At 45.1% G+C, this 72,089-nt stretch overlaps 1 protein-coding gene and 1 pseudogene across 1 annotated transcript; one reads left to right on the top strand and one right to left on the bottom strand.

The window, feature by feature from the left end:
- Window positions 1–18,922: 18,922 nt before the first annotated feature.
- LOC136507482 (uncharacterized) lies at window positions 18,923–30,781 on the top strand. Its single transcript, XM_066502191.1, is given in 7 exon segments — window positions 18,923–19,102; window positions 24,064–24,274; window positions 24,859–28,757; window positions 28,759–29,238; window positions 29,240–30,257; window positions 30,351–30,449; window positions 30,548–30,781. Coding segments are annotated over 5 exon segments (5,766 nt in total). The 3' UTR covers window positions 30,236–30,257; window positions 30,351–30,449; window positions 30,548–30,781.
- Window positions 30,782–38,470: 7,689 nt separating this feature from the next.
- On the bottom strand, window positions 38,471–42,300 carry LOC136509620 (eukaryotic translation initiation factor 5-like; annotated as a pseudogene).
- Window positions 42,301–72,089: the final 29,789 nt, after the last annotated feature.

Raw genomic sequence — 72,089 nt, 5'->3', positions numbered from 1 at the left:
TATGCTCACTGGATCACATTTCTTATTCATAGGGCAGTTATAGTGAGGCCGCCTGAGATGCTAGCTGAGTATAGTTGTGCTACTACAGAGTTTCCTGCATATAACCTAACTCAGATGATCCGCCATAGTACACCAAGTGCACATAGCCAGCTGCGTCATCGTCTAGAGGTGCCAGAGACTACAGCCCAGCAGGATGATACTATCAAAGGCATAGTAGCTACAGAGGAGGAGCAACTTGACGCTCAGTAGGAGGGGATGGTCGAGAGCGACCCCGGTGATAGCTTAGATGAGGACTACCATGATATCCCTCAGATGCCTCCTCGACGACATGATCATGAGGCCTGGTAACTCTAGTTTAGCTCCATCTGCACCACAGACAGACCTCGCTCTACTTGCCATACTTGAGCAGATGAGGCAGGATCAGACTTGTTAGGCTCAGGTGACCGCCGCCACTTTTGCACAGTTCCAGACTCGACAGGATGAGTTTCAGCGGCAGTAGCAGGCCATACAGCAGCAGCAGCAGGCCATGCATGAGCAGCAGCTTCTCATGCAGCAGCAACTACTTGGGTTTATGCAGCATGTTGTGTCAACTTTTGGGGTTCCACCGCCATAGCCTTTACCCCTAGCTTGGTCAAGCCTGCCACCACTTCTATGACTCTAGCTTTATAGCCTAGTGGGCTTTAGAGTCAGGGATAGCCACCAGCATAGTTTGCTTCACCTACAGAGCAAGTGTCCCAGTGGTTTGCTTTGCCCATGTTAGCCCCGTAGTTCACACCTCTCTAGACGGGCTTCACACCTGTCTCAGACTTCCTCGGTACTAGTCCTAGACACTTCAGTCTCCAGAAGTCTTGGAGCGACTTTTAGTGAGTTGAAAGGGTAGCCTACTTCACCATATTTGCATGTCCTAGGTCCTTCTATAGTTGCACCTATTACCAGGACTACAGGCATCATCAGAGCCAGGCTGCTCCAGTCATACCTGCACAGTCTACAACAACTCCAGTTGTCGATCCGACCCTAGATCGCTTCAGCATCGCTTCCAGCTATAGAGGGTCAGACAGCTCAGAGCTCTGGTTCAGATGATGATGGCACTCAGTTCTAGCTTGCTCCTCATACCTTAGCACCCGACTCGTCCACTACAGCCCCGCCGACCGACCCTTAGGTTTTGGTGTTTGACGCCAAAGGGGGAGTGTGATCGAGTATGCTAGACTTAGGGGGAGCTTAGTTTACCTATTTGACTATCTATTATATTTGGTTTTTATGTGTGATACACTATTATGCATTCATGTGTTTACCTTTATGCATCAAACTATATCTATGTGATAGTGATATCTATGTAATCGTGATATATGACATGTGTGCTCTCTACTTTGAATTATTTATATATCATATCACTTATGCTATGCTCATTTGCTTTGCTTCTACTGTTTCACTCCGATGCAAATGAGCTTTATTACTTGTACTCATGCTTATTTCATATCCTTTGAGTACATCATGTTGGCTTGGGTCATATAAGCTTGCCTAACTCTTTTGTTCTTATTGTCAAAAGCTTATATGAACCAAGCATGTCAAAAACCTCAACTCTTTCACATACTCAAGGTAGTATTGTCATCAATCACTAAAAAGGGGGAGATTGAAAGCATCTAGGCCCCTAGTTGGGTTTCAGTGGATTAATGACAATACGCGATTATTATGACTAATGTGTGTTTTGCAGAGGCAATTAAGTTAGGTCATGGTAATGGAGATCGATTGGGCTATCATGGTGGTCATGCCCCTATGATGGAAATCGTTTTAGTTTTTCAAAAGATGGACAACAAGGTTAAGGATGGACTAGTTCTAAGTGTCGATTGGAATTGAAGAGACACTTAGAATAGTTTAGGACTTTGTTTCTCTTTTGGCCGTACTATCAAGGAGGGGTATGGATGGGTAGCTTGACCTATGTGAGTCTAATGAGTTAGGTGTGGTGCACACTTGCTAAACCTAGCACTAGGTAGCTCCTAAAAAGCCCTTAGATCCATTGGAGCAAACTTCATTCATGTACATTTGAAAGTTGGAAGTGAATGGAGAGTCAAATAATGACCAGATGCTGGTTTCGGTGTGACCGGACACTGGCACAGAGTCTGGTCAGTTTATTTGATCAAGGTGAAGTCGTCTGGAAGTGACCAGACACTGAGAGGTGAAGTGACCGAACGCTGAGGGTCAGCATCCGGTCGACTCCAGTAAGGTTCCAGAGAGGGAAAATCACGATCGGACGTGTTCGGTCAGTGTTGTCTAGACGCTGGCCAGCGTCCGGTCACACTTTAAACACTGGAGTTTGGGGTGAACTGACTGGGGAGCGTCCGATCAACATGACTGGAGCGTCCGGTCATCCCATAGAGGCACATAACGATTCAGTTTTTAGCCCATGTTATAAATACTTCCTCCATTCATGTGTGGGGGTACTTTTGCTCATTTCATCAGCTAAGAAACACCTTTGAGAGTGCTAAGAAGAGCAAGGTCCTAGTGAGGCGATTGAGATTTGAGAATCCCAAAGAGAGCCCTCATTAGTGAGATCAAGAGTAGCAAAATGCGCATCCACCCTTCTCATTAGGCTTGTCGTGGTCAAGTGAGAGTTCGTGCTTGTTACTCTTGGTGAACGCCATCACCTAGATAGCTTGGTGGTGATTGGGAGCTTGGTGATCATCCGGCGGAGCTTGTGATGACCCAACTCAAATTGTGAGCGGTTGTGGGTGATTCACCACGATGGAGTGTCGAAGAATCAACCCATAGAGAGCTCTTGATCCTTGCACGGATCAAGGGGGAGCTACACCCTTGCGTGGGTGCTCCAACGAGGACTAGTGGGGAGTGGAGACTCTCCGATACCTTGGCAAAACATCACCGTGTTCCTCCTTCTCTCTTTACTTTGAGCATTTACCTTGAGCATTTACTTTGAGCAATTCAATACTTGTCTTTACATTCATAGAATTGTCATGCTAGAGTAGGATTGGAACTTAGGTTGTAAGACTTTTTGTGCAAAAGAACATTAGAAATAGTTTCTAGGCACAAGGGGTTAATTGGGCTAACAATAGGTTTTAATTATTGCAAAGAAATTTAGAATTGGCCCAATTCACCCCCCTCTTGGGCATCTTGATCCTTTCATAGGCTCTATCACCAACTCTACTGCATTAGTGATGAAACCCAAGTTTAGTTGCTTAAGTTCAGCACATAACTCACTTGACATAGATGTCACTTGCACCTCATTGGTGCAACTCTTCCTACTAAGAGCATTAGCAACAACGTTCATCTTTCTAGGATGATAGTGTACTTCCAGATTGTAATCCTTAATCAACTCTAACCATCGACGCTGTCTCAAGTTTAGATCTGTCTGAGTGAAAATGTACTTCAAACTCCTATGATCAGTATAGATATCACTCTTATGTCCGATAAGATAATGCCTCTATATTTTTAAAGCATGAACCACTGCTGCTAATTCCAAATCACGAGTAGGATAGTTTAGCTCATGCTTTCTCAATTGTTGGGATGCATAGGCCACTACTCTTCCATCTTGCATAAGAACACATCTGATACCTTGACGAGATGCATCACAATACATAGAAAAGTTCTTGCTCAAATCTGGCAAAACCAATACTAGGGCTATAGTCAACCTCTTCTTCAATTCCTCAAAGTTAGCCTGGCACTTCTCAGACCACACAAACTTAGCATTCTTCTCCAACAGAGCTGTCATAGGCTTGGCAAGTTTAGAAAAGCCTTCTATGAACCTTCTATAGTATCCAGCCAATCCCAAGAAACTACAAATCTCTCCCACATCGATCGGTGGCTTCCAGTTCAACACATCTCTCACCTTGCTTGGATCTACTGCTATTCCACCATTAGAGACAACATGACCTAGGAAAGAAACTTCCTTCAACCAAAACTCATACTTTCTCCGCTTAGCATATAACTGATGTTCCCTAAGCTTCCATAGGACCAACCTTAGATGTTCAGCATGCTCTTCTTCTATTTTGGAGAATACCAATATATCATCGATAAATTCCACCACAAACTTATTCAAAAACTCCATGAACACCTTATTCATCAAGTACATAAAGTATGCAGGTGCATTGGTCAATCCATAGGACATAATAGTGTACTCATACAAACCATACCTCATAGTAAAAGCTGTCTTGGGTATGTCAGTTGCATAAATCTTCAACTGATGATAACCAGAACCAAGATCAATCTTAGAGAAAACACAAGCATGTCTCAACTGATCAAACAAGTCATCAATTCTAGGTAGCGGGTACTTGTTCTTGATAGTAACCTCATTTAGTGATCGATAATCAACACACATCCTCTGGGTACCATCCTTCTTGTCAACAAATATAACTGGTGCTCCCCAAGGTGATAAACTAGGACTGAATGAAACCTTTCTCTTGCAACTCCTTTATTTGTTTCTTAAGTTCCTCTAATTCATTAACCCCTATTCTAGATGGACGCTTAGGTATAGGTGCAGTTCTAGGTAATAATTCAATAATAAACTCAATGTCACGGTTTGGTGGCATACCTGACAAGTCATCGGGAAACACATCTGGAAACTAATCTACTACTGGGTCCTCCTTGTTGGTGCTATCATCAAGCTGGTTCACTGTGGCTGTCGATTGCTTCTACACTACAACATCGACAATGATTTTATCCCCATTCGGTGTGGTCACAACAACTACCTTCTCCTGACACTGAATTACTGCTCGGTTTTACTTCATCCAATCCATACCCAGAATCACATCAATGTCAGATGTTCTCAACATAATGCGGCTCACTTTGAACTCTACCCCCCTTAAAGATAGACTAGTTGGAAGACAATGATAAGAAGCTTGCATACTACCTCCTGGTGAGTTTACTAGTATAGGATTTTTCATGGCACATAAGGGTATGCTATGCGTTCTAACAAATGCTTGTGATATGAAAGAATGCAAAGCCACAGAATAAAAAAGAACGGTGGCAGAAGTGGAATTGACATCAAATGTACCGAGCATGACTTCTAGTTCCACAAGCACTGTCTCTGTAGATGCATGATTCACCTCCCTCGTGTTGGGTGCAGGCTTCTAAGGCGTTCCTTTTTTATTACTGTGCTAACCCTGGGGTGTTAGCTAATTCTGCTTCCTAGGACAATGGTTGGCATAATGCCCAACTTCTCCACAACAATAACATACATTGGAGGTGCTGGGTGCACTGGTCTTCATGGGAGTATTGTTAAGCACTCCCTGTCGTGGTGTCTGCTGGCTACTCTGCTACTGGTACGGTGGACACTGCTGGTTCGGGTGTCGATTCCATTGATTAGGGGGTCCCTGGTACCTCTGCTGGAAGCATTGCTGATGGTTGGTGCACGAACAAGTATTACTCCCAGAGGCCTGTCCCTAAAGCCTCCTCTTCTTGGCCTCTATCTCTTTGCACTTATTATCAATAACAATAGCGCAATTGACCAGCATCAGGAAATTGGGGTATGTATTGGACATAAGTTGGAGTTGCATGCCATCATATAGACCCTTGAGAAAATGACGCTGCTTATCAGCATCATTAGCCACCTCATTCGGAGCATAGCGTGACAACTGAGCAAATTTGTCATGATACTCAGCTACAGACATAGATCCCTATTTTAGAGCCCTGAATTCCTCCTACTTCAGCTCTATCAATCCTTGGGGTATGTGGTATGATATGAAATTCTCTCTAAATTCCTACCAAGTGACAACAGGAGCATTATTGGGATGTCCATACTCATATGCCTCCCACCAGTCTTGAGCTTCTCCCTGGAGTTGTCCTGACATATACAACACCTTCTGTTGGGCCGTCGCACTGCGCTATGTTAAGTTGCTTTTCCACTGCATGAAGCCAATCATCTGCTTCTAGTGGATCAGTGGCATGTGAAAACACTAGGGTGGCCTATCAAGAATTCACCACACTTATCACATGGTGCTCCACCAATTGGTTGATTCTACTGATTCTGCACTAGAGCTTGCATAAGTTGTGTCTGCACTGCCAAAAGTTGCTCAATAGTCGGTGGCGGCGGTGGTGGTGGATGTGGGGGAACACCTCCATGACCTCAGCTTCTTCCTCTTCCATACATCTAACATCCAACACAAATATTCAAAATTTAGAGATTTCCATGTTATAGACACTTATAGAGATATAGAATACATTCTAAAAATTTTCTAGGACGAGTTCTAGTATCAGGGCCTCAAATATGAGTACTCCCTCTCCCACCATCCTCCCTCGCTCTCCCACCCTCTTCCCCTAGTGTTCCCTCTATCCATGGCGCTCCCTGGTGATCTCTCTGGTGTCCTTCCCGATCGATCATGGGTGGTCTCTCCGATTTGTGCTATGAGCCAGGCAATGAGTTTGCCAAGGTCGTTTCACAGCGCTTTGGTTGCTCGGTGAGTCCTTCCACATCGCCTCCTTCAATGGCTTTCCATCTAGTTGTGAGTTTTGGCCGTTGTACGATTTGTTTGAATGAAGATTCTGTCGGTTTGATTCTACGAGCCTGTCTGGGTGGTTAGCTAAGGATTTCAATGTCTTCCACCTCTCTGGTTGGATGTTTGGTTTCTTGGTTTCTTGTAAAAAAGTTGGAATTATGGTTCACAAGATGAAATGTTTTTATTACAAATCCTTTGCCATCTTCTTCTTTCTGTGGAGGGATGGTGGAGCTAATTGGCAGAAAGAGTGTGATCTCTGGTGCTTAGAACAAGAGGCTAAATGGACCTTGGTTAATCATAAATAAAAAAAGCTATGCTGAAATAGCCTGTTCCTCTCCCTTTGTGAAAAAATATGTTTTTCAATGCCTCACTCCATCCAATTTCTAGAAGAGTTCTACTCATGCGCATTCTGGCCACCAATCTGATTCAAAGTTTTTTCTAAGGCCAAAATCTATTCATCGCTGGATCCCAAAGCCGCAGATAGGAGCTCATCAGTACCCGGCCTCTCTGGCGCATTTCACACCTAAGCCCAAGCCCAAAGCATCGATGTTTTCGAATTTTGAATCTGTTACTTTACTACATACTCAATCTATGCTGCAAATCATGTCATCGCTTAAGGCCCATCACCTGCCTTCGAATAACCGGTACTGTTACAAATGCCTGGGCCCGAATCATTTGTGGAAAGATTGCACTAACATGGTAAGATGCAATTGCTGCTTCAACTATGGACACATATCATCTGTCTGTCTCTCGAAGGTCCAGAAATAAGAGCATTTTCAGCCCATATCTTGGCTGGGCAATGGTATTGAGAAAAACGCTATAAACTCGGCTCCGTCTCCCACCCTCGAAGCCTCCGTCTCCTTTGTTCCCCTACCTACTATGCAGAAACCTAGCTCCTCGCCTCCCATGGCCAACTAGGCTTATGATCCGCTGCCGCACGTCCCCAAGGGGTTTGCGCTAGAGGACCCTGTGTCACGCCCGCCGCTCTATCTCAAGGCGTATGTGACTGGGTGCTACACCCTATCCAATGAAGATCTTGCGATAGTGAAGCTCTAGCCCCAAGTCCACAAGGAGGATTTCGCCAGCATGGAGTCTGCACTCCGCTACTTTTTCCAGGATGTTCATCAGGCTAGAATCATCGAGGTACAACCCTGTGCTCTTGGGGATGCTTATGTTCGTTTTATCTCCCCACTAGAGAGAGAGAGCGTTTTCTTGGCCCTGAGTTCAGTCTAGGCAACTACACCATGAATGTTGTGAAGCATGATGAAAGTGATAATGCCCGTACTTTTGATTTGGATCGTGAGGCCTGGATCATGCTTGTTGGTTTTCCAGAAGATTTGCGCAATGCTCCGATGATAGCTAGAGTTGTTTCTGGTTTTGGAATCATGGTGCACTAGCATGAACCAAAAACTCTAGCTAGAGTGGTTGTCAAGGTGTACCTCAATGATGATGCTAAAATTCCAGATTCTGTCCTGGATTGTCCCATGCTATGTTCTGAAAAAGCAGCGCCTCATTGAGCCACAAGATGAAGATGCATTCATTTCTTTTGGACCTCTACATCCTCGTCTAGCGCATCCTCCACGCTGGATGGGCTTTGCTCCACCTATACTGTCTGATGCCACCCCAACTACCTCTAATGGTGTTTCTGCTATGAATCTTGAAGCGGCAGGGCCAAGCCGATGGCAAGAGCAGGTTGCACCAAGAGATTCAGATATTCAGAGTGTGCACAATGCACAGGCTGTGCACATTGGGTCAGTTCAACTGAGGAGCTTTCAGAACCAACCAAGTCCCACTCCAGCTAATGCTATTGTGCAGTTCCAAGCTCCTAGAATTAGATCAGAGATCTATGGTCCCAGTGTGCCCTCTGATCCCCTCATTGCGGTGGTTCCATCCATTCTGAAAGAGGTACTAAATTTCATATCTATCACACCTGCATCTAACTTTCTTTTCTTCCTCAATCTGTTAGTTATTGATCATGGCACTTTGATACCCACATATTTTAATGATCAACGTCTCCTCATACATCTTGCCTTTCTTCTATCTCCACAGATTAGGGGATCATCCCTAGAAAAGATTGTCTTGGATTATGTCTCGTCTAATGATGAAGAGGTTGATATAGTAATGGGAAATGCTGATGCAGAGTTTGGAGAAGAAGAAGCAGAAACTAAAAATGAGGACAAAGAAGTAGAGATCCTAGATGAAGCTCCTACTGTTTTCCAGACTCCACGCAAGAGAAAGAGCTTGAAGTTTAAGGAGAAGTTGGATGATAGCTTTCTAAGGCGTAGCAGAAGAATTGCAAACAAGCTTGGAGGCTACAAGGATGTTGCAAGTGCCAAGGCAACCAAACAGGTTAAGGAGACAGTCACTGTTGAGGAAGCTGTTGCTGATCCCACCCCTCTAGCTATCATTCCTGGACCTTCAACCTATGGAGCTACACCACATCACTCAAAAGAGATTCTAGAAGGAATTGCAACTGGTTTTCTATAGATCCAGACTGAGGTTGCTTCTGCTGCTCTTCTTGAGAAAGACAATATAGATGAGTAGTAACACAGACTTGTCCCTATGTGCACCTACAAAAGTGCTGCTTTTGTTGCTCCAGAGTTATCTAAGTTTAGATGTCTGTCACTTATCTAGTCCTAGGTTCCAGTCTGTGTACTGGAAAATAAGTTCATGTACTGTTGCACCCTTTGTTACTTTAATAAACCTGGGAAGTGTTTCAGTTACCTGTCTCTGATGCTTGTGTTCCTTGTTAATGCTTTTCATTTCTTTGTGGACTTGACTCCTATCTCTGAGCTTGGTTCTGTGAGTCTCGATACAAATACAATGCCCTCTACTCTAATCTTCTGTAATCATGCTCACATTTGTCAAAATGGTAGAGTTGGGTGCATGGTTTATAACACAGACATACATAGGCTTCATTCACATCCCCACAGATATAGAAGTTGGTTGATCCAGTTTGTCATTTGCATGAACAAACTTTGTCTTTCTTACATACATTGTGTCTATGGATAGCAGAAGATATAGTAAAATTTTGTTTTGGAATATCAGAGGCATTAATTATCAGGAAAAGTGGGATGCTTTAAGAGGGAAAATTATAGAGAGTGCTTGTCAAATCATTTGTATTCAGGAGAGAAAAAGAGAGATTTTTGACATCTTTTACATTAAAAAATTCTGCCCTAGAAATTTTGATCAGTTTGCTTTTTCTCCCTCAGTTGGAGCTGTAGGTGGTCTCTTAACTGCTTGGAATAGTAGTGTATTTGAGGGCTCTGTAATCCAGATAAACTCTTATGCCATCACTATTAAGATGAGAAACAAGCTCGATAACAAGATTTTTCATATTTCAAACATATATGGCCCTTCACAGTCCAACTAGAAGCAAGCTTTTGCCACTTGGCTGATGAATCTTGATACCAGTGAGTTTGATGACTGGTTACTTGCTGGGGATTTCAATCTGATCAGGCAACCTGAAAATAGAAACAAATCAGGATGTGATCTGTTAGAAATGAATTTGTTTAGTGAAATTATTTCTGATTTGGACTTACTTGAAATACCTTTAAATGGCAGAAGCTACACTTGGACCAACATGCAATCTGACCCTCTTCTTGTCAAGTTGGATTGGGCTTTCACATCTTCTGGCTGGACCCTCTCCTATCCTGCTACACATGTACAACCTTTGTCAAGACCAATTTCTGATCACATCCCTTATGTACTGCACATTGGAAGCTCAATCCCCAGATCAAATATTTTCTGGTTTGAGAATTATTGGGTGGATCATGCTAATTTTCTAAACATTGTGGATCTTCATTGGAATAATTCACAAGTATATGCCAATGCATCCAAAAACCTGTCTTCAAAGTTCAAACATGTCAGAGCTGGTCTAAGAAAATGGAGTAAGAACCTCTCCAAACTAAGCAAGCTAATTTATAACTGCAACTGGGTTCTACTGCTCATGGATGGTCTTGAGGAGCAAAGACCACTTTCATATCTAGAAAAGGCCTTCAAAAGACTGGTCAAGGAGCACCATGCGTCTCTATTGGAATCTAAGAGGATATATTGGAAACAGAGAAACATAGTAAGATGGGTGAAATTTGGGGATGAAAATAGTAGATTTTTTCACACTATGGCTACTATAACACACAAGATAAATTTCATTTTATCTCTTATAAAGCCTGATGGTACTATTGTCACAGAGCATGGGCAAAAGGAAAAATTACTGTTGGAATCTTATAAGCAAAGGTTGGGAATCTGTGAATTTTCTAACACACATTATGATCTCAGCTCCCTATTGGCAGAGCATAATCTTGATTTTCTAGACAGCGAGTTCAGTCAAGGTGAAATTGAGGCTGTCATCAAATCTCTGCCAAATGACCATGCTCCTGGACCAGATGGTTTCAATGGATTGTTCATTAAAAAGAGTTGGGATATAATCAAAGGTGACTTCACAAGATTGTTTAGAGATTTTTATCATTGGAATACAGACTTAAAGAGTGTGAACTCCTCCTTCGTTACGCTAATCCCTAAAAAGAACAATCCTAAAATAGTTGATGATTATAGGCCTATTTCTCTCTTGAATTACAGTCTTAAGTGCATCACAAAGCTGCTCTCAACTAGGATGCAATCTGTGATCCTACAACTAGTACACACCAATCAATATGGATTCATCAAAGGAAGAACAATCCAAGATTGTCTAGCATGGGCATTCCAATTCCTTCATCTCTGTCATCACTCAAAAAAGGAAGTCATTATTCTAAAACTAGACTTTGAAAAGGCCTTTGATAAACTAGAGCATGAGGTCATTTTGCAAATCCTTAAATACAAAGGATTTTCTTCAAGATGGATAAGTTGGATTCAAAATATTTTAGGGTCTGATACTTCCTCTGTGCTACTGAATGGTATTCCTAGTAAAGGATTTGAATGTAAAAGAGGGGTCAGGCAGGGTGACCCACTCTCACCCCTGTTATTTGTCTTAGCAGCTGATCTTCTTCAATCTGTTGTCAACAAAGCTTGGCAGATGGGCATCCTCAAGCACCCACTTAGTGATTCCTTTGGAGGTGACTTCCCAATTGTACAGTATGCTGATGACACTCTTCTCATCTTGCCTAGAGATGCTAGAACTCTTTTTAACCTCAAGTGCTTATTAAGATCCTTCTCTGATTCCAGTGGTTTACATGTGAACTTCAGGAAATCTTTCTTGGTGCCCATCAACTTAGCAGATGAAAAGGTCACTCATTTAGCTAGAACTTTTGGTTGCAGCATAGGATCTATGCCTTTCACATATCTGGGGCTCCCACTTGGACTAACCAAGCCTACTATGCAAGAATTTACACCTCTATTGACAAAGATTGAAAAAAGACTTTGTGGAGTTAGTAAACACTTATCTTATGATGGAAGGCTCATTCTAGTAAACTCTGTGTTTTCAGCTCTTTCTACATTCTACATGTGCAGTCTTAAAATTCTAGCTCAAGTTATTAAGCAAATTGATATCTATAGAAGGCACTGCTTATGGAGCAAGGGAGACATCAACAGGAGAGGAACTTGTCTTGCTGCTTGGGAAACAGTCTATAAACCAAAGGATCAGGTTAGGCTGGGTATAATTGATATCAAGAGTCAGAACAATGCTTTACTCATGAAATTTTTGGACAAATTCTACAATGAGGTAGACATACCTTGGGTATCCATGACATGGTCCAAATTTTACTCTAACTCTCAGACACCACCACATGCTATAAGTCCAATTGGATCCTTTTGGTGGAAAGACATTATGACTCTTTTTCATAAATTCAGAGATTTTGCCAAGTGCAATCCAAGCAATGGAAGGTCTGTTCTTTTCTGGGCTGATAATTGGTCAGATCAAAAGCTCCAAGATATGTTCCCCCAATTATTCTCCTTTACCAGAAAGAAGAAATGTTCCATCCATTTCTTTTTGACTCAAGATGAAAGCAGATTGTTTAGCCTGCCCTTGTCGACACAAGCTGCAAATCAGCTAGTACAACTGCAAACTCTCATCCAGCAGAGAATTTGGAATGCAGATACAAAGGACATATGGTGCTATTCTTGGGGATCATGCAAGTACAGTAGTAAGAAGGCTTACAAAATTATGAATGGTCACACAGCAACTTCTTCCCTCTTCAATTGGATGTGGGCCTCCAGCAACCTTGGTAAACATAAGTTTTTCTTTTGGCTCTTGCTTAGGGATAGAATCAACACAAGGAATCTTTTAAGGAGGAAGAACATGCTTCTTGAAAATTACAATTGTGTTTTGTGTAATGCTGACTGTGAGGAAACTAGTTTGCATTTGTTTTTTGAATGCAACTTCAGTATAGCATGTTGGAACATCATCCCTATATGTTGGAACCAAAATTTGCCACCTTTAGATATGATTATTGATGCCAGAACAACCTTTGGAAGCCCAATTTTCACAGAAATCTTCATCACCGCATGCTGGATCATTTGGGTAACAAGAAATATAGTCATATTTGACAATGTGCATGCCAACCTCAGCAATTGGAAAAGACAGTTCAAGGAGGAGCTTGACCTTGTTTGTACTAAGGCCAAGCCAAGTAGACAGATTGCGCTAATTCACTAGAAGGAGAGTTTCACTTAGTTTTTTTTCCTTTTTTTGTTTCTTTTCTCCTTTGGGCATTATGGCCTTGTACTTTATCTTCTTCTGTTACTTTTGTGTACAGACCATTCTTTCTTTTAATTGAAATCCAAAAAAAATATCAGGTAGGGGCCTTCCCTACTGTATTGATAAAAACAAAGTTCTAGCATCAGCAGCTAGGTAAAATAGCCATATCTCGAGTTCCAGATATCCAAAAGAGGTATTCTTTACATAGTTGGAAATCTTAAGAAATTATCTATAACTTTTATTCAGACCACGTGCCTAGATTTTATCGTTAGGTTAATAAAAAATAGAACACAACCAAAACTGTTCCAGATTCCAGACTTCGTAAAAACTTCAACTGGAAATAGCTATTTCTATCAAACCAAATCAGATTTAGGGGTGATTCCAGCGGCATTAGAAAGATACATAAGTTTAGTTATTCTCATAAAAATTTCATAATTTTTGGTCAAGTAGATTTAGATGGGCATTGAGATAAGGACAGACTGCTCCAAAAAACAAATTTGAGAGAACAAGATGTACCAAACCCAACTATTTATTTATTGACTCGAACTTTAATATTCTTAACTATGGAACTTGTGGACATGCCCACAAAGTTCTAGCACTCATTATAAAAATCTAACTCACATATAAACATAATAATAAATTAATTAGGCACACCAAAGTTCACACCACACTACTAGACTCAACTTGACTCAACTTGAGCCGTGCTACTAACGTCTTATTACATAGAAGGGAATTCCAACACTTATGGGCGAGGTTTATGGGAAAGGTTCTCATAAATCCTTGGCAGGTTGATGCTCACCCTTTGGTCATCTATCACCTGTTGATATCTCTTAAGAGTCTCCTGCTGTGCCTTTAATTGATCTTTCAGTCGCCGAATCTTCCCTACTAACTCACAGCCAAAGTGTACCATCACTTGAATAGTTGGATCCATGCCCTAAGGGTCCATCATTGCCCACTCTAATTCAGGGTGTTGGCGAGGGAGGAATTGATATTGACCCTCCTTCATATCCTTAAAACGGCGGCCACGAAGACCCATGCAGGCTTCAGCAGCTGCATCTTCTATGCCATCTTCCATGGTGGCATGACGAGCATGATGCGAATAGCTCACGTCCAGCTGGTATGCTTCCTTCTCTTCATCCCTGATGGAGATGCATGCCCTAGTCTTCCAATAAGTGTCCTCCAAAGGGTGCATATGTTCTTCACAGACATACTCCATAGTTGTGTCCCAATCAACGTAGTAGGTCTGAAGAATCCCCATAAGTCGGTGGTGCGAAACAGAGGATTCACACCACTGGCTTGTACCAGATCTTTGTAGTCCATCCTATAGTAGGGGTAGGCTGATCTTCTTGAATGGCGTCCACCTCCTCCTCATCATTAGACAATACAATGACCTCCACTTCTTTGGGTTCTTCTTCTTTGGGCTCTTCCTAGAGTGGCTCAGGCGTAGGTTTAGGTGCAGGTGCTGACGTTCCTCCTCACGTGGCTCCATAGGCTCATACAAGCCACGAGGTGGGTAGTAGCCTCTGGTGTTGATGCGAGCGGTCTTATTGGCACGAGGCATCTACAGAATTAGATTTAGTTAGATTAGAAGCAATAATTTTCATAACAGAGTGAGGCAAAAGAAGCATAAAATTTAGCAAATAACAAGAGTGAGATGGGAAGCATGAAATGAGTGAAGCAAAAGAGGTTAGAATGACCATTGCTAACTATGCTTACGTCCTACAGTCAACACGGCTCTGATACCAATTTGTCATACTCAATTTTAAGGATAAAATGGGATGCATAATCTTATGTGCACCCAGAGACTAGTCACACACATAAGCCGACAAATTATAGATAGTATTATCACAAGTGTTTGTTACATCATGAAGAATATGACATAGTCTTCACATAAATACAACGGAAGTATAAAGATAACTCTCTCACGGAAGCTCCATAGCACAGGGACGTCAATTGGTTGACCACAAGTCTAGTAATCCTCAGGAAAGTCATCATTACCATTACAGTCTGTTACCCATCTAGGATTTTTATCCAAATAATAAAAATAAACAAGCGTAAGCACATCTCGTACTCAACAAGTGTAACATGGGGTTCATGAGGCTCAAAGGCTTGACATAGGTTTAACAGCATTTAGCTTTTAGTTGTCATAGTTTTAGCATAAGAGTAGCAACAAGTTGTTTTAATCCCAAAGTAAAACACATGATCAATGTAAACAAGAGTAATATATAGCAAAAACAATTACTTAATAGTGATCATCTATTCCATAAGGGTCTAAGGCTGCTCATGACCATGAGCATGGCTGATATACCAGTTTTACACTCTGCAGAGGTTGTACACTTTCAATGTGAGTCGTGATACTCATATGCCTGGGTTTATAACTCCCAAAACATTTCCAAGGTGAGCAGCCATGGTTCACTATGAAGCATTTCAAAGCTTCGTCTAACAACTTAGGGCCATTAGATTCACTCGGCAAACAGATATAGGAACCCCCTATCAAATGGCATAATTCCATCACGGCTATACACATAAGAGTAGAGGCTGTCCTATATCCGATTCGGCAAGCCATTCTTACGCCATAAAGGTAACCTCTAACAAGCTAGAAAAGGTCCTCATACTAAGCTAAAGCCAGAGCCATGTAGCCCTCACAGTTGTACTGTAAGTCTCGGATGTTCGCTTATAGATAAGTCCTTAGGGAGAGGAATCTGAAGCATTTAGAAAGTAGCTAAACACTCCAGCCCCCTGTTTCCAAGTTGCTAAAAAGTCATGTTTTAATGTTTATTGCATATACTAGTAGTTACGTTACAAGATCATGGTTTAGTTGAGCACTAGCAAAGCAACCCAATGCATATCCCATAGGAGACAATGTATAAGTTCAATTCTAGGGAATTCCTATCAAGGTGACACATGTAATATGAATTAAATGTATTAAAGTTGATAGGAAACGAGGATGATCCCATGCTATACTTACCTTGAACAAAGTTTTCCTACTGATCCTGCTCGTCAAAGTAGTACTCCTGATCACCGACGAATTGCTCACCGTCTATACTTGATAATCATAGCAACATACAAGCATCCTAGAAGCAATCATGCATAGCAAATAAAGGCTATAGATTAGAATAGTACACCAATCAGCATAAATCAAGATGAAAAGTTATAAAACAAATCTACGTCTTGCTACGAACACACAGACGCGAAGATCACGAAAGTCGGAGCTAAAACGAAGAAGTTATAAATTAAACAAGATTTTCTTTATTAAAATAATAGATTAAATCTAACCTCAAATTTTAAAAGTTGAAAACATACTTAATAGTAGTATAAACATGTAGATTACGCAATTATGAATCTAACACAACTTGAACGGATCAAATAGGAGTTAAAACGAAGATTTTATGGCCTAAATAAAACTAGTGACAAAACTGTAAATAGATGAAATCATATTTTGGATCTATCCGAAGAAACTACGTTTTCAAAAGAAGAAAACGTATTTTAGGAATACGCTTTGGGCCGTGGGCTTCGAATCTACAAACATGTGGGGGCTCTTTTGCAAAACGGCCGACCGAATTGGTACGAGCCGATCTAAGCCGTTGGATCAAGATTGAACGACTGGGAATAGATCAGAGAGAGAGAGCGGACCGGTGTGACCGGCGACGAGCTGAGCAGCGAGCTGGCGGTAGCGCCATGGCTGAAGAAGGGCGGCGCACGTAAAACACGGCCTACGGACCACGGGGAAACAAGTCGAGGGCATCCAGGAGAAAGAGGAGAGAACGGCGAACTCGACTAGGCAGCTTACCGTGGTGTGGAGCAAAGGGAGGCGGCGCGTGGCTTGGCGAGGCAAACGGCAGACGGCGGCGCTAGGGTTTTGCGGCGCGGCGACTCGGGACGAGACGAAGCTTGCTCTAGGCTCGATGGGGAGGCGACGCGGTGCAGGGGCTACTATTTACGGTCGGGGAAACCTGGAGCGCACGTCGAACGGAGTCATGGCGGCGGCGGAGTCGGGCGGCGACGGTAATGTCCGGCACGAACACAACTGAAGGTTGAAGATATCGCTGACACACGGGTCCCACAAGTCAGCGAGACATGCGGGAGAGAAAGGAGCGGGCGACGCGGTGTTGGGCCGGCCTGCTGGGCCGTTGCGAGAGAGAAGAGCGGAGGCGTGGCAGACTGGGCTGCTGCGGGAAGATGGGCCGAGCAGCTGCTTGGCCGTGGGAAAGAAAGCAAGGCTGAGCTGGGCCAGATCCAAGAGAGGGAGAAGAGAGAAAATAAAATTATTTTTCTAATTTTCACAACACAATTTCAAATCCAATTTAAATCCTTTTGCAAATTTTGACCAAACCAAAGCATCAGCAACATGTATGCACATACATGTATGTAAACCTTATATTTGATTTTATTTTTAACAAAGTTATCATTTTTCTAAATTTAAATTCTCATAAAATGCATAATTAAATCATTTTCTCCTATTTTAAAATCTTGCAAATTTTAGTGTGTGACAGCCCCTGTTGTCTAATAAATCCTGGCTCCGTCCCTTGCTATGGGCCTGTTTGGTTCCCTGCTTTATTTGCTGTCCAAGCTCCAATAATGCAGGCTAGGCTTGTTTGGTTCTATGTAAAGGCCTTATTATAGCCTGGCTTCAGCAATGCACCCACCACCCTTTAGCCTTGCTTACTAGAAACGAGGTGGGCGGCTTCGTGGAGCCAGGCTTGGCTACGCTCTCCTCACCTCTTGCCCCACTGACCTCCTCACTACAGCACCCGCGCCGCCTCATCTCCTGCCCGGCCGAGCTCCTTACTACAGCATCGGCGTGGCGGCACCGTCTCACCTCCTGCCCGGCCGAGCTCCTCGCTGGAGCACCCGCACTGCTCACCTCCTACCCCTCTGTCCCTATCGTGGCGGAGCTCGTCGTGCCGACCTACTTCTCCTTTGGTGCGTCTAGCCTCGTCATCTTCTCCGCGGGTATTCTCAAGGACCCTGTCCTACCATTCGCGGGTGTGCCCCAGCTAGCCGCGATGGCGTGACGTGCAAAGCCCATGACATCTTGCTTGATTCCTTCCCATCGCTTCAGCCGCATGCCGTACGAGTGCGCTCAAGGGCCCCTAAGCGTTGGTGAGGCGGAGGTGCCCTCCAGCGAGGGGCAGAGGAGTTGACGTCCGCGCTCACCACTTGTTCGATGAAATGCCTCAAAGAGGTAACCTTACCAGCTCAAAGACTGAGGTGATTTCATGATCCATACAAGGTAAACCAAACAACCAAATACTTCAATATTTATGCAGACTAAGCTAGCCAGTGCAATTAAACAAAAGTGCATCTAGCATTGTCGTGGCCAGGCTTTAGCTGTCTAGGCTTAGGCTTAGGCTTAGTTGCCTAGCAACTTCTCGACAAGTCCTCCGAGGAGGCTTATGTGGAACTTTTGGACCGTGTGCACTACGTATGCCGGCTTAGCCAACTTGAGAAGTCATCCTAGCCAACGTGGCAGCCTCGCTGCGGTCCGTGCAAGCTAGAACTGGCTAGTTGTCAGTGTGTGACCGTTTATGTGTCGAAAGGTTTATGCACATTGAGGCTTTGTTCGTTTCATCCTAAACCTGGGCCTGACTTGTACATGCAAAATCCACTGCTTTCCCGCGACGCTCCAGCTCATAATTAAATTTGCATCGGAAGACGAAGAGGAATCGCGACGGTCGAGCGGGCGGCCACATAAGTATCTCGCCGTTCGTGCTATATTAATCACAAGATGCCGCACACGTACGTCTTCCTAGCTAGCTGATTGACCCGGCCGTTCATCGACCAGACCAAAACGCCAGAGTCCAAGAGCCAGCATCGATCAATACCTGCAGTCTGCAGGGCTTGCAAAACAATGGCCTCGTCATCCTCGCCGGAGGCGGCGAGGGTGCACGTGGAGCGAATCCGGCGAGAACGGTTCTACATCGGGCGGGAGGAGAGGAACCCGCTGGCGGAGGACATCCACCATGCAGTCAGCTACCTCTCCGAGGAGCTCTACTCCAAGGACGTCCATTTCCTCATGGAGCTCATCCAGGTATGCAAACATCTACCTATACCTATTCCATTATTATATCGATCATTCTTGTACTACCTCCGGTCACATTTACTAGCTTATTTTCTTCTTGTTCTCGTCTTAACGTCATCTATATTTGACTGAAGGAGTGAAAGGTACTATATTTTCTTGAAGATGCACACACACATGAATACTTTGAGAAATTTTATTTGCATGTGCACAAATCAATTGCTTCACCAAGTTCATGTCTCCAGCAGTAATTAAAATATGAACCCATATTTGTATAAAGTCACTTTTGGATTTCTTTTCTCAAGGAATAGATGCGTTTGCCCCACTGAAAACATATATTAACCGTAGGTGGAGAAATACAGATGGTACTTTTACGTACTTTATTTATCTTTAGAGATTTAGAGATGAAATGATACATGGACGAAACACCCCACTCTTACAGCGTGGTTGGTTCGCCGGACAGTTCAAACCAGAGCCATCCGAACCTAGCTCGGAACCTACGAAAGGCGTTTGGTTTGCGTCTTCAGTTCATGCCATCCGTCACGAGGTCATTCCATTTAGTAAGGGCTTGTTTGGTTGGAGACCTGGAGGACTTGTCTGGCAAAAAGTGTTGCCTGAGAGTTGTTTGGAAAGTTAATGATTTTTGCTTGGCCAGACAAGTCTGAAGAAGGTCTGTTTGGTTGGAAGGCTGTGCCTGGAAAGGCTAATAAAAGATACCATACATATTTAAAAGCTAATAAAAGGTATAATACCATATTTAAACTTACACGGTTATGGTTATAAATAATAATAAATAAATAAATAAAAGCATCCATATTTTCTCAATTAATAATATATTTGAAATTACAATTACAAATAAAGTTAATAGATTTCCTAGCTATTTAAAAAATGTCATAAGGAAAGAATGTATGAGGAAGAAAGATAATTATAATTATACTGCACACATTATGCTAATTTTAACGTGAACATGATCAACCGAGGGGAGAAAGACTAGAAAATATAAAATATACAAAAAGTTTTTACACATGGCTGTGAAAAAAGAAATAGAATATGCCTAAGGAGTTTAATAAAAAAGAAAATATATTTTCTTCTATATAAAACTTTAGCATCATTCGAGTAATATATATTATTATAATACAAAAATAATATAAATAAAACCTTTAATAAAGTAATATAAAATATAAATACTTTTAATATTTTATTTTCCTAATAATTCATTCATATGATTAAGGAATAAATAGAATAAAATGTACTAAATGTATCTCGGTTGCACCTATCACAGATGAACAATAGGAAATATAAATATAAATAATATAGCGTACAGCAAAGTAATAATATAATGTACTAAATGACTAGCTTAGCACTGTAACCAACGTCCAGGCCAGGCAACTGAGAGCCAGGCGCTCGTTTTTTATCGCCTGGGAGCGGACTGGATTGCCTGGGCCAGAAAAATCACCAGGGTCTAATCCAAACATATCACAGGCAGCTTCCAAGAACCTCCTTGCCCAGGTAGAATCTTCCCAGGCTCCAAACCAAACAAGCCCTAACTCCCGCAAGGCAATCTGAGGAATTAATCCATTCCTAAAAAAACGACGGACGACTTGGTCATGCATGCATGCGGAACCAATCAGTGCCGGACGGAGCAAATCCACGAACCAAACACGCTATTAATACGTAGTTTTATTTTATTGTTTCATACGCATTTAATTATATGACTCATGTTGAGTTGATAATTGTGTCATCCCTATGAAATTTATAAAAATATTGTCATGTCAAAAAAAATACCAGTGTAGCAAGTCATTAAAAGCAAATAAAACTCGAATAAAACTTCTATTAAAACTGATCTAATAGCGTCTCGACTCTGGAGGCCTAGATGCACCCATGCTCACACATCCCATCAACCTATCCGAGTCGGTGCCGGGTCGGCCGTCCGAGCCTTCATTGCCCAGGTTTGGCTCCAAGATTTTACATAGTTTTAATTTGACCAAATTTATTAAAAAATCAATATTTATGTCTCTAATTAGATTACTATTAAAATATATTCTATAATCAATTAAATAATATTTATTTGATAAATTTATAACTTTTTTTATATAAATTTAGTTAAATTTAAATTATTTGACTTCTTAAGATGTGATAATTATATTTTTTTAGACAGGGAGAGCATATTCTTAGACGAAGTGGGTTTGAGAAAAACCTATCATGTCAGATTAGTCCACTCTAACCATCTCCAATAGTCTTTTTTAAATTTAATTTAATCCCCAACATTCCCATTTAGGGCTACTTTGGAAACAGGGGCCGATTTGCCCAGGGCACGGACCCCCCCCTACGTCGAAATGTCAACCTATAGAACTTACATGTTTATTATGGCTATCGACTATGAGCTTTGCTTATTCTAAGCCTGTAATGTAAATTGCACAATGTTTTGAATTCCAAATAAACACATTCAAACACAGTTCGCGGAAATATTCTGAAAACAAAAAACAAAGAAACAAAAATATGTTATACTTTAAAATATATTTCCTTAATCAAATCATACATTCTGTAAGGCACAAACGTGCTAGCTATTAAATAGCTCCCCAATGAACTGATGAGCGACATCTCAGCTGAATTTATGCACCTTAGGTCCTAATTCAGTACTAATGAACTTAAGAATGAATCACAAACTTTAGTAATTTCTAAACAAATTTAGAAGTTATTTTCAACAATTCAATGTGTCTTTAGCTTTCATGTCGACCTTTAGTTTCAAATAATACCAAGTCGTTGGCCTTCAGGTACGCCGTCTGTTCCAAACTAAGAAATTATTAGTAAAAGGCAGACAAATTGACAGGCTAAAAGTCTAGACATCAGGTGTCCACCTCAAAACTTAATTAGCCTAGAAATGATAGACTTGTGTATCAACAACAAACTCACCAGCACTGGATCATCGTGACCACATCTTATATTGCAGTTTCCAATTGCACGAGGCTTTAGATCTGATATTTGAGAGCAATCAATAGGAGAGAAGCAAGAACAAGAAATGTGCACCAGCATTTACACTTCCAATTCCAGATAAGCTGGTAACACACTTTCAATTCCAGATAAGTTGGCAATACCTAACAATGCGTGGTACTTAATGCTACAGTAACCACACGCCCACACTCTTCTTCAAGCTCCGTCAGTCCGTCCATCCTAGGACCCTCGCCGCCCAAGTCACCGCCAGCCGCACCCGACGGCCCTGGCCCGCGTCGCCCCCACCGCGCAGCCACCCACCCCTGCTGCTCCTTCCCCGCACTCCGCTAATTGGAATCGGAAGAGGAAGGCAAAGCGACCTTCGCCCAAACCGCTGGCGCCGTCTCGCTCGCTGTCCATCGAACCGCCGTTCCGGCCACCGCCCCTTCTAAGTTCTAAGGCCACCGGGCATGGAGGCCCTCCCCCGAAATCCTAACCGCCGCTGGCCATGTAGACCCCAACCGCCACTGCATCGTCCACTGCTGTGGCGCCATCAGCCTGCGACGACCTTGCCGTCGGCTCGCCCTCCCTTAATGTCAGTCCGTACTTTGGGCGCATTGGCAATGCACGTGCGTCCAATTGTGATTTTGGACAGAGATGAGAGGTGGTTTAGGATGGCACTACTAGATATACGAGTTTATTAAGGAGTGTATTTTTCCTCTCTATATATAAACCTACAATTTGGAGATGATCTTAGTGCACCCGACAACCTGTGATCAGCTCACAGCAAATTAGCAAACGGAGTGGTTTCGCTTCATAAGTCAGGTTTGCTTTTGTGCTCTTCATTGCCATAATAATGATCTAGCATTGTGTTTCTCCATGGTGCAAGCACACAAACATCATACCACGACAGTAGCCCACCAAGATAGGTCGCATGTCGTGCTGTGCATGTGAAATCAGAGGAAGTTTCTATACTTAATGCAAGTTCTAGTATCTTCCCTTATACCATGTTTTGAAGCTTTGTTTGCTTTGCTCTAATCCAATCCCAACTTTATTTATTTGAGGTGTGGCAATACTGTCCTCTGATTGACAGTTCTATCTTCCACAAATGCACAGCCATCTCTTTCTGCATGGGAGATGTTTGATGAATTGCCTCTAAAGTAGTCCTTATTTCCTTGTCGATGAACCAAATTTAATAGAGGAGGATTACAATTCTTTGTTCATAGGATTGATCAGGCTTAAGATAGTTCCGTTGTGTCCTTTTAGCATTGAGTGTTGTCGCTTGCCATAGAGATATTTTGGCAGCTGCTTTTGCAAAATGTAACACAACAGAAAGATGGCTAATCTTTCATTAGGCGGAGATAAGGATAGAAATTAGGAGATTTGGTTGTGGCAGTATAGGTGGGCTCACAGGTAAGAGCTTTATTTGGGTCATTTGGGTCTCATGGTGATGGTTCATGGAGAACTTGGTCCTCCAATGGGAGCAGATGACTTGTGCTGCTTTGTATATTGGCTGCAAGCACCTAAATTGCCTTAAGTGCTGTTGTCTGGATTTGTGGCATAGTGATGATTTATGAAGGTCGTGGGTTTATGTTATGTGGTATTACAATTGTTGGTTAAGTATGTAAAATTATATGAAAGAGAATAATGTCACGGACATGGCTAGCAGGCCAGAACATCCAACCTGTTTTGCCAATGACCCTCAAGTTGAAGACCTCTGTAGCTATTATTTGCCAATGTCAGAAGATATTGTTTGATATGATGTTGTGATTAAAATATGTTGGGAACACTAGTGGTTAAAATTACAAGTTTGTCAATCTGCTCCATTTGTCACACAGATTATCCTTCTATCATTGCTTTAGAGAATGAAAATGATTGTAACCAAGTGGCCAACTGCATGATTGTTTGTGCAAATGTGAAGCAATGTTAGTTTAATGTACAATAGCATCAGTGTAACATTTTCATTATTGTTTTACTCATGAATAGATGCTGCTACTTCATGGGAAATTTCATGCTTGGCCTAATCTGTTGAAATTTTGTAGAATGCTGAGGACAACGAATATCCATTGGATGTGTCGCCAGCACTGGAGTTTGTCATAATAGAAAAGGACATTACTGCTACAGGAGCTCGCTCGACACTTGTTCTCTTCAATAATGAAAGGGGATTTTCGGCAGCAAACATTGAATCCATATGTAGGATTGGCAGGTCAACTAAGAAAGGAAACAGACATCTTGGCTACATTGGTGAAAAAGGTACTCCTGTGCCATGAAAGTTAACTTTTGCTTTGGACTTTGGACTACAAAAATGCCTGTTGCCTATTTTGCATTGGGTTTATGCAGCAAGTATGCAAGCATCTTCAATGACAGTAGAACTCAACATGCCTGTTCCGTTTTATTTTTACTGTTAGCTGAATCAGAAATTTGTGGATGGTTTGACCTTTAGGAGTTCTACTAATTCTTGAATTTATTAGGGTTTTTAAGCATTTTCACCTGCCAAATGATCTAAATCTGTCCCTTGAATTTTATATAAAATAAGAGTTGTGTGTTGTACTGTCATCTTTTCTTTGTCTTGAAGACATGAGAGTTGTGTGTTGTACTGTACAGAGAAAAAAGAGGAAGACCCTGTACAAGGCAACCTCCTTAGCATACTGGCATCTTTAACAATGATTTTGCCTTAACCACAATAATTTGTGATTCATAATTTCATGGAATTTGTTGTTCCATTGTAAGGTGTTGTTCTTAGAAAAACTAAGGCCATGCATGTACAGTGTGGTCCTGCTTTATGTTGTATTTCTAGTTCTTTTAAGCATAGTAGCTAACAGTAATCTTTCATTCAGGTATTGGTTTCAAAAGTGTATTTCTAGTTTCAAGTCAACCACACATCTTCAGCAATGGATATCAGATAAAATTCAATGAAAAGCCTTCAGCAGATTGTGATATAGGATACATTGTTCCTGAATGGGTTGATGGGAAGCCAAATATTGATGACATAAGAACAGTATATGGCCCTTCTAGGAGCCTTCCTACAACTATTATTATCTTACCTTTGAAGACTGATAAGATACTTGCTGTGAAGAAAGAACTTACTAGCACACATCCTGAAATTCTTTTGTTTCTTTCAAAGATTAGGCAGCTCTCTGTCAGGGAAATGAACCATGATCCTAAGGCCAGCAAGATCAGCCAGATTTCGATCTCCAGTGAAGTGGACTACAGGTCGAGGAAGGACATAGATGCAGAGTCTTACACGCTTCATCTAGCTATGCAGGAAAATAGCAAGGGAGAAACAGAAGAGTGCACCTATTATATGTGGAAGCAGAAGTTTGCAGTCCAACCAGCCTGCAGAATTCAGAAAAGGATGGAAGTTGATCAATGGGTAGTTACGTTGGCATTTCCTCATGGACAGAGACTAAGCAGAGGAGCAAAATCGCCTGGCGTATATGCATTCCTTCCTACAGAGATGGTCACTAATTTGCCCTTTATCATTCAAGCAGATTTTCTTCTAGCTTCATCCCGAGAGTCCATTTTATTTGACAGCCAATGGAATCGCGGTATACTTGAGTGTGTACCTTCTGCTTTTGTCAATGCTTTTGGAGCTCTCTTGAAATCGTCAAGGGATGCCCCACATTTTGCGCTCCCACCCATTTTCAGGTTTCTGCCAATTCAGGACTCTTCAATATCACTTTTTGATAATGTCAGGTTGTCCATAAAAACCAAAGTTGAAGCTGAGGATATAATGCCTTGCGAATCATGCACTACACAGAAGGTCTTCTGCAAGCCTACTGAAGTCTCTCGGCTGGATAGTGCATTCTGGAGAATTTTGAATTTGGCCCAGAAGCAAGGAATTGGTCTGCAGAATCTATCTTCGTATGGTACTTTTGTCCTGAGCTCCTATCTTGACAACCAAGAATATGATGATGTATTAGAATTTCTGGGTATTGGATATGCCAACAAAGAATGGTACAGTAAGTGTATTGATGGATTGAATCTTGTGAAAGAGGCATCAGAAGAAGTGTACCTTCAGATCTTATATTTTGTTGCTGGAAATTGGAAAGAGTTTTATGGAACAAGTATGATGCTTATATCTCTCATAAAGTATGTGGATACCAACGGTCGATTGTCGTATTCCAGTGTGCGAGCAGCACAAAGGTCTTTAAGGATATGCACAGCATCTAATTTGGATGACTTATCTTGGCTTATTTCCTGGAACAAGGAACTCTCAGCGGCCCCTAGTCTATTCTTTTTGCCCCTAAGTACACAGAGGTCTCTGGATGCATATTCTGGGGGAATACAGATAATGGACTGGCTTAGAAACATTGTGAACATGGAAATTTTGACTCCACACGAGTATGCTTCTACTGCATCCAAGGCACTTAACGAGAGTGGGTTAGCTCTTATTTACTGCCATTTTCTTTACCATTCACATGCAAAAAAGTACATAACTGAGAGGATCATTGTCAACTTGTGCCAAGCATTGCCTGTGGTTGATAACTTCGGACATGTTATAAAACATAGAAAATCTTTGCTTGTCCCTGCTGATGGAAGCAAGTGGGTTACACTAATTGGTACTAATCCTTGGAGATCTCGAAATTATGTTGAGCTGTCAGCAGATTATAGCTTTTCAGGAAGATATGCCGGAAATTATACGTCTGAAGGTCAGCTCATAAAATTCCTGAGGACCTATGCACAAGCAGCTGATATACCATTTTTACATCCTCCTAATTCCAGCTTCCCAACAGTTTCCTCTCCTCTGGCCATGGAAAATGCACTTTTGCTGTTACAGTGGATCAGGAATTTAAGATTAAAAATAGTCCATCTGCCACAAAACTTCTTAAACTGTATTAGGAATGGGAAGTGGCTAAAGACATCTCTTGGTTACGAGTCACCATTAAGAACTTTTCTATCAAGTGCAGTATGGGGAAGTAAGCTGCAGGTACAGTTTATCTTTGCTGATGTACCCATAATTGATGAAGAGTTCTATGGAAATAGAATAAATACTTACAAGGAAGAGTTGATGGTGATTGGAGTGCAATTTGAGTTTGCAAATGCATCTATACACATTGGTAACCAGCCTTTGTGTACGGAGGATGCTATTCTACTTCTACAGTGGATTAGGCATCTAAGATCAAGGGGCATCCAGCTACCCAAAAACTTTTTGGGCAACATCAAGAATGGAAAATGGCTGAAGACCTCAATTGGTTACAATGCACCATCTCAGTCTTTTTTGTTGAGTTCAGAATGGACAAATTTGAGGCAGATTATTTCAGAGTTAGCTGATGTACCCTTGATTGACCAAGAATTTTATGGGAACAAAATAAGTTCTTACAAGGAGGAGCTGAGATCCATTGGAGTGCTGTTTGAATTTTCGTACGCATCTGTGGACATGGCCACCGAACCATTGACTATGGAGAATGCTATTTTACTTCTACAATGTATCAGGAATCTAAGGTTGAGGTGCGTCCAGCTACCTCAGAAGTTCTTGAGCTTTATCAGCAATAGAAAGTGGTTAAAGACATCCTTGGGTTACAGTTCACCTCTAGGATCCTTTTTGTTGAGTGCAGAATGGGAAAATTTTCCACAAATCCAATCAATCTTAGCTGATGTACACATTATTGATCAAGACTTTTATGGAAATGAAATAAAAAATTACAAGGAAGAGTTGAGAGTTATTGGAGTGCAATTTGAGTTTGTAGATGCAGCTGTGCATATATGTAACCATCTTCTGTCAATATCAACAACTAAAACTTTCTCTCGAGCCAATATGTTAGCTCTTCTTCAATCAATAAGATTTCTGAACGAGAATAACAAGACACCACATCTCATTGAACGAATGGAAAATGGCTGCTGGGTTAAGACTTGTCTTGGCAGCAGATCACCATTAAATTCAATCCTATTTAGTGCAGAATGGGAGAATGCCTCGGTCATCAGTATCTTGCCTTTTATCGATACAGTCTTCTATGGGGTTGACATAGCTGATTTCAGGTCAGAGCTTAAGCTATTTGGAGTTGTTGTCGACTTCAAAAGAAATTATCAGCTGGTGGTTGATAACTTTAGGTTCTCTAAAGATACAATCACTCCTGGTGCCACAATACTAATGCTCAAGTGTATTCGATACGCTAAGGAATGTCATGATTTTGTAGAAAGACTGAAAGATCTCAGATGGTTGAAGACTGATGTTGGCTTCAGAGCTCCTCACGAAACATTCCTTATTGATGACGACTGGAAATGTCTTTTGGAGGTCGTTGACAAGGTGCCATTGCTTGATCTGGAATTCTATGGGGATGAAATCAAGCTGTACAAAGTAGAGTTATGTAAAACTGGTCTAATTGCTGGCTTCCAGGAAGCAAGTAAAAAAATAGTACGTGGTGCCAAGAAACTTATAAACACTTCTTCTATTACAAAAGAGCAGGCATTTGCACTGCTAGAATGCTACAGAGACCTAATCACCAGGCATGGGAGGTTACCCGTTGATCTTGCTAACCTCATGCGCCGTGAGAGATGGCTACATACATCACTTGGTTTCAGGTCTCCAAAGGAAACAATTCTTTTTGGCTCAGAATGGGAGTCTATTGCTTTAGTTTCCCGCCTACCATTCGTCGATGACAGCGACACACAGTATGGCCTAGGGAAGGAGATTTACTGCTACAGTAATGAACTGATGGCCTTGGGTGCCAAAGCTCAATTAGAACAAGGTGCAGCATTTGTCATTTCGGGACTCCATATTCCAACTGATCCTTCATGCTGTGACTCCAGAAGCTTTTATTTCATTGCTAAAGTGCATCAGAATTTGGAAAAAAAACGGATCTGCTCTACCTAAAAGTTTCATGAGCGCAATCAACTTGAAGTGGGTTAAGACAACTGCAGGGTACAGTCATCCAAATGGTTGTATCCTTTTTGGTTCGCTGTGCTCTTCTCATGTTCACAGGGATGATGGCCCTTTTGTAGATGAAGTGTTTTATGGACAGGAGCTAGTTTCATATGTGAGTGAGCTGCAAACAATAGGAGTTATTGTGGATCCTAGAGCAAGTTGTGCTTGTGTACTGATGGCACGGCGTCTAAAAGGTCTCTCTAATGCTGATGCTATTTCTAGGATTTACTCGTATTTGGAGGTATACCGTTGGAAGCCTCGATACACCAGTGAGGACTGGATTTGGATACCTCATGAAGCTAATGAAGGACAATGGGTGAACCCTGCCAGTTGTGTTCTTTATGATAATAACCGGTCTTTTTGACTCTCAGCTCCATGTTCTGGTGAAATGGTACAGCAGCAAATTGCTTCGGTACTTTAACACGGCTTTTGGTGTGAAGCATCATCCAACAGTCAGCGACTATTGCAAGCTCTGGAGTATGTGGCAGGGCTTGAACTCTGCACTGACACAAAAAGAATGTGTTGCTTTCTGGGAATTCTTTGGCAAGAACTGGAGCACTGATATGGGGAAGTTTATTGCTAGGTGTATCAATAAGGTTCCTGTTAGTTCTGGTGATCAGATATTGCTACTCGAGAAACAAGATGTCTTCATTCCTGATGATCTAATACTTGAGGATCTCTTCAAGAAGCAGGCTCAGAAACCTTTGTTCGTTTGGTATCCTTCAACTAGCCTGCCTTGCTTGTCTCCTGCTAGATTAAATGATATCTACAGTAGCATTGGTGTTCAGAAGATATCAAAAGCTGTTGCCAGCGATCAATACGAGCACTTGAAAATTGAATCTGTTACCCTTGTTCATAAGGGTACTGTGATTAAACTTGGCTTGCTCAAAATTGTCCTGGCTTTCCTTGCCGATCCTATCCTCAATATTTCTGTTGAGCAGAGGCATGAAATGGTCGCAAGTCTCACCAATGTTGCTGTCTACGAGACAAGAGGGCCTCTTAATGTGACTTATCAAGTTGGATTTTCTTCAGGAAGAAGCATGCATGTTACATGTGCAAGGTTTTTCCGTTGGGAGAGGGAGAACTCGAGGTTATTTGTGACAGAGACTGAACCAGGATCAATGACCAATGCAATGAAGATGGAGTATGCACTATGTTTTGCTGAGGAGATCTCCAAAGGGTTGTTGTCGGAGAATACAGATCGGATTCCAGCTCTTGCTGAACTCGTGAGGACTGGGTTCTTGCTGGAATTTGATGTTCCTGCAGTTCAGATTTTGTTGAATTTGAAGAACCTACGGCTGTTTGAGCAGGATGAACAATTCCTTTTACCTTTCACAATATTGTGCTGATGGATTACGTGGTTCTTCTTATGTATGATCTCTCTCTCTCTCTCTCTCTCTCTCTCTCTCTCTCTCTCTCTCTCACTATTGCTCTAACCTCACCTACCTAAATATTATCCTGCAGATTAATAGTATGCTATTTGGGGCTACTGTGGGATTTTGCCAAGTGATCAACATCCTGTGTTAGTTGCATCTAAGGTTGTGAAGTATTTCATACCAATAGGTACTGTTCTGAACCTCAGGTGCAAGGACAAATTAAGATATTCATCCTGCTGATCCATGCGTATGCTTAACTGCAAGCGTGTTCCTGATAAATTGCAGGATTCATGGATGTGCATTCAAATGTGCTGCCCCGCAAATGTGTCTCCAGATACAATAACAAAACTTGTCTTCTGTGCGAGATGAGCTGCTGGATCAGGGGATTAGCCACCAAAGTATTATTATTATATATATGGTGTTCTTGCTTATGAACTAGCTTCTTTTTTTGCATTTTTTTTTGTGTGTCTGAACTATATATATTGTTCTAATGGTTTGTCCATGGTATGTTAATTATGAAGAAACCCTCAACACACACTCACGCTCCTAAGCTCTGAGACAAACACACGCGCCTTTTACTAATATAGGAAACGACTTCACCTCCACAAAAGGATCCTACTGGCTATCTACAGGCTCAAGAGAAGGGAAGGAGCTTCCCTGAGCCTTTGCAAGCTTCTAGAAACGCCGTTCCTCACTTGCGAGCAGTAATGCTCTAGCCAAGCTAGGAGGAGTCCCATCGAAAACACACCGGTTGCGATGGTTTCAAATTGTTCATGCACCAAGGATGATAAGCGAGTTGAGTCCTTTTTTGTGTGAACCATCCATTCTAGACTCTACTTTGGCCCACCAATCATCGAAGGAGGGTTCAGTCTTGTGGCGAAAGGGCCTATAGACCCACTCTTCGTAGCAAAACAAACCAAAATTCGCGTGCAAACACATATGAGACTAGTAGATGATTGATAGTTTCTTCTTCTTGTTCACAGTGGGGGCAGCGAGCAGGATGTGGAAGACCTCGGCGTGCTAGCCTGTCTGCTGTCCAACATTTGTTGTGTGCTACCAACCACATAAAGAAGCGGCATTTTCTTGGGGCCCAAGTTTTCCAAATACGCTCCCGAGGCCTGAATACAGTGGAGCCAATGAAGAAACCCTCATATGCAGATTTTGCCGAATATTGTCCTGATGTCGATAGACGCCAAATATGAGCATCTTCCACTCCAGGCTGCAGAACCACCTCCGAGAGAATATCCCATAGCGCTAAGAATTCAATGATGATTCCCACAGTATGAGCTCCTTGGATATCCGCAATCCAACCATGGTTAGTAAGGGCTTCCAGGACAGTCCTCTTATTAGCTCTTCTTTTGCTAACAATGGCAAAAATTTGTGGAGCAAGGTCAGCCACTCGTTGTCCATTGATCCATCTATCTTTCCAGAATAATGTGCGAGCACTATCACCCACCTCTGAAATGATTGCCGTAGAGAAGAGAGCTCTTACTGAATGATGAACCTATATAGGAAAGACTGACCATGGTTTATTGGGCTCAGTTTTCTGCAGCCACAACCATCTCATTCTAAGTGCCCATCCCAGCCTTTGCAAATCAGAGATTCCAAGCCCTCCAAGATCTGGTGGTCGGCAAACCTTGGGCCATGCCACAAGACAATGCCTACCTTTCACATCTTTGCGTCCCTTTGAAAGCTCTAGTTTGGTTTTGGTGAATTGATGAAACCCTAAGTGCTAACCTAGTTTATCAAGTGATCATGAGATAGGTAGCACACTCCAAGTGGTGAAGCAAATGAAGATCATAGCATAATGATGATGATGGCATGGTGATGATCAAGTGCTTCGACTTGGAAAGAAGAAAGAGAAAAACAAAAAGCTCAAGGCAAAGGTATATTTTGTAGGAGCTATTTTGTTTTGGTGATCAAGACACTTAGAGAGTGTGATCACATTTAGGTTTGATAGCCGTACTATTAAGAGGGGTGAAACTCGTATCGGAATGCGGTTATCAAAGTGTCACTAGATGCTCTAACTCATTGCATATGCATTTAGAATCTAGTGAAGTGCTAACACCCTTGAAAATATTTATGAAAATACGCTAACACATGTGCACAAGGTGATACACTTGGTGGTTGGCACATTTGATCAAGGGCGGTGAAGTTTGGGTGCAAGGGTAAGAAACTCCACCGGCGGAGTGTCCGCCCGTAGAGTGCAGACAGTCCAACGGTGCCACCGGTGTCCTAGACAGAAAAGACGGAGGTCACTGTGAGTGACCGGACACTGGACTCGGTTGGACCGGAGTGTCCGGTCAGTGGCAGCAGAGGACATGCGTTTCGGTCAAGTGACCGGACGCTGGATCCAAAAGCACCGGACGCTGACTGCCTGCGTCCGGTCGTGCTGACTTGGCGGTACAGTGGCTAGGGTTTACCACTGGACGCTGGGCTGTGTCCGGTCGAGGTGGACCGGACGCGTCCGATCGAGGAAAACCGGTTTTAGACCCTTACTGTACTCGACCGGACGCTGAGGTTCCAGCATCCGGTTAGTTTTGCCGAAGCGTCCGGTCAGCTTCGTGGCCGTTGAAATCTGACGAACAGCATTTGAAGCCAGTGACACGTGGCGTCCATCAGTGGACCGGACGCTGAGTCCAGGGTCCGGTCAGTTGGACCGGTACGTCCGGTCAGAGCGTAGTGTGCCCAGTGAAGGGGTATAACGGCTCTATTTCGTGGGGGCTTCTATTTAAGCCCCATGGCCGGCTATGGCTCACATCTTTGGCCATTTTCATTGATATAACAACCTTGTGAGCCTAGCCAAAGTTCTCCCACTCATCTCCCTCATTGATTCATCATCATAGTGAGATTGGGAGTGATCCAAGTGCATTGCTTGAGTGATTGCATCTAGAGGCACTTAGTGTTCGTATTTCGCTGTGGATTTCGCTTGTTACTCTTGGTGGTTGCCGCCACCTAGATGGCTTGGAGCAGCGAGGATCATTGAGCGGAGGTGGTGATTGTCTCTGGCTCCGATCGTGGTGATTGTGGGGGGTTCTTGACCTTTCCCCAGCGGAGCGCCAAAAGGTACTCTAGTGGATTGCTCGTGGCTTGTGTGATCCTCATCTTGTATTGGTTGTGCGGCACCCTATTGAGGGTTTGGCGTGTGAAGCCAATTAGCGCGTGAACCTCCAAGTGAGTGAATCGCCACAACGAGGACTAGCTTGCCGGCAAGCAAGTGAACCTCGATAAAAATCATTGTGTTCATCATTGATTCCGAGGTGATTGGTCTTCATTGTTATTCATCTTCGTGATTGATTGGTTCTTTCATCTACACGGTGGTATAACCCTCTTGATCACTGTCTTTACTTTATCGCAAACTAGTTGACAAGCTCTTTAGTGTAGCTAGTTGTGAGAGCTTGCATGCTTGGTTGGTGTGGCTCTTTAGTTAGCCTTTGAGAGCACACTAACATAGGGTAGTGTCATAGCTCTTGTGTGAATCAACACTATCTAAACTTGAATTGTGGTAGGTGGCTTGCATTTTGAGTAGGCTAGCGCAACACTTGCTTCGCCTCATAATTGTCTAACTATTTTGTTAAGTGTTGTTGTATAAATTTTTATTAGGCTATTCATCCCCCCTCTAGCTATTAGGACATTTCACCCTTCCAGAGAAATCCCCTTCTTATTTTATCTATTGCCTTTAGAGCCCATGCTGGAAGGTCCAGGGCCATTGCCAAATAGACCAAGGTTGATGTGAGTACAAATTGGACCAGTATTCTTCTCCCAGCTCGAGAGATCAAGTCTGCTTTCCAGCCAGGTAGCAAGTCTGCAATTCTGTCAATTATCGACTGGATTTGTGCTCTAGTTAATTTATGCATAGACAAGGGTATACCAAGATACTTGCATGGGAAATCCAGAATTGCACACGGCAAGCTATCTTGCAGCACCATAATATCTGTCTCTGAGCATTGGATGGGATAAGCACTGCTTTTCTGTAAATTGGTTTTAAGACCAGATGCTTCACCAAAAAGTTGCAGAATGTCTAGGATCAAATTGATGTCACTGGAAGTGGGTCGAAGGAATAAAACAACATCATCCGCGTACAAGGAAATCTGATGAGACAAAGCCCGAGTTGCAAGGGTCTGCAGAAGTCCCTCGGTTGAGGCCTTTGCCACCATACGAGCAAGTACATCTATCACCAATATAAAGAGCATGGGAGACAATGGATCACCTTGTCGTAGTCCTCGCCTATGAGAAATTATCTCACCGGGGACACCATTTAGTATGACCTGTGTTGATGAAGATGCTAGGAGTCCACAAATTATATCGCACCAAATTACACCAAAACCCATCTTCTTCATGACTTCTACGAGGAATGGCCAGGACACCGAATCAAAAGCTTTCATGATATCTAGTTTAATGAGAACTCGGGGCTGTTTCTGGTGTTGGAGAAACCTTGCCGTCTGTTGGACAAGCATGAAGTTGTCCTGGATGATCTCTTTTTTATGAAGGCACTTTGAGTAGTTGAGACCATCTGGTTCAGATGAGAAGCCAGCCTATTTGCAAGGATTTTTGTGATCAATTTTGCAAAACTATGCACTAGGCTTATAGGCCGAAAATCCTTGACATTCCTTGCGTCATCCCTTTTGGGCAGCAAGGTAATATAAGCTGTATTAAGAGCTTCCAGGTTTCTGAATTTTCTGCTGCCAATGGCAGAAACTACGTTCATAATGTCTTGTTTTATAATTGACCAGCAAGTCTGATAGAACTGACCCGTAAATCCATCAGGTCCTGGCGCTTTATTACTCGGCAGTTGGCGGATAGTGCTCCACACTTCATCCTCAGAGAAAGGAGCATCAAGCTGACCAAGCTCATGGGCTGTGATGTTTAGCTCATCAAGATTAATTGTCCGGTTTCTATCCACACTTGTCCCAATCAGATCATTGTAAAAGTTATACATTGCTGCTGCCTTGCCATCATGATCTGTAATCACTTGGTCCCCTTGAATCAGCTGAGCAATGAAATTCTTGTTCTTACGGTGCCGGGCATGGAGGTGAAATAAGGCGGTGTTGGCATCACCATCACTAAGCCAATTAATCCGAGAGCGACATCTTGCAATTGTTCGTTGTAGAGAGGATAAAGCCAGGGAGTGTTTTTTTAATTGATTATATAGCCACCTCTCACTAGGTGATAGCTCTCTGTTATCCTGGGCGATCTCCAGCATATGTAAGATCTCTCTTGCTAGTCCAAGCTGACTATTGACGTGCCCAATCTTGTTTTGGCTCCAACTCTGCAGTCCCATGGCAGTTGCTCTGAATTTCCTTGACAGGGTCTCGAAGGGGCAGGAAACAACAGAAATAGAATTCCAAGCCGTCTCAACTACACCCTGAAAATCATCCTGCTTGGACAAAAAAGGTTCAAAATGGAACCTATGTTTCCCAGCTTTACGATCTGTTAACCCAAGGATCAGAGGAGAATGATCAGAATCTTCAGATGCCGCACTTTGTAGGAGGCATTCCGAAAAGAGCTAAAAATTAGTTAGTCTATCTTGTATAATAGGTTAAGCATGGGCTAATTATAGGCTCATAAGAGCTAGTAGGCTCTAGCCACCAATTGTAGCCACCATAAGCCCGCAATTAGCTCATATTTAGCCCTCCTATTTTTGGCATAAAAATATCCCTAGTCATGTTGAATCGGCTTAGCTATGGGCTCTTGTGGAAGTAAACGTACTTTGTTCAGGAATATATCACGATCTGCACACATTCTAGATAGTTCATTTGTAATCTGTTTTTTTATAAGACATTTGTAATTTGGTTGGACGCCGTGGAAAGAAATAAACAACAGGACCTTCCGTGATGCGACAGACATCCTAGGTGTAATCCTAGATGTAGCTAGAACTTTGTATGAGTTCTCCGAGGCACTTTCCGAGTCACAAAACCTTCGTGTAAATTATCATATCTTTGCCTCATTGCCTGAGTTAGGTATAGGAGTTCCCCCTCGGCCCGCATGATTACCAGAGAGGTGTTATAATAAATTTTCTAACAAAGACGTGCTAAAATATATTTGCAAAAGAAAATGTTAATCCAAATGTAAGGTCGATCTATTTTTAATCCATTTTATGCAGACTTCCTCAGGCCCCTATAAAACTCTATTTAATTTACATCCATGTACATATGGCCATTTGGTTATCGTTAATTTTCTTTTTGGTGGCTACTAAATAGTGGAAAGAAATCATAAATCCAATCAGTCATAGTTAATGTATGACGACTGGCTCATCAACCTTATATTGGTCTTTTAAAAAAAAACTTATATTGGTAGTAACAAGCCGTCAATACACATCGTAACTTTTGATAATCTAGACACTATGGCTAAATGTACAAAGTAGAAAAAAGTCCAATTTACCTCCCCAACTATCGCGGGATTCAGAATTATCTGCATCACTTTCACCCCTATCCGCATCCATGTATTGTCCACTCCCATCTAAATCCGATAAAGAAAAGCAAATTAGGATATGGGAGAGGCTCCGCTCTGATTCGATCCGTTTTCATCCCTGCCTGGCACAACCATTAGCATGATTTTTCTCGGTCCCTATGAGCATCTCGAGATGGAATCACACAACCAAGCTTCTATATCTACTCTTTTTTTTTTGATGAAACTGGTGGGGTTTAAACCCCTACAGGATTTTATATAAAGTCACAAAAAACAAAGTACTAAAATTAAGAAACGAAAAAAAGGAAGAAAATGAGCCCAAACACACATTTTGCCATGTATGAGATGGAATCACACGTCCAAGCTTCTATATCTACACATTTTGCCATATATGATGAGTGGCGTGAAGGAGCAGCCACCATGCATCTACACCTTTGTGCTCTACTGCTCGTGATTGCTCCTTCCCTCCACCCTGGTCGATGTGCATATGCTTTCGTTATTGCATAATCAACTATTCCCTCTGTTTTAAATTATATTTCACTTTAATTCTATTCTAAGTCAATTTGTTTAACTAAGTTCATAAAATAAAAGTTTATCAATATCTAAATGTAAAACATAAAATCATTTTTGTTAAAGTCTCTATGGAATATGTTTTTTTTTGCGATTACGCAATACAACACAAACGTTCAAAACGGACGCACACTCGTCCATATGAATATTGCATTTATTTAAGCTTATATATATATTTTAAAATAATCTTGATCAAAGTTAGACAAGTATGACTTAGAAGTCAAATTCAAAGGTGAAGTATAATTTGGAGCCTGAGGAATACTCCATTTTTTTTCAAGAAGAGTGCGATTCTCGCTATAGTGCTAATAATTTTTAAAATGCTAATATTTATGATATGATATTAAATAAATAAATATACCAAAGGATGGCTAGTCCAATTGGTTAACTCAGATATGCTTGTCACTCCGGCAGCACCCTCCAGGTCCTGAGTACGACTCCCAGTGGGAGCAAATTTTAGGCTAGAGGTTAAAAAAATCCCCTCGCCGGTCCCGGGTGCCAAAGCACTGGTTTAAAGGAGACGGCCCATCTCACGGGTTACGTCTCCCAGTGTCGGGCTGGAGCCGGGGTTCGGGGGTTTTCTCGGCTTGTGTGAGAAGACCTTCTTATGTATAATGCCCGGGGGGCGGCTTGCCCCTCGCAGGTCGAGTTTTTTTTATATTATATAAATATAATTAGATTTATCATGTAATTATTTTTGTAGTATACCTGCTTTAAATAATATAGCTGTTAATATTATTTTTCTAAAACATAGTTAAATTTAAAATAGTCTGACTTAAACTAAAAAAATTTAAATGAGACTGGACGTAGTTGACAGTTTGTTTATCGTTTAAGTGTATTCATGTTTTCAGTAGGGCTAGCTGGTTCAAGATTGCTAATACCAGCAGATCAGCGCAAATAAAACCTCAAAGCCACGAACCACAAAAACTCGAGCAATAGAGAAGTTGAAGGACCAACTGCTGAAGTACAATTTGAAATGCAAATCTGGGAAAGCTAATAACACACTACCAGGGACAATAAGGAAACATTAGCATCCGATGAACACCTACCACTTCATCATTCATAAAAAATAGACACCGTGCACAGCCAAAGCAATCCTGTAAGGTCTACCCGCTTAAAGACTTCATTGACATAAGACACATGACGTAACTAAATACAATTTTTTAGATAAATGTAATTTGAAGAAAAGCATGGGAGCAGCATCAGCTCTCTCCGTTCTTCGCCGGAGTCAAAATCGGCTCACTCTTGCTCAGATTCATAATCGGCACTCTGGAGACCCTCCAAGAATGGCTTGGCATTCTGCAGGATCTCAGAGTTCTTGCCACCGGCAACAGCTACATAGTACCACTGGAGAATGGTTTCTTCCTCATGGACATCTCCGTTATAGAGGGCTCTAAGTACAAATGGAATCTCCTTCAAGGCCGCAGCACTGCACTTGCTGCCAAACGCTTCTATAGCCTGGAGTAGCATGGCCTGGTGACCCTCGTCAGCAGTGGCGGATGCAGGATGGGGACAAAGGGAGCTACATAATAAAGATTTAAGGTTAGAGCTAGAGATTAATGATGATTTGAGGCTAAGTAACCGTGGTCTAATAAAGAAATCAGACTCACTGGGGGCTGTAGCCCCGGCAGCCCAAAGGATCCGCCCCTGCTCGTCAGGTACGAGAGCAGCAAGGTATGCCATGTTCTTCACAACCGCTTCCTGAAATCCCTTGCCCAGACCATCAAAGAGAGCCTCAAAGAAGGCGTTCATCACGTCCTGGGAATGAAGGGTTGAGGTGGAAAGCAGGCCCTTTAGCTGAGCTGCTGTGGCAGCATTGCCCAACTTATCCTTAATCTCTTCGACCAGTTCATCATAAGGATTGGTGTTAGGGATGGTTTGTTTGCCGCAGTGGCTACACTAAGCTGCTCATGCATGCGTTGTTTCATTGCTTCCAGTGAGGTGTTGGTCTGCCACTTCACGTCGTCCTCATCCTCATCAGCAGAGTCACCACCATGTCGACAGAACCTTGGTGAGATTGAATAATCCTCATCGGAGCCACCAACAGCAGCCATATTTGCCGCACCACCTTTTGAACTGGATTCTTTGGAAGATACGCCTTTCGGTTCTGTATTCTTAAGGATAAACTTTGTGAGCTTGTCATTTGGGTTGACATCTGAGACAAAACCACACGCAGTGCATTTCAGTGATACCATCGGATCATGAGTTGTCCTAGAGATAGTAGAGATGAAAATCTTCGTCTCAGGGTTGCTACATCCATAGCACAAGACATACTTCGTGATGAAGTTGTCAAGGAGACCATTCAACTTTGTAGTGTCGTGATCCCCATTAACAAAAGCTCCTGTAATCTCATCAAACTCACTATTAGCCCCAAGTTTGTATCCGAAGTACTTCGTTATGTAGGATGCTGGCCTGGAAAGTGCTTTTGCTATACCAACCATGTTCTCAATTTTTGTCCTGGTACCCTTACCACGTCCTTCTATTTTGGTAATCATCCTAGGCATCTTATACCTGTAAAAGGCATCATCCTTGTTCGAAGCACCAATATTCTTCAGATCCATCTTGAGTCAAACTTTCTGCGGCAGATTCTTTCAGACGCGGCAAAATCCAGAAGCTGCAGCTGCTGATCTTGGAATACAACTAAGCTCACTTTGGGCACTATTAAATGACCTAAACCTGATGAGATGTTGATGCACACAGAGAAGAAAAGGCATATGCCTTTTTTTTGTTGCACGAGAATATTCTCCCAGCAATCTCAAATAAAGCAGAGATTGTTCAGACATGAAAGAAGCCTTGGCTCCTATGCGCCCACTTTGACGTACTAGAGCAAAACAGATGATGTGACCTGGTTTTAGTACAAGTAGAGTTTCAAATGTTAGTTATTCATAATGAAAGATATGATCATATGAACTTGTTCAGGCAAAGGCATATCATATCATAGTATCATAAAAGTGGAAAATTGTATAACAGTATCAAACATTACTTTTCATGGCACCCATACCAAAATCCATAATTTGAGAATCAAGAGAGCTGATGCACAACCAATATCAACAAAATCGAATCACAACAAAGACCATGTGAACTACACATTCATTTCAGATGCACATCCAGTAGCAAACACAGTACAACCAACAATTTTAGTAAGGGATGGTAGCGAAGATTATTGTTGGTAAAATTGCATAAGAGCTGCAGATTAAAACAATAGAACATTCAAAACCAGACAACAATAACACTGGTGAAATGGCATTATTCACCGCATGACTGAGACAAAAATAATTTTCACTACATTTGGTTGTATCAGAAAATAAATATTCAGAACGACTCTGAAGGTCACCAGAAATTCATAAAGAATATTGGCAACTGATTTGCAAGCATAAAGCATAAGGGTTATGGAGGGTATGCCCATTCTCAGAAATTTAAGTCAGATCTATGAGGTTCTGGGTTAAAACTTTGAATATACATTGATGAGGCAAGGACTGGAGAACTATGGGAACGCCTAACTGATCACATGTACTAACCTAGTGCTCCAAATATTTTTTGCAGCACTAACTTCAATGCTTCTGTCTACTGGAGAAGTGTGATGCCAGCAGTTTTAGCTTTAAAATTTGGGTATCAAATGATTGTTTGACAATGAGATGAAATTTATAATTTAGGAAGACATGGTTTGGTGTTTCTTCTCTATTTGTTCAATTTTGGGACTTATTACCAAAAAGCAGAGAGTATTGCCACAATATAGTATGGGATCAATCTTAAGTTATCTTTTTGCCGAACTTTTATGCATCGGATGATGATTAGTATGATCCCCCAGAGATTACAAATAGTATCATTTATACTACTGAGAAAAGATTCACTAGCTTAGCAGTATGAAAGCAATGGCAAGTACTCCTCTACAGTAACTCCATTACATCAATTTCAAGGTGGTTAAGCCTATCTATATCCCTTCAATTTTGGAATTTGTAACCCACTAATAAAATTTTATATTTCCTCTAAAGATGGCAAAGGATAACCTTCACAGTGACCTTTGTTCTGAGAAAGATGCTGTGGATCTTTTTTTATCTTTTGAAAGAATGTGGCAGGAGCTCTGCTTTGCATTCAAGGAAACAAAAACAGAACACAAGTTTTTCTTTTGAAAGAAAGTGGCAGGATGCTGTGGATCAATTATTCTTTTTATTGTATTGTAGCAACAAAGTAAAAAAAAAAGATGTACTGTAAAATCTTTATTCCTGGGAAATTGATATTCTTATGAGGAAATTCTAAGAATGTGAATAACTGATGCTAAACATGCATCCCAGAATGCTACTTGTGCTTCTACTCCATGGGCAGTCAGTAAAAGTCACAACGATATTATGTTCAGAACGCTGAACCAATGATTCAGGGCAACACAGGTGTGGTGCAGACATATGAATTTGCAGATGTTTGCCAGCGAGAACTATTTGTCCTAGTGCTAGATCGATGTACAATATTCCTGAAAGAGCTGATTATAGAATCCCGTTGAAACTGCAACTACTGGCTGTGCGAAGACAACACAAACAAGGGTGGAATTGCACAAGGTCGTTCCAGGATGGCTCAAGTCGTGAAGATGAACATATCAAGGACGAACTGTGCATTGTCACGTGATCCTAAACATGTTTGGAGCTACAGAGGCGAGTAACTCGACAAGTCCAGAAACTACTTGCTTAGACTAAGTCGTTGGCAAAATTGGCAGAAAACCTATCTAAAATTACAATTGCAATGAGATGCACACCGCCGAGACGACCTGTTCTAATAAAAACAAACTACATTGCCAATACTAGTTACTACTAAGTACTAACATTACTCAACCCTAAAAAAAGTAGTCCTTTAGAATCGAAGGGTTCTAATCTACTAAAAACCACCACAATCCTAACGTAAGAAGAACAAACCCCAAGGAGCACACTATCACTACTCGTTTACCAGTTTCGAACTCTTTTGAACGATCGACACACCAACACGAGAGAGGGGTGAAAGAAGGGCGGGCATACCTCGCGCGATCGGGGGCGGCCGTGACCGGAGGCGATGCGGCAGACGGCGTGGCACGATCTTGCTGCAACCAAGAGAGCCACGGGTTCTCGATTCCTACGGAAGGAGGAAGATCCCGACGAGCATTTATGAGAGCTCGAAGCGAAATCCTAGCAGAGTTCGTGATCCAGGATGGGCCGGAGTATAGCTGCGCGCCAGCGCTTTGGGTTGTGGTGGGCTGTTTCGCTGTAGGATCTGTTCGGCCCAGCCAAATATAATTGTTTTATCTCTTCTCTACATAAGCCTCTATAAGGTTTGCTTTCTAAAAAAAAAGGTTTGCTTGCTAAAAAAAGCCTCTACAAGGGAATCGTCCATGGCAGAACAAAATCTCGTCGTAAAAAAAAAATACTACAAGAATACTACAATAGGACTCTGGAAAAACCGGAAGGAAAAAATCGGATCAGAAGGAAAAAATCTAGAAAAAATCTCCAGTAAAAAAAAAATGATCGGTGTCGGGTTCATAAACAAGTCTCTCGCGGACCGGCTTTCTAACAGAGGCTCGACCTAGTAGCAACGTTGCAAACAACGCGCAACTCATGGGCCGGCCCAAGTACCTAAACAACAGGTCAGAAGGGCGATCCAATCACCGACCGGAAGGCCTAGCCGAGGAGGAATGTCGCCTGTTTTCCAACTCCGGCCCACCTCTCCAATCGGAGCGCTCGCTTCGGTCTTCAGCCCGCCTCCGGGCGACCTTATCTACCGGAAGGCCTGGCCAAAGCACTACTTCCAACTCCGACCCGCGTCTTCGAACGGGGATGCGGCGAACCCCTGCTCACTGCTCTTCTCCGACTGGCGCGATCAGAGCCGACTAGGACCAACCGACCGGGGACGCCCTCTCGGTAAGGACCAGGAAGCGGATGGAAAAAGTAAGGCAGGGCGCACAAGTCAAACCAAAATACCGGGGTCCGTACCCTGTACACATGCGGAAACAGTACTCTGCGACCTCCCTGGCACGTCAGAACCCAAGCAGTGTTGTAGGCGCCGATATTTTTTCCTACAGTATTGTGGGCGCCATTAACTCCCTTACGGTAAGACTCTCCTATATGCCTCTGGGCATCGACAGTGTTATGGGCGCCGGTATTTACCGTACCAGGCGAACATGGGAAAACCTCATGCATGCCCCAGGTATCAACAGTGTGGCGGGCGCCGACGTCTACCATACCCGAAGAAGACAATACAACCTCCCACGTGCATCTGACATCCAACAGTGTTGTGGGTGTCTACCATCATCTTGTACCCGTTGGCGTGGGAAGTAAGACTTAGCAGCAAACGTACTCCTTCCCTCTTACTTGTAAGGCCATCCTCTTCATCTATAAAAGGGGATGCGCTATCTTCCAATATTAAAGATTCATTAGATCGATCAAGTTCACTACTACACAACAGCAGAACCACCAGGTTCAAACCACGAGCACACGCTCGAACACTTAGCTCATAGCGGGGCTCCCATCAGACTCCAGTCGTCACTCTCGGCCCTTTCGACCGGAGTCCGACCGGACCTCTTGTACCCCCCCCATCTTTCTCCTTCTCGTTTATAACCCCACTGCAAACTTCGAGCACCTGGGCTCAGGAATAAAGTCACCGACCGACTCAAACTAGACGTAGGGCACGTTGTCTGAACCAGTATAAATCCTGTGTCATTGAGTGCTAGGCCACCTCCGATCACAACGTACGGTAAAACTATAAATATTTACTTGTTGGTCACTTTCTGCACCGATAGTTGGCGCCGTCCGTGGGGAAGACACTGTACGTTCAACATTTTTTGATCATTGGATGACCCACTTTTCCGCCACCTTCGCCATGGCGGGCTCGGGCGATACGATTCGCTTTGGCTCACTGGAGTTTCTCGTACTCCCACCTGTTGGGATGTGGGTTCCACCCGTCTCCAAGCCGTCCTAGGCCTTCCTCTTTGGAAGCCTAAACTTCATCGCCGACCGGCTCAGCGTACTACACCTCTGCGAGGAGGTACTCGCTCCGGCGCCCATCGGAGGGGCGCCCTCCATCGGCTCCAGGACGCACGATGACTTCAACGATGAGGCATCTGCGCTTTATTCCAAGCAAACTCTCTATTCAAACCCCGCTGTGAGTAATGTACATGCTATTATTTACTTGCTATTCTCTATCTTTCGCTGATTATCTGGAGGGACCCCTTTGTCCCCGCCATGACCGCCATACGACCGGTTCCCCTATGGCCTCGCGTCTCCCGCGGACGCGTACGCCCAGGGGCTCCGAAGGATGCCGGCGCCGCCCCCTCTCACGTTCGAATTCGTGGGGATGGCGAGCTATGTTCCCACCTATTTCATCGACCTCACGGATGACGATGTTGAGAGTGATGGCTCTAGCATTGTCGACGTGACGCCTAGCCACCATCCATCCTAGGAGTGCGCTATGGCGGACACTCTGAGACAGCCACTGATGGTGACGGAGTCCTTGCAGACTCACACCACTCCGAACCCTCATGCGGAGACCCCCGATCTCACACGGGAGCATGGCGAGGAGCTATGACAACAACGGCTAAACCAGCCACCGACTGCGCCAGTGCGCTAGGCACACCACACTCGCCCCATGCGCATAAACCGACGAGCGGCGCCTAGGGTCGCGCCCATCGGGTCCAGTGTAACACCATGGATAGAGGGAATGATCCCCCATAGTTCACTCGGGCCAATTAGAACATCGCCGCTGCGGCAATGCTTCTACGTAGCCTTTCCGAGCCGAACGACCCACAGGAATAGGCAATCCACCTAAACCTCGGGGCACTAGTGGAGACCATCACCATTCAACAGGCAGAGAGCTCCGCATTGCGACACCAACTCGTGGCCTCTCTCCCCACCAGGGGAGTGGGGACGCACCAGACGAATCGCTCCATATGCTCACCGCTACAACCGCCAAGCGTGGCACAGGAGGCCACATCTCCACCTCATCTTGACTTGGCGACCGCTTCCGCACCGACCGCTTGTACACAGCGGCTCAGGCCAAACCGAGACGCTCGCAACAGCGACTGGAGTCCTAGCTCGGATGGCCCAGGACCACGGGCCTTTGTCCGATGCATCCAGCGAGCGCCGCTCCCGCTGCACTCCAACAGAGGCCGAGGCAAAGGCAAGGCCAAGCGTCAGGATTAGGATGAGGGCCTCTCCACGCAGAAGGGAAAAAAGAACAGAAAAGATCGCCGCCGATCGGCCAACTCCGCGTTGGTCGCCATGGCCAATCACATGGGCAAGCAGCCCTAGCAGGACCTTCTGGGCCACTTCAACGAGCTCATGGAGAGCCCATGCACCAACCACGCCTACCCGTCAAACACCTCTACAAGGACTGCGAGCTCCTCAAGCGCCTTCTACGATAGGCCGGCGGGCCAAAGGAAGAAAAAGGCGAAGAAGCAGCGGCCAAGAAAGGGGGCGTAGCGGGCAAGGATCTGGACGACTGAAGGTCGAGGTGATCCGACCGGACGCCTACCGACTAAGGACGACAATGACAGACATTCTCACCAACGCTTGGAACAGCTATGTCATTTTCTTCCCTAAAATTCAGTCTTACCATTGTTTACTTACGTTTGCTCCTATAAAAGCGCCCGACCCGAACACTTTTGGCCCTGGGTCGCTCGGGGGCTCCACGAGGGTGCACTACTACCTCTCTTTTTCGTTTACTATCATATGGTGAAACTCCTTCCTACCCGAACAAAAGGGTAGTTCGTTCCTTTAAATTGCCTTACGTAGCTTTGCTTTAAAATATTCCGACCGATCGCACCCTGCCTCTACCTATGGTTATGAGCAGCTGAGCCTCACGGGCCACGCACGGGCTCCTAAGGTTGCAGTCTATGGGACAAATGGGCAAGTGCGAAAAAGAAAGAATAAAAAACAAAATTATGCTAAGGTAAAACTAAGGAACAAAAGAGACAAGCTTCCCCAAATGGAGTGACTCCATCACAAAAAAATGAAACCGATTGTAGTCATTAAGTACACAAGAACGTTTACACGGGGGCTCCCCCACGAACTTAAACATTTTGCATTTACTAAACTACTTATACTTTATAAGCTATTGGGGCGGCTCGGCAGCATCTGCTGTCGGTGCGACCGGCGAAGGTGCGGGCTGCTCACTCCCCGACGGGACCACATTTGGCTCAGTTGAAGGCAGGACGACGTCCACTTCTGACCTAGGCTCTATGCCATCCACAGGCTAGGCGATGCCCCCCCCCGACGCATGATCCAGCCATGTCCTCACGGTGGGCATCCATCACCGTCTACGCAGGGACTTCCTCTGCCACCAACCTTGCGTGCGGCAGCAAGCTCTCCCCGAGCGATTGGATGTCCTCCATGCTCAAGCCATCAGCATACCCACTATAGATAGTGGCGAAGTCCAGGTTTGGGTGGTATGTCACCACCGAAGTCAATACCCCCCGACGCTCCGTATAACAACCCGTGTGTGATGAGAGCCCAGACCTCATCCGGGACCTCCGCTAGCTGGATGGGGGGCGCACTAGTACTTGGCGCCAACCCAAAGACCTTTGAGGCGATAAGCTGGGCAACATTGCAGATCTAGTCAAGTTCCCCCTTGAGAGCACGTCGCTCTTCAAGGGACTTGGCCAACGTCTCTGCATTCCAGCCAAAAGTCACCTTGATCGTCTCTAGGTCCTGCTCCAATGACTTCACCTTTCCACCCAGCTCTGGAAGAAGGGCGACAAGCTCAGAAATAAGCTGAAGGAAGAAACCAACACGACGAAAAATAGAAAAGGTACGTACTGAGGCGGAAGTTCTCAAGGGCGGAGAATTCCTCTGCCTGTCGGGCCACCTGCTCGCACAGTCGGGTGCTCGCCTCCTCCATCCCCATCACCCAGCCTTGAAGCACGAGCACTTCCTGGTCTACCTCTGACCAGGCCTTTCGCTCTGACTCCAGGGCCTTTCACGCCTACTCTAGGGCGTTCCGCTCTGACTCCAGGGCATTCCACTCTGACTCAAGGGTCTCCAGGGATTTTTAGAGTGCCGCCTTGGTGTTCGCTAGGGATTTCCACAGCCCTGCCTCGGTCTCTGCCTGGTAGGCCTTCGCTGCCTCAAGCCCCTGCTCGGCAGCGGTCACCCACTCTGTTGCACGCTGCTCCTCCGCCTACACCATGGTCACCTCGGCCACCCAGTCCTAGGACTCATGATGGGTGGACTCCAGTTGATGCTCAAGCTCAGCCATCTGGGCATGCTCCATCTGGAGGAAACAGGACTTGCGGGACGACATCTCCTTCAGACCCTACAAAAATGAAAAAACAAGCATGCTGAGGCAACCAATATGAGACTAAGAGATCAAGGACAAACATGTGAAAACTCCCTCTACGGCGAGCAGCAGGTCGACCTTGACCAACTGCTGGGCGGACTTAACCCGCTCCTGGGCGTCCTCAAGCTTCACCGACAGCTTGGCGAGATCAGACTCCACGGCGAGTCTTTCCCCCCAAGGATGTCCTAGAGCTAACACTCCTAGGAATCCCAAAGGATGAACCACACTTTTGATGGGTCCACGAGGCAGGGCCACTCTAGGTCAACCTCTGGTAGCCCGCTGGAGGGCCAAGCCTCTGACCGAACCATCACCAGCTCCCACAATGGCACCGACTGCTCCACTGCATCATTCGCTTCATCGTTGGATGGGATCTCCACCACCTCGGTTGCACAGGCCGTCGATGGGCGTTTTGACTCTGTCCCTGGCCACATCTCCTCCTAGCGCCTTTAGCTCCAACCACAAGGGTGAGCCATGCAGCCCTCCGCCTAGCGAGGTAGGGGGCTTAGTCTCCTTCTCCTCTTTCGCTGTAGCTGGTGGAGGAGGGGCCACGAGGGACACCACCGGTGAAGCCTCCGCCATCACCACTGGGATCGCCGCCAGCACTGTCACCGCTGCCACCGCCGTACTAGCAATCGACCCGGGGAGCACCACCCTTAGAAGGGTAGGACTCGCTGCCACCACCCTGTTCCCCCAGTCGCTCACCGCGGCACACTGTAGGGTGGGCCTCCAAACCTCCTGCACACAAGTTGGGGCGATGCTCAACCCCGTCATCGTCCGGCCACTGACAAAAAGTATAGGTCAGTCATACTCCAAAAAGACTCAACAGCACAAGATAAAAAAGAAACAAAGAAAAACATACCGGGAGGTAAGCGGCATGACTCTAAAACCAAGACCCAGCGTCGATGGGCCTGTAGGGCAAGGACCGCTCCCAGGCTATGACCCGCGCCCCTCACTTCAGCCAGGGGCGGAGTCGTCCCAACTAGCTCCTGCCCGGCCTATAGGTCACCATGACCTTCGGCTCAGGATGCCCCGCCTAGAGCAGCAGGCGGGGCATCCTCCCACTATAAGTCACGTGCTGGCACCAGTCTCGGTGATGCATGAGTGCAAGCCCGCTCCATTGACCGCCTGGTTTGCTCGGTCACACCCTGGAAGGTGGGACAAGACCGGTGACGCCACCAAGGGACGCGGTGACCGTGTCTGCTTCGCCTCCCGTTCGCTGGCGGTGTCCGCGCTTGCCGCATGCTTCCTCGACACAGGAACCACGGCACGCCTCTCCGCCTCCTGCTCATTGCTAGCAGACATCGCCGTAGGGTCACAACGCTCCATCGAGGTCACAATGACCTCTCGACTTTCCTCCTTCTCGGAAAAAACCATGTCATCCACCTCTGTGGGATCCTTCGACTCGAGCTCGGACTCGACATTGCTCTTATTTTCCCTAGCCTTCACGCGCTAGGCGATCTCCTTCTGCTTCTCATACTTTCACCGAGCCACCTTGGCTTTCTTCTTCCTCCCGGCTTTCGCCGCCTCCTTCTAGGCAGCCCACCGGGCCACGCCCTCGGGCCCCTTCGAAAGGTGTGGATGGGACTTGTAAGCATCAAGTCCCTACGAAATAGGTGATTCAAAATAAAAAAAGCAGGAAAGCAAAGGGAAAAGAACACGAAGTAAAGAAAGAGGAGCATACCAGTTTGGACACCACCGAGGTGTTGAGAGGTCCAGGCTTTCCATCGACCCTCTCTTTGGGCTGTAGCTGCAGCACCCGGTCGAGGCGACTCCAGACCTCATCGCCCGGTAGCTCCTCCAGCGACACACGATCAGGGTCCAACAAGCCGCTGTACCTCCACATCGTCCGCGCTCTCTCCACCAACGGAGCAACCTGATGGCGGTAGAGGGTATGGAACACCTGCACCCCATCAAGGCCACGCCGCACAAGCTTCTGGAGCTCCGTCTCGATGATCTCCACCTTCTTCTTCTCTCGACGGGAAGGGCCCATAACCAACTATCTCGCCTCTTTGGCCTCCCACCGGTGAACGCCGGGAATGGCGCCTCCACTGGGTTCCTGATATAAAACCACTTCCTGTGGCACCCCTAGTTAGAGTCGCTAGGGATGTACGTGGGATATGAGCCCCCTGCGCTCGGTTTTCTCTACAGGGCGAATCCCCCCATCGGCGTGGCCTCGTGAGGATTCCCCACCAGTAAAGTTCACCCAGAGAAAAGCTGCCGGAAGAAGTCCGCGTGCGGCTCCATCCTAAGGAAGGCCTCGCAGACGGTGACGAAGCCGGCGAGATGCAGCACCCCCATCGGATTGAGGTGCTGCAGCTCTAGACCCCACTCATTGAGGAGCCTGCACAAGAACCAGTGCACAGGGTATCCTAATCCACGCTCGTGGAAGGCGAGAAAGGAGACCACCTCGCTGGGCCAAGGTTGCGGAACATCCTCCCTCTCGGGAGCCCTCTAGTGCGCCACCTCCTTCGACGGAAGAAACCCCTTCACGGTGAAGGCCTCCAGCACTGACTCCCTTATGGTGGATGACCTCTAGTCTGACATTTCGCTCTAGGTTTGCAAAAGGATTTGTGAGTTTTCTCCTCCCCCTCGCTCTCCCCTTTTCTTTCCTAGGAACCGCCGTGGCTCTCAAAGACGCTCTCAGCAAGAAGAAAAATGAGAGGAGGCGACAGATGGGGAATAGGTGAAGGAACGGAGCAAAAACCTTCTCCCTTCTCCTACTTAAGGAAAATGGCACAATAGTTGGGGAAGGCGTGCCGATCAGGAAAGTCTAAACGACGGAGCGAAAAACCCTCTCTCTTTCCAGTTAATGCAGATGGGATACAATGGGATGCGCCCTAACCGATGAGATGCGCCCTACCCAATTGAACGGCGCCTGATCAGACGAGACATGGCTTGGGTATGGCACACCACTACAACATGCCGAGCACAAGAACCAAAGTGCCACCGCACACAGGTAGCTCTCCGCATCCCTAGGCGGGACTTGGAAAAACCCAAAATAGGATCTCCGCCTAGAGAGACCATCAAGCTTCCTAAGTCGATTGAACGGCTTAGGATAACACCGAGAGACAGGTAAGGAGCAATGGGATGCCCCATGTAGGCCATGCCGACTCTGTCACGAACGACGAGCATGGGTCCCGGTCGGACATTTCCGACTAGAGCTCTTCAAACCCCGTCACTCGAGTCATTAAGGTAACACTATCGACCCTAGCTATTTCTTTATATATAATCATTCATACATTCATACACGCAATCATTGCATACGCCTGTGCCCCCGAATGATTCGGGCCCTGAATCGCCCGGGGTCTCGGGAACTAAAGCATCGCACATGCAGCGAAATACATCACAACACTCCATATTGCGTCATGAAGCGGCAGTTGCCTCATTCAAACATGAGCAACGACCGACCAGGGTTCGAATGTTGGCCTATGAAGGGCTTGAGGCCACCCCACGTCAAACAGAGCCAGGGGAGAAAACACAGATGAGCCCCGTGCGGCCCTCGCCCAGTCTGCCCCAAAGCAGACATGGTGATCTCAACCTTCTCGTTCGATCCTAAACCTCTTGCCAAGCCCACAAAATCTCCATCGAGGGAAGGCCAGTAGGCCACCCAGGTCGGTCTCCGGAACAATCCAGACATCTACCGGGTTGCAGGTAAAGGAGCAGTGAAATGTCACAAGAGGGCTATGCCGACTCCATCATGAACAATGGACCCGAATTCCACTCGATCATACCCGTTAGCGAGCTCACCGAGCACGTCACTCGAGCCCAAGCGATCGAGGCAAGTGATAAAGCTCATCCCCTCCTGTTGTGAGAAACCGAGGACAGGGTAACTCACACAACTCAAACCGACCCCTACCAAAGCCCAACGGGGATCGGGGGCTCAAGACACTAAAACACCTGGGTCTACGACCCTGAACTCGCCCCATCCCTCGACTACGCTTCGACTGCACACCAAATGCCTGGATCTGCGACCCCAAACTCGCCCCATTCCTCGGCTACGCTTTGACTGCACACCAAATGCTTGGGTCTGTGACCCCAAACTCGCCCCATCCCTCGGCTACGCCTCGACTGCACACTAAAAACACATGGGTTTGCGACCTCGAACTCGCCCCATCAGGATCCGCAAACTCTGGCTCGTCCGATCCCTAAACTAACTAACTAACTGCCTCAGCTGCGCGGGCTGCACCGAGGCCAAGATCCACGACTCCGACTCGCCTGATCCCACGGCGGGCACCGACGCTAGGACCCGCGAGCTCCGTCTTGTCCGATCCCTAAACTAACTGCCTCGCCCGATCCCACGGCGTACACCGACGCTAGGATCCACGAGCTCTACCTCGTCCGATCCCAAAACTAAACGCCTCGGCTGCGCAACGACGCCTTGGTTGACGACTCTGTCTCGACGAAAAAACACACACATACGCCCACTGAAAAAAAACCCCAGACGATTCTGCCTGAATCGCCCGGGGGCTCGGGGGCTACAGCCACGGGTGCGCTCGCGCACACCCGCCGTCAAGACAAAAATCCTCAAACGATTCTACTCGAATCTCCTGGGGGCTCGAGGGCACCTATCGGGTTCATAAACCCGGGGTCCCTCGTGGACCGGCTTTCCAATAGAAGCTCAGCCCAGCAGGCAACGTTGTAAACAACATGCAACTCATGGACCGGCTTAAGTACCTAAACAACAGGCCAGAAGGCAATTCAATCACCGACCGGAAGGCCTGTCCGAGGAGGAATGGTGCCCGTTTTCAAACTCCGGCCCACCTCTCAGACCGGAGCGCTCGCTTCGATCTTCAGCCGGCCTCCGGACGGCCTCTTCGACCGAAAGGCCTGGCCAAAGCACTACTTCTGACTCCGACCCGCGTCTCCGACCGGGGATGCGATGAACCTCTGCTCACTGCTCTTCTCTGACTGGCGTGATCAGAGCCGACTAGGACCAACCGACCGGGGACGCCCTCTTGGTAAGGACCAGGAAACGGATGGAAAAAGTAAGGCAGGGCGCATAAGTCAAACCGCAATACCGGGGTCCGTACCCTGTACACCTGCGGAAACAGTACTCTACGACCTCCCTGGCACGTTAGAACCCAAGCAGTGTTGTAGGCGTCGGTATTTTCCCCTACAGTATTGTGGGCGTAATTAACTCTCATACGGTAAGGCTCCCCACACATGCCTTTGGGCATCGACAGTGTTGTGGGCGCCGGTATTTACCGTACCAGGCAAACATGGTAAAAGCCCGTGTTTGCCTCCAGGTATCAACAGTGTGGCGGGCGCCGACGTCTGCCATACCCGAAGAAGATAATACAACCTCTCTCATGCATCTGACATCCAACAGTGTTTTGAGCGCCTACCATCATCTTGTACCCGTCGACGTGGAAAGCAAGACTTAGCAACAAACATACTCCTTTCCTCTCACTTGTAAGGCCATCCACTTCATCTATAAAAGGGGATGCGCTCTCTTTCAATATTAAAGATTCATTAGATCGATCAAGTTCACTACTACACAACAGCAGAACCACCAGATTTAAACCACGAGCACACGCTCGAACACTTAGCTCATAGCGGGGCTCCCATCACTCTCGGCCCTTTCCACCGGAGTCCGACCGGACCTCTTGTACCCCCATCTTTCTCCTTCTCGCTTGTAACCCCACTGTAAACTTCGAGCACCTGGGCTCAGGAATAAAGTCACCGACCGACTCAAACTGGACGTAGTGCACGTTGTCTGAACCAGTATAAACCCTATGTCATTAAATGCTAGGCCACCTCCGATCACAACGTACGGTAAAACTACAAATATTTACTTATTGGTCACTTTCTGTACCGACAATCGGACTCATACATGATAGATTATAGAAAGTATACGACTCAACTCGTACACGTGGGAGACTGGAAGGAAATACTACGATCTGACTCCAGAAAAACCTTAAGGAAAAGATGTAGAAAAATCTCCGGTAAAAAAGTAGGATTGGACTCATACACCATACTTCCTTCATCACTAAATAACTGTTGCAGTTGGTGTGCGTGTCGTAAGTTTGACTTTATTTAGAAAAAAATACGTGCAATATTTGCATTTTCAAATAAATTTATTAAAAAACTAATTAAAAATCTTTTCAATAATACTAATTATGTAAAAAAAAATATTAATATTTTAAATATATATTTAGTCGTTTTTTAAAGCGAAAACGACGGATATGGAGCGACGGAGCGAGTAGATTCTCGGAAGCATACGATCCGACTCGTACACGATAGATTCTGGAAAGTACGTGATTGGACTGGCAGGAAAAAAAAAAACAATTGGACTCTGACTCTGGGAAGACTCGGACCGGATCAGACATGCAGTTCTTTTCTGAGTAGTACTCCTATACTCTTATTTTTCTCACCTAAAAATACAAATAGTTTTCGTACAGGATAGATCCTAGAATTAAAAATGGGGATGGTTGATCCGTGGAGCGAACCGTGGCAGAACCGCCGATCCATCTAATTACTATAGGTGCACCGGTTGCTCCATTTCTGTTAGCTGCTGACCCCTGGGGCCCCAACGGATATTATGGGCCGCAGTTTGCAAGGCATAGCAATGAAGCTTTGGCGCTTTGGCATGAGAGAGGTGCGAGTAAAAGAGAGAGATGATGGATGGATCTCGCTGGTGAGCAGGCCCATGTTTGCGGCCTTTCCGGCGCCAAGTCTAGGTCCTCCAACCATGGCCGCGCTTCCTTGCCAAGATCACCAGGCTCGCCACTGGTTTCGTCCGGGCGTCCTGCTGCTCCTCCAGGAGGTCCACGATGGAGGCGAGGGCCTCGAAGGAGCGCGCATTGCCACTTGAGCTGTTGAGCCGGAGGAGGTGCGCCGCCGTGAAGGTGAGCGACACAGGCGCCAGCGGCTGCCCAGCAAGTGGGCCAAGAGGCTCGACGCCTCGTTCACGTTCCCGGTGCCGTTGGCGACGACGCTGATGATGTGGCTCTTGTCCTCCTGGTGTGTGAAGGCGACGCACGGCGGGCAGCGCGGCCGCACTGCCGCACAGGGCGTGGCGGTCGTGGGACGGCGGCGCCGGCAGGACATGGTCGTAAGTGCCAGTTTCCAGTGCGTCGTGGCCCAGGCATGGAGGAACTGCACGGTGCCGAACGGTAAAGGCTTGTGTGGATGGTCGTCCTCATCTTGGGTAATTCGAGAAGGGAACGCTGGAACGAGGACGACGCGGGCTCGGCCGCCGCCGCCGCCGCCGCTGCCAGACGAAGGAAAAAGGTTGGATCGAACCGCTTGATCCTTTGGTTACGTGGCTCCCGACCCGTAGACCCTGACCTGCTATCTGGGTCAGAAGAGGGGCCCATTTGGATAAATATCATGGCTCGGTTCGTTGAACCGATGGGTTGAACCGAACCACGCCCATCTTTACCTAGAATCCACGCAAAAACATAAAACTCCTCCTCGGGCTGCCACCAGCATTTGTGACGTCCATACCTAGCCGAAGTTCCCGTGGATCGTGATTTACTTTGCAAAATTGCCTGTTAGCACCACGAGAAGACTCTGCACGCAAAAAAAAAATAAAAATAAAAATAAAATGTCACCAGGTTCAGAAATTAGAAATAACACTTAATCCTGCAAGTACACACCCTAATATGACTTCCATTGGGCGCAACGATTATTATGAAAATAAATTCAACGATCTATCTAATGATATTAATTATATACCATAAATATTAATATTTTCTATATAAAGTTATTTTTTGGAAAGCGAGAATAACAGTTATCTATGGGCGGAGGGTGTATGTCCTCTTTGACCTTTTTTATAGCAAACATGTCAGTACGTTGTAATGATAGAAAAAAAAGTATCAAACATTAATATAAAATGTTATGGAAAATACAACGTTGAATGTTTTTTTCTTCCAATTGTAAGGCACATGAAAATTTACTAATAAATATATCATAGCTTTAGTCTCATGCTACCCATGTGTTGATAAAGTTAGATATCAAGTTTTGTGAATAAAGCATTTCTTTCAACATGTTTTTTTATTTGGTAATGCTTTGATCTAAGCGTCCGACTCTTTCCTGGGCGAACTAACACGGAACGTGGGGCCATGTGACACAATCTTTGTTTAATATTTAGTCAATTCATCACCTATCCATCTCCCACTCCGCCACATGCCCCGCTCCACAATCTTTGTTTAATATCTAGTCAATTCATCACCTGTCCATCTCCCACTCCGCAGCACACCTCGCTCCTCCTGCCGCTGCTCCCTCGCGCCCGCCCCACTACTCCTGCTGCTGCTTCGCGCGCCCGTGCCCGCTATTCCTGTCGCTGCTCCGCGCGCCTGCTCCTCCTGCTCCGCTGCTCGCCCCGCCCGACACCACCGCCAAGCGCCGCCAGCGCAAGGAGAAGCATCGGGCCTTAGCGCGGAAGCCCTCCGGCCTTGCCTGCTGCTACGGCTGCAGCACCCCAATAACGATTTATACTGGTTCAAGCCAGGGCTTCGGCGTATGCAGAACTCGATGGTAAATGCAAAGATAACAATTTATACTGGTTCAAGCCACTAGGGTAGCTTAATACATTACATCCAGTTTAGTATGTTACCTTGCGTTGGATTGTTTCGTATGATGTGTGTAAAAAGGGTGTCCCTACCTCTCTTTATATAGTCCAGAGGACAGACACACTAATCTAGTTCTAGTCGGTTTACAATTGAAGAATCATAGTTCTATTATAGGAACTAACTTTCCTAGTAATCCGACTAGGTTGGTCGTTTATAGCTTGGAACGTACGCCACCTTGTCTCGTGTCTTCAAGCAGACCGTGGGCTGGCCTAGGCCCATGGCAGGTAGTTAGCCCTGTGGGGAACCCTATGGACCCTAGTTCGTCAGGGCTAGCCCAGTAAAATCTGCTGTGGGCTGAAAAAATGTGTGGCTATATGGGCCGCCCTATACCAAAAGCTGGACCAAAAGCTAAATGGGTTGAAAGTTAAATAGGCCGAAAGCTAAATGGACTGAAAGGTAAATAGGTTGAATGTTAAATAGGCCAAAAGTTAAATGGATCGAAAGCTAAATGGACAAAAAGTAGTTAAATGGGTAAAAAAAGACGTGCGAGTCAAACTGCACTCGGGCTAAAATGGGCTGAAAATGAAAATATATAAAAGCTAAATAGGCCGAAAAGTACGAAACAAGTGGGTTGTTTTTTTTTGTCCCGTTATAAACCTGGGAACTGCATGGGCCTTAACATGCCACATCTCAATTTTATGACATTTTTTTGCTTGCCACGTCAGCTGCTGATGTGGCATGATGAGATGTGGTATGAGGACCTACGACAATAAAATAATATCATAAATGTCTATGACAGAATAGCTAGCAGCCGACGGTAGTAGTATACTATTAGATGCCTATATATCTTAGCTATTGACATTCAAAAAGACAACAAAAGGTTCAAACTACATGGTTACTGAAGCACAAACAGAAGGATGGAAATTTGACAGCTTCCGACAAAACCCAAAGTTTCGCACGTGGGCAATGGACAGAGATCTAAGCGAAGTCTTGAAATGGTATCATGTATAGATGAGTTCAGGCTGGCAGCTTGCCGTCACTTGCTGATTTAACAGTAAAAAGCGAAGCAGTCTTTGTATTCTTGGAAGAGCACCTGTGAAGGAGTGAAAAGTTAAGTGACCCAAGACGTATTGTGAGGTGACAAAGCAATTATAAATACGAAAAAGTTCCATGGCTGAGCACTAAACTGTATGTCAATGTAAGGTAGCACACTGCATTTACCCAAACTAACTGAGCTGAATAGCATGAGGGATCAGATTGCTGTACAATCAGCGTAATTAGAAATGAATACTACCAGGAGGACAGTAATTCAAAAGAGAAATGTGGTACTTCAAAACAAAGTACATTTAGGTAAACGATAGATGAAGAATACGTCAATTTAGCAAGCAAAAGTAAAACATTAGCCACCTTTTTTTTGAGCAGTCTCTATTCGAAGAATATAAAATAGGACACCATCCGTTGAGTCCATGATCTAAATTCAATTATGTACAAGATAAAGGCTAACTTTTGACGGAGCGAAGCGAGGCCCGTCGCCGGGAGGCTTGGGCCGATCGTCGCCTATTAGGGTTTTTCTATCTCTATATATACTTCCTGTAAGCCGTCGTCTTGGGATGAGAAAAGTTGTAAATCCCTGACGTTTATAACCTCACCCGATATAATGAAGATTTGCTGGCTGGTGCCCGTGTTTTTTCCCTTCTTCCTTGGGAGGGTCTTTCACGTTAAAAATCTCGTGTCCCTGTGTTTGATCTACTATTTTTCGTCGTTTATATTGCCTATCGTTTCTGACACCATCTATGTAGCTGATTTCCCTGTGAAGCAAAATGGAAAGATTACCACAGACATTAGCAAAAGATGTTTAAGACATTTATATATGCACATATAGGGTCAGCATCTTCAGATAACACGCTAGATTTATTTAGTTTGTAATACCTTTATTCGTTACCTATTTTATCTGTGGCAAAAAATAGTAATTCTATGTTCAAATCTTTCCAAGAAGCTAGACAACCTACGATGATCATGAAAGGCGCACTAAGTACCAAGTAACAAAAAGCGGAAACGAAGAGTTTAATCTGCGTTGATTTAGTTTTGGCATGGAACACATGGCCTTGTTTGCTAAAAAACCAAGTTTTAGTCCTGTGGGGTGTTTATTCAAGAACGAAGTGCTGTGGGCAGAGGAATCAGCAGCTAGGGACCTTACCATGCTCTGAGAGGAATGAGAACACGGAGACAACACATAGGCAAACACTAAGATTTCGATCAACACAGGGAAAAATATGAGAGTCAAAGAGGCAAGATAACCCCTTATTTTTTTTGGAACTCGATGTTTGCTTCAAAATCAGGGAGTTCCAGTATGAAAGGAAATGATTCAGCAGAGAATACACAAACTAAATCTGGGAAGGAACAACATGGATAAATTTATGACCTGTTACAAAAGGAAAATGTTTGGGCGATCTAGAAGTACTTAATAGCACAATAATCATGGCAACTTTGAAGTACCTGATTTCCTGGCACGGATCAAATTGGCAGCTCAAAATGTCATATCAGTGAGAACACCCTCACCTGTTCTGCATCTGAGAGTGCCCTGGAGTAAATTCCAGAATCCAGCAGCTGTGCAACAAACTCAATTGTAGGCAATGGCTCAATGAAAGCTTTCGCTGACATATCTGAAAAGTGACAGGAAGTAAAATCAAAATCCTGGAGATGTGTGTGTTTAGTATGGGTAAAAAGCCATCAGTATAGTGTTCAAGACTATCGATGATTAATCAGGAACGTTGGCCCACAGTAGGTTGTCTCATCCTGCAGTACTCGCAGCATCTGAGTCTAGTGTCTAGTCATAGGAACTGAATTTGGACATAATAAAGTTTTGATAAATTTTACTGAACCATATTTTCATAGAAAATGCGTCCTACTGATTTATGGGAAGAATATTTTATTGAACTATATTTTCATGCTCCAAATGAGCCAAGAGATATATCTCCCGAAACAATGAAACAAAATAATTACGTATTATCAGAATAATTGGATGCTCAAGAAACATGCTGTTTGAAGCAACATAATCATCATAATTCTGAAGCATGCATAGTTCATAACTCACATGTTGTTGGGACACGGTTGTGAGTCGCGGAGGCCAGGGTTCGCAATAGCAATAAGAACTAACGGTTAACGAATTTTATGAGCAACATGCAGGGAAAAAAGATGGAAGCCTCCGCCCGGTCGGCCACTATGGGCAAAGGCCCGAAGACTACGGCGAAGGCACCCGAACGCGGTCGAAGGCGAAGGATCTTGCGGCATAAGCGGAGGCCACGGTCCAGGCGACGACTTGAAGGTCCTAGCGAAGGCACCCCGGGCGAAGGCTCTAGGGATCAAAGGAGAACTAGCGGGATGGCGGTGCTGGGCCGCGGGCTGCTGATAGGGTCGCGGTAATGGCCCAACAAGCAGTGGCGTTTGAAGAAGAAGACACCCAAACTGCCCCGGGACACTTGTATTAGCATAGGAATATTCCAGGAATGTACTACAGTTGTCAGAGGGTAAAGTTGTAATATGGAGCGATAACAAACAGCGCCCTATAAAAGGGGGAGACAAATCATGTAAAGGAGAGGTTGGTGAGAGCATTTATGAAACCCTAACTAAGCCTAGGCCTACCTTCCACTCTTCTTACCTTCGCCCAGAGCACTCGACCGGACGAAGGCTCCATTGCGTTCTATCTGCTGGAAACCCCTAGTTTTCCAACATTGGCGCTCACCGTGTGTTGGTCGAGCAAAAACTGTAATGGCAAGAAAAAGAGCAGCCTCCGCGAATCCTGCACCAAGGGGAAGACCCAAGCGTAACACCTGTAGTGCCTATGCCACTGCCACGGAAGACCAAGTCATAGAGGAGCCGGCCGGCGATGACCAGCCTCTGACACCTGAAGAAAAGCAAGCCCCAAATCCCACCCCAGAGCAAGAGCTTCAGCAGCTACAGGTGCAGCTGCAAAGCATGCAGAGGGAAAGGGATAGGGTCACGGCAGCCTTCGCCGCAAACCAACGGGCAGCCCAAACATCAGTCCAGGCAGCGGAGATCAGGCAACAGCTAGCCATCTTACAAGCCAAAATACAAAGTATACAGCCTCTGCAACCTCTTTCCAACACGCCCAACCAGCTTCACTCAGCATGTCAAAGCCAACCCAACCCCCCCGCCAGATTAATAGCTCAGCCAACCTTCAGCACGCCCTACACCTTGCCACAAATCCACAGAACCATTGATTCCAAATCGCCAATATCCGAAGGCATCTAGAACTCACCTTGGCCTTCCTCATATAAACCCATCACTTTACCCAAATTCAATGAAAGATTAGACCCACGCCAATTCATCATGAGCTTTGAGGCAGCAGTAGCTTTCACCGGTGGAAATGAAGTGGTGCTAGCCAAATCTTTCGTCATCGCAGCAGAAGGTGACATGCTAGCCTGGTATTCAATGCTAAAGCCAAGTTCTGTGTATTCATGGGAAAACCTTCGCGACAAGATCTTAGCAAATTTCAAGGCATCCACAAGTGAATCCTTGACTTCCATGGATCTGTTTCAATGCAAGCAAAATCAAGGAGAACCTTAAAAGACTACTTCTAAAAATTCGTGCAAATGAAGGCAAAAGCACCCAATGTCCTAGAAGATGTTGCTATCGAAGCAACAATCAAGGTCCTTCGCATAGGGCCCCTTCGCAGCTCATCTAGCCACGAAAAAGCCAAGGACCATCGAAGACCTTTACAATGAATTTGAGAAGTATTGCAGATCTGACAATGACCTTCCTAGAAGGCTAGAAGAGCAAAACCAGAGCAAGCAGTTCTAGGGCAATAACAGGAACGCCCAGAGGGGCCACAAAAGCCAAGGCCAGCCACAACCATAGTAAGGGCAAAGCCAGCAAGTCTTTAATATAGAGCAATAAGAAAGTAGCCAACAAGGGCAGCAACCGGTGAAGGCAGGCCCAAATAGTGCGCCTCAGAAACAATCTGAAGGCAAGGGAAATGGCCAAGGCAGGAACTGGAATAGAAACCAAAACCAAAGGCAGCAAAGGTAGTATTGCTTCTTTCATGTAGAGAATAAGGGGCACATCACCAGGGATTGTCTAGATGCTAAGGAGACCCAAGAAAGGATCAAAAGCAGAGCAAATCCACAGCCTCTGCCACAACAACCCGCAAGAGAGTTAAACCATACCTTCATAGCATCTTCTCAGCAGCAATACTGCCTAATATACCCAAGCCTAAACTCCACCCAAATTCACCCAACCACTTTAGCTACCGCCTACTATCCAAATTTCCTACCCGCATGGTGACCAAGAACAAAACAGCAGGGACAGACTAGCAACCAACGGGCAGAATCCAACCTTACCTACATAAACCTGAGGCCTCCATACATAACATTCATTGAGACCAACCAGCCATCTCAAGTACATAATAGGCAGCTAGAAGCATTGCCTCCGCCTCCACCAACACAGCTGGCAACATAAAAAAACGAACCCAACCCAGAAAACCAACTCAACACTCACACACCGCTACCCACCATCGGCATGATATTGCCTATAGTCCGGAGGCTCCTCGATGGAGTTTCAGACAAAGAAGGAGAGGAAAGATCACCTCAGATTGATCAACAACATAGCAGTCCAAGGCCGAGTGTGCTACACAGATTGGTCAAAGACGCCAATCACCTTCTCAGAGCAAGATCTGCAATTGGAAAGCTACCCTCACACCGACGCCATGGTGATCAAGGCTAACATTGCAGTATGGGAAATCAATAGGGTTCTTGTAGACTTTGGAAACTCTGCAGATATTATCTTTGTCAATGCCGTCAACCAGATGAAGCTAAGCAGAAGTCAGTTGCAGCCTTCGGACTCACCATTAATTGGTTTCAGAGGAAAGAGGATCGATGCATTAGGAAAATATCCTTGCCAGTCTCCTTTGGAGGTCAGGAAAACGCAAGAACAGAATATGTGACCTTCGACATAGTAAATCTCTACTACCCTTGCCATCTTTGGAAGAGGGTTCACAAGCAAGTTCAATGCAACCATCCATATGGGATATCTATGTATGAAAATGCCAGCCTTGCATGGAACCATCATAGTCCACGACAGTTAGAAGGAGGCAAGAATTATAGAAAGAGCCATCTACAAATCGTAGCGCAATATCAACTCCGTCGAGGTAGTCAGAAGCAACTCATTAGAGCCTTCGAATATGCCAAAGAGCAAAACAGACCTCAAAGATCAAGAAGAAACAAAGTTGGTACCATTGGATGATGCAGTACCAGATAGAAAGGTAACCATTGGAGCTAACTTGTCGAAGGAAGAAGAAGTAGAACTCATACAAACTTTAGCCAAGAATAAAGATGTATTTGCCTGGTCAGCCTCTGACCTGAAAGGGGTTAGCAGGGATATTATTGAGCACTCACTTGATACAAATCCAAAAGTAAAACCGAGAAAGCAGCGTCAAAAGAAAATGTTAGAAGAAAGAATCCTGGCAGCGAAGGCAGAAGTCCAAAGATTGTTAGATGCCAACGTCATCAGAGAGGTCAAGTACTCAGAATAGCTGGCAAATATAGTACTAGTGCCAAAGAAAAATGGGAAGATGAGAATGTGCATAGACTTCATGAACCTAAACAAAGCTTGCAAGAAGGATCCATTCCCGCTACCAAGAATAAACACCTCCATCGACAAAGCAGCAGGACGCAAACGCTTCTCACTTTTGGATTATTTCTCAGGATACCATCAGATTTGGCTCAAAAAAGAAGATGAAGAGAAAACAAGTTTCACTACTCCCTTTGGAACATATTGCTACACTCGAATGCCTGAAGGACTAAAAAACCCAGGCTCGACCTTCGCTAGAATGACAAAGGCAGCTCTCGGCCCACAGTTGCAGAAGAACATCATAGCTTATGTTGATGACATTGTCATGATGAGCAAGAATGAAGAAGACCATATTGCAGACCTTAAAGAAACCTTTGCCAATCTAAGAGAAGCTAGGCTAAAACTCAACCCAAAAAAGTGTGTCTTCGACATAAGCAGAGGTAAAATGCTCGGGTACATCATAGGCCCGAAGGTATAAGGGCTAACCCAGACAAGACAAAGGCCATAATCTCAATGGTGGAACCATCAACCAAAAAGGAAGTCCAAAAATTCACCGAAAGAATAGCAACACTAAGCAGATTCATCTCAAAGTCAGCAGAACGCAGCCTCTCATTCTTCAAAGCTCTAAGGAGCGGAGACAAGGTGAAATGGGGGCCAGATCAGTTGAAGGCCTACCATCAACTCAAAAATTATTTGGCTACCAGACTCTTGGTGATAGTACCAGATCTGGAGGCTCCTTTACTGTTATATGTTGTAGCCTCCGACCATGTAGTCAGTGGGGTGCTCATTTAAGAGAAAGAAGAAGAGTCGAAGGTCATTCAACAGACTGTCTACTATATTTTAGAAGCCCTGTCAGGAGCAAAATTGAACTATACAGTGATAGAAAACATAGCATATGTAGTATTGATTTCTTCAAGAAAATTGAAGCACTACTTCTAGACACATGAAATCATAGTGCCCTCTTCGCAACCACTCGGGGACATACTCAACAACAAAGAAGCATATAGAAGAATAGGGAAATGGGCAACAAAACTATCCTAGTTTGAACTCAACTATGTATCAAGAATGGCAATCAAATCACAAGCGCTGGCAGATTTTATGGCAGATTGGACACCCTCGCTGCATTCGCCGTCATAACCCCAAGTTCAAACTTAGATGCTTTACTCAGACGGGGCTTGGGGGCATCTAGGAGCCAGAGCCTCCACTGTATTGATAGCACCATCAAGCCCCCACACAAAATATGCAGCAAGGTTAGAATTCAAGGCAACAAATAACATAGCAGAATACGAAGGCCTTATACTAGGCCTCAACAAGGCAAAGGCACTCGGAGCATAAACATTGCTAGCAAAAATAGACTTCCAAGTCGTAGCAGGACAAGTCGAGAAGGAATACATAGCACGAGAACCAGAATTGATCAAATACCTAGCCACAGTAAGGGCTCTTGAGCGAAGATTCTAGGGATTCACCATAAAATATATACCAAGAGCAGAAAATTCAGAAGCAGATGAGCTGGCGAAGGCAGCAACAAACAACTTGCCCATACCAAGTGTTGCAAGCATCGACAACACAAGTAAAAACAAAGGCATTCAAAATAGTCTTAGTCACTGAGTCCGAAGACTGGAGGCAACTGATCATAGATTATCTGAACAACATACATCACGCAAAAGATGAGGTAAGCATAGCAAGAATGATAGCAAGAGCAAAAAGCTATACACTAATAAATGGAACACTGTACAAGAATGGGGTTGTTCAACCACTGCTCAAGTGGATACCTCTGAGTGAAGGCAAAAACCTTCTACAAGAAATCCACTTAGGTGTATGTGGCTCACACATTGGTCCAAGGGCATTATCTGTGAAGGCCATCAGGCAAGGATTTTATTGGCCTACGCACATCAAAGACGTAGAAGAAATTGTCAAGACATGTCAGGCATGCCAGAGCACCTCCCCTCAATAGTCAAAACCTTTAGGCTATTGTACAACTCATCCCACCCACCTGGCCCTTGCAAAGATGGGGCATGGACCTTGTTGGGCCGCTACCACCATCGCAAGGGGGGAACAAGTTTGCAGTAGTAGCCATAGAATATTTCACAAGATGGATTGAGGCCAAGCCACTTGCAACAATCACATCAGGGACAGTAAAAAAGTTCTTCTGGCAGAACATAATTTGTAGGTTCGGAGTGCCAAGAACCTTAACAGTTGACAATGGAAACAATTTGACTCAGACAAATTCAAGGAATTTTGCAAAAGCATAGGCACCAAGATAGCCTTCGCCTCGGTCTACCACCCAGAGTCAAATGGAGCAGGTGGAAAGAGCTAATAGAGTAATATTCTCAGCAATATCGAGGACCTTATTCAACCTCCGCAAAGGCAAATGGGTAGAAGAACTGTCGAAGGTTGTGTGGTCCCATAACACCATAGCCTCAGAACAACAGGCTTTACACCATTCAAACTCTTATATGGTGAAGAAGCAATGCTACCCAAGGAAGTCAAGCATCAGAGCCTCCACATCATAAAACAAGCCCTGGTAGAAGACAAAGAATACTCCAAGGAAATGATCGAAGGCACAAGATTGGAAGCAGTGGAAAACATCACAAAATACCAAGAGTAAACCAAAAAGTGGAGAGATAGCCCAGGTAGTCAGAAAGCTCATACGAGATGGAGACCTAGTCCTAAGAAGGAAGCCCAGTGCGACCAATACGGGAAAGCTCCAACCTAAATGGGAAGGTCTGTACACGGCAAAGGCTGCTGGGAGACTAGGGGCATTCTTCTTGATAGACGGTGATGGTAAAACAACCACTCATACCTAGAACATCGATAGTTTGCATAGGTTCTACATCTAAATGTAAAAAGGTAGCCTCCACGGAACTATAAGCGAAGGTCACCACTCCTCTTCTAGTTTTCATATTTTCTTTACATTTCATGCAAAAGGGCTTGCACTCTTTTCCTCACAAAGGGGGCTCCTAGTGGAGGTGAGGTTTTTAACAAGGCAGGACCCATGCAAAAACCTCTAAAAATATAAAGAGGAAATCCCCCAAGAATACCTTGAAAAGCGAAGGTGGAAAGTGGCTAGCAACGGAGCCACAACATTCTACCACAACATCATGACAAAGAGGACCTTCCACTGCTTTAGCCGAAGGCTCAAAAGCATGAAACGACCTCCATGGCTAAATTAGCATGCAACCTTGATAAAGCCCTATCCACATTCAGGCATCAAGGATTCATCAAAATGGCCAAAAGGCCAAAAAACCCGACAAAGACCTACCTTTGCTGTAGGCATCAGGCAAGAAAACACATGGCGAAGACCTGTCCTTATCAGGCACCAGATGACTATGAGGGATTAATAGCTAAAGTACAATAGGAATAAAGACCAAAGATACGCCAGGTACAAGGAAATCTGTCAGCCTTATTATGACTTCAAAACGTATCTAAGCAATAAACATTGGCCAACCACCAAGATTTATTAAATCGTACAAGTAGTAAACTATAAAATGCTACACCTTACCCCAGCACTAGCCCCAGTTAGTGCATTTTCATACCCCTACCTCTAGAAGAGTGCTAGGGGGGAAGCCAAACCAACCAAGTGCCAGTGTACTATAGAGCAAAGCAAGAGAAAATGGAAGCCAGAGTTTCCTTAGAAACGAGAGACCAGAAGGTACCGTGCGAAGACTCATAAATCTAGCAGCTCGCATAGCCTGGCGAAGGCCACGTTGAGTATGTACACATCTTCCACTTGGTGTCGTACAGCCTCCACGGTGCGTTGTATGACCACAGTCTGGCAGCAAGCAGTCAGTGCCAGAGGTTGCGGGAGGGTATCGCACGAAGGCTTGTAACATCCCCCCATAATCGAAGACACCATCTAGCGCAACCCGACATCAACCATGTTTGACAGGAGCGCAGCTGCTCCAGCATAGCCAAAGGCAAAAATAAAGCAATCCAGGCGCAAGCGGAGGCAATATCCAGGAAATGCTTCTTCAACCTTCGTTGCTTGCTCAAATTGCTCTAGGCCTCTAGAGAAGCATCAAGATTAAATACCAACACCTCCGATGGATGCTCAAATTGTATCAAAGCCTTTGCAATAACTGCAAGATCAAATACGAGCACTCCAGTTTCTCCACAGTGATGTTCTAGAGAATCTGTGTCAACCCCAAGCAAGCACAAAGATAGAGGCCAGAGCAACAAAATAGACACTGAAGCCTCCACAAGGCGCGCAAGGTCAAAGACCAACACCTCAGCTTTTCCGTGTGAACACACAAACTCGTACTCAACATCGACCAGAGAAAAGAGAAGCGGAGGCAAGAGAGAGAAAGTAAGCGACAAAAAATGTAACCCTTCGGCCTAGCCAAAACTCATAGTAAGAATCTTTTATAAAGCAAGCGCACAGCTAAACAATTCAGGATAAGTTCATTAGAAAAGTAGATATGATTACAACAACAGTACATTAGAAGCACAATAGTACAAAAGCCTGAAGGCAATAAAAGAGCAAAGCACAAAAGGCGTTAAGCCTTCCAAGCAATAGCTACAAGGGCGCGAAGGCCAGCCAAAAAATCAACATGAAACTAAGGTTGAGACCCTCGCTAGGCTAGCGACCTAGTAAACTCCACATGTTCATTATCAATATCGTACTTCACGAAAGCAAACATGTCACAAACAGAATGCCAGGGAAAAGCCTCCCGCCAATATTGCCATAGTTCACCATTAACATAAATCCGGTCTTGATACATAGTAACGGGGGTATGTCCTGCACAGGCCTAGAGAAGGAGACCTGTGCAGGACAAGCTCACAATTTAGACCTAGATATATACAAAAGGAAGGGCGTCTACAGCACATCGCCTTCAGCCAAGCCTAAAAAACTAGCTAAAACCTAGACACTACACCTCTGGGTCAGCAGGGGTAGGCGTAGGTTCCCTAGACTTCGGGACCTTGGCAGCAGGGGAAGAAGCCTTCAAAGCTGGCGCCACTGTAGCCTAGGAAGATTGTACCCCAGCAATACCACGCGCAACCTCCTTCTTCTGCAACTCCTGTAAAAACAATACAAAGTTATAAAAACAACAAACAAGCGACTGAAAACTTAAGCGAAAACAATAAGCTACAAAGAAAAAACCAACCTCAGCTCGTCATGCCTCCGCCATCGAGCGAGCCTCCGCCAAGCCAAACTTCACCCAGAACGACTTCATAAAGTGGCAGACCGATCTTCTGATATCACGCAAAGTCAGTCCAAGATCGGCCAGGCCCTCAAGGTCTCTTTCCTTCACATCTTTGGCGTGTGGCAACCATCCTGCGCCAGCATCTTGGAAAGGTTGGTGGCGAGGCCTGGACTCCAAATTTGACAGCGCCACCACAAAGTCAGGGAGCTTCAGGAAGATGGCCTTCATCCAAGAAAAGATATTGAACGCCGAAGGCTCAGAGGGCAGCGGCACGTAGAGCATCCAAATTGCTCAAGGGCACCCACATAAAGCTCAGCTGCGGCTAGTCCAATAAATTTGGCATCCTAAGGCGCTTAGTCAGCATGTCCACCTTGCGCCTTCAAGTTAGCACTAGGACTCCCTCTCAGGCATCCACCTCCTTGCGAAGGTTATCGGCCATCTCAATGGCTTTTAGGGCGCGTTCAGCAGCCAATTGCTTGGCAGCCTTCGCGCCATCCACCTCTTTGCTCAGCGAATCAACATTCTTTCTGTAGATCCTCCAAGTCAGCTTGGGCAGTGCGGAGGCCACCAACCTCCCCTATAAGCTGGTCTTCTCGGCCTCAAGAGTGTCCACGTCTTTCTTTAGGGTCTTGATGGCCAGGTTGCAGTCAACCACCTCCTACTGCCACGCTCCTCGATGGCCTCCAAAGATAATGGCTCTGTCAAGTCGAAGGTCATCCACAACACAGTAGAAGCAACGATAGACAAAATGAAAATAAACATGTACCACACATTGTTGCTCCAAATTCATCCACAGCAGCTTGAAGTAATCAACACTCTTCAAGTGGTGGCAGAGGTGACCTAATTGCAAATCAAGCATAAGAAACGTAAGACCAAAACCAAGAAAACAAAAAAAAGAAATATCAACCTCCTATATCATTATAAACAGCTTCAAGAGTATCTACCCACCCACTTATTGTGCTATCGGAGGCACCTGAAACAACAATTAAACATCAGTAAAACTAAAAAAATGGAAAGCGCAAAAACAGAAAATAAGCAGAACCAACCTTCGCCGCCAGCTAGGCCTGGGGCAGATGGGCGAGGAGTCGCACCCACAAGCGGAGGCCTCGAAGGTCCTCCCATGCCAATCCGAGTGAGGTCCACACCCAAAGGATCATTAGGGTTTGTGTCAGGGTTCCCCAGGGCTGTCATCAAACCCGCTGAAACAATCAAAATAAGTCAAGTCCCAATAAAACTAAAAACACAAACAACAAGGAAAAACAAAGTTAAAAGGCAACTCACCCAGATGCAAAGGGCTTGGAACAACATCTGAGGCACCAGCATCCTCGGCGTGATGACTTGTGGCCTGAAATGCCACGCTCTGGAAATGGAGCAGCTAGAGAACTCACCTCTACCTTCGTCCATAGACACCTCCACAAGAGCAGTCATAGGACAGCGACGGTTAGTGTTAGCGGCATTCCCTTCTCTTGGAGGAGAGCATTGCCACTACTGGTACCTTCGCCCTCAGAGCCGGAAGAGTCATCACCCAAAATGTCGGGCATAGGCGCCACGATGAAGGGTTCAACAGTAGGGCCACCGCCTATTCCTTGAAGGGCGGTGTCGACAAGGTCATCACCACCAAGATCTAAAGAGGTGGCATAATGCTACCCATCCATCCCAGCATCCACGAAAGCCGAGCCTCCACCAACATTCTCCGCAACCTCCTCATCGGCCTCAGTGGAGGCAGCGGTGGAGGTGGTAGCAGAAGTAGTTGCGGTCTTCTATTTTTTACTGATGATCTTAGACGCGCTAGCACCCTTTCTCTTCTTAGCCTTAGCCGCAGCAATTGCGTTCTTGGCAACGTACTTCCTAGCCTTATCTTTCAGTGACTTATGTACCTTTGTAGGCACATCATGCTCTCATGATGAATCCCAAATTCCATAAAAACGCAATTGAGATGGGGCATCGTGCCGACGATGGCCCTGTGTCCCAGATACTCCTTATCAGACATCTCGCCGAGTATCTCTCAAGCCCCCACCTCTGCAAACTTCACAACCTTTTTAGCAGCATGGCCTTCCTTAGGCTGAAAGCCAAACCGAGGGAAGGGAACCCCAACTCCTTCGCCAAAGACAGGAAGGTTGACCATCTTAATAGTCATGGTGGGTCTATTCCTGCCAAGCGGCCAGCAGTTAGCTACCACCATTTCCTCCACTAGATCCCGGCATCTGGAGTACTGACAGGCCAAGGCAAAAGCCTTATCGCAAGCTTCGCGCCCCTCAAAAGTCCTCGGACCCAGAGTTCCTTAAGTCAAAGGCTTCATCGGGGTCATCACGGATGCCAATGGGTAACGGGTGTGTTTTTCCCTTTGCTATCCATAGAGGTCTTGCCACCGGACCTGACATAGAACCAATACTGCATCCAGTATTTGTTCCACTTGTTCTTCTGAGCAAAAGATATTTCCAACTTCTCCCCTTTCGGATTCCTCTTGGGCATGAAAGCGTAGCTCCCATACCGAGCTACCAACTAGCCTTCGCCAACCCGTTTAGGCTGGCGCTGAAGCTCATAGTACTCGCAGAAAGTACTAATGTTGGGCTCCGCACCATAAGACAAACAGGCCCAACAGAACTGATTTAAAGTAATAATACCATTGGGAGTAAGCTGATGCAGCTGTACCTCGAACACTTCAAGGACTTGGCGAAGGAAGAATGCTGCTAGGAAGCAAAGGCCGCAAAGGAAAAGTCCTTGAAGACCACGACATCAGTGGCCTGTGGTTTAGGAATTGTCTCCCCTTGCGGAGGCTTCACCTTAGCCTCACCAAAGCAGCCCAATTTTTGTAACTCCTCGATCATGCCCTTCATTATGAGTGAAGGCCCAAAATTCCACGTCCTGGATGGGCCAGCCATGTCTCCCGCCTCCTCAGTGGTTATCAAATCAGTGACAGAGGCCTTAATTCTACAAAGATCCTCCTCAAGCCCCAATGCCTCCGCACTGATAATCATACATTCCTCAAAGCGCGTAGACAACCCACTCGCTCTAACGCCGAGAAGACGGCGATATGGACCGAAGAAAGTAGCCCAACGGGGAGGAGGACTAACAGGCGAAGCCACTTCTAAGATTTAGCAACAACAATAGGAAGTGAAGGCAAAGCGACAACTAAGCGAAGGTTAAGCAGAGAAGAAAGAACCTAGAAAGCGACTGTAGCGAAAGCGATGGCTCAGATGGAGATGGGGAAGCCTTCACCTACCGCCCCCTTATATAGCCCCCCGCCCTGCCGTCTCAACTTCCAGGGCCAACGGTCGCATTAGTTCGAAAACGCGTCGGTTCCAGAGCCGTTGCGGCGAATCAGATAGTGACACGTCACCAACGCAATGATCTGATCTAGGCGATCCAAGAGGGAAAGGGGGAAGCCTCCGCATGCGCCAGAGCCTCCGCACCTTAGAACTTGAGAACTAGATTTTGGCGACAAGGCCTGCCAGCATCAGACCATGCCCTCAAGGGGGGAACTGTTGGGACACGGTTGTGAGTCGCGGAGGCCAGGGTTCACAATAGCAATAAGAACTAACGGTTAAAGAATTTTATGAGCAACATGTAGGGAAATAAGATGGAAGCCTCCACCCGATCGGCTACTCTGGGCGAAGGCCTGGAGACTGTGGCAAAGGCACCCGAACGCGGTCGAAGGTGAAGACTCTTGCGACATAAGCGGAGGCCACGGTCTAGGCGACGACGTGAAGGTCCGAGAGAAGGCACCCCGGGCGGAGGCTCCGGGGATCAAAGGAACACCCGTGGGATGGCGGTGCTAGGCCACGGGCCGCTGATGGGGTCGTGGTAACGGCCCAACAAGCAGAGGCGGTTGAAGAAGAAGATACCCAAACTGCCCCAGGCAACTTGTATTAGCATAGGAATATTCCAGGAATGTACTACAGTTGTCAAAGGGTAAAGTGGTAATATGGAGCGATAACAAACAACGCCCTATAAAAGGGGGAGCCAAATCTTGTAAAGGAGAGGTTGGTGAGAGCATTTATAAAACTCTAACTAAGCCTAGGCCTACCTTCCACTCTTCTTACCTTTGCGCAGAGCACTCGACCTGGCGAAGGCTCCATTGCGTTCCGTCTACTGGAAACCCCTAGTTTTCCAACACATGTTCAAGCTGCAGAATATGTTATTTTGTACTGAGGCCTTCATATGGTAGATGATACTTCCTTGACAACAAAGAAGAAGCCATTACTGTAAGATACATATTAGAGGTCAAGTCTTTGAAATATTGTGTCGCAGAAGATGTATGTGTGCATCGAAACTGTGTGAATATTTTCCCATGAAATAGCCTGTTGGCTGCATTTG

This window comes from Miscanthus floridulus, chromosome 15 (assembly GCF_019320115.1).
Source record: "Miscanthus floridulus cultivar M001 chromosome 15, ASM1932011v1, whole genome shotgun sequence".
In the NCBI taxonomy this organism is placed as follows: Eukaryota; Viridiplantae; Streptophyta; class Magnoliopsida; order Poales; family Poaceae; genus Miscanthus; species Miscanthus floridulus.
The sequence above is the reverse complement of the archived record's forward strand: the minus strand, read 5'-3'. Positions and strand labels throughout refer to the sequence as shown.